This window comes from Phocoena sinus, chromosome 5 (assembly GCF_008692025.1).
Source record: "Phocoena sinus isolate mPhoSin1 chromosome 5, mPhoSin1.pri, whole genome shotgun sequence".
NCBI lineage: Eukaryota > Metazoa > Chordata > Mammalia > Artiodactyla > Phocoenidae > Phocoena > Phocoena sinus.
The window spans coordinates 38,448,310-38,518,602 of record NC_045767.1 but is presented as its reverse complement, the minus strand read 5'-3'; the positions used below and the strand labels follow the sequence as shown (position 1 = coordinate 38,518,602).

At 53.1% G+C, this 70,293-nt stretch overlaps 1 protein-coding gene across 1 annotated transcript; it reads left to right on the top strand.

The window, feature by feature from the left end:
• The first annotated feature begins 20,416 nt into the window (after nt 1–20,416).
• WDR1 (WD repeat domain 1) lies at nt 20,417–68,121 on the top strand. The gene is made up of 15 exons (XM_032632228.1): nt 20,417–20,617; nt 21,079–21,200; nt 31,322–31,412; nt 43,611–43,758; nt 44,964–45,144; nt 52,301–52,378; nt 52,730–52,810; nt 53,143–53,376; nt 56,547–56,634; nt 58,149–58,305; nt 59,043–59,130; nt 62,133–62,243; nt 63,389–63,562; nt 65,365–65,509; nt 67,205–68,121. Exons 1-15 carry the CDS (start codon nt 20,602–20,604, stop codon nt 67,309–67,311), a joined length of 1,821 nt encoding a protein of 606 aa, XP_032488119.1. The 5' UTR covers nt 20,417–20,601; the 3' UTR covers nt 67,312–68,121.
• Nucleotides 68,122–70,293: the final 2,172 nt, after the last annotated feature.

Here is a 70,293-nt window from a genome sequence, read left to right as displayed (position 1 = left end):
GCCTTCTGAAATGGCCCACACTCTGTCTATGGAGTGTGTCTCTCTATATAAACATTTTCACTTAAAAAAACCAATTTACACTATTGGAAGCTCAGAAAGTCAGGCCACATATCACAGGTGACCCTGAAGAACTTGGTTAACCTGCAGATTGCTTTATAGCCCTACCCACCTACACCTCCCCAAAGCTGCATCATGGCCCAGCCCCCAGCAGTGCCGGCATTTGACTACCAAATGGAGACCAGTAGAGGACACATGTGACAAGTTCTGGCCACTCTGACAGCCTCCTCCCCTCTGTGAGAGCAAGGGGCTCAATCCTCTCTTCAGTCTCCTGGCCAACAGCTCCCTCTGGCCAGAGCCCGTCAGCACAAGGACCGGCACCCCCTCCTCTGCAGGCCCACAGACTACGTTTCAGAAGCAGGAATTATTCTAGGAGAGTGAACTCAGACTCAACAGGGATGGTAACTCCTTGGAGATTCTCTGGGCTCTGAGGGGCACAAGCCCAGGGGTTATAAGGATGCCCCATGTTCAGTGCTGGGGAAGAGAGGGCAAGCCGTCGGGCAGTGCACATCCTCTCCATTCTGCACGGCCACTCGGGTGGGCACACTGGCCCCCATCAGGTGAACACACAGCTTATACTTGAGGCTGACCTTCAAAGAAAGGGCTTGGGACATCCAACCACTCCTTACCAGCAGGTGCCCCAGACGGTTGTACCAAGTTATCAAAAATGCCTCCATGGCCCCCACAGCCCTTTCTGGGTACTTCTCTCACCAGGAAAGACAGGTCCAGCCACAGAAGACCATCCAGGATCCCCAGACTCAGTCACTCCAGGGCAGGTAGGTGGTGGAGGGCAGGAGACCACACACCAGGATAGCTTCACAGGTACACCTCATCTATGTGTTCCACTTCATTGCATTTCCCTTTTTTGTTTTTAAACAAATTGCAGGTTTGTGGCAACCCTGCATCGAGCAAGTACCAGCACCATTTTTCCAACAACATGTGTTCACTGCATGTCTGTCACAATGTGATTCTCACAATATTTCGAACTTCATTATTGTATTTGGTACGGTGATCTCTGATCAGTGATCTTTGATGCTGTTATTATAATTGTTTGGGGGCACCATGAACTGCACCCATATAACTGTGTTCTGACGGCTCTACCAACTGGCCACTCCACCATATCTCCCCCCTCCTTGTGCCTCTGAAGTTCCTGAGATACAACAGCATTGAAATTAGGCCAATGAATAAACTCTTAGAAGCCATTGTAGGGTTAAATGAAAGGAAGGGTCACATGTCTCACCTTAAATCGAAAGCTAGAATGATTAAGCTGAGTGAGGAAGGCATGTCAAAAGCTGAGAGAGGCCGAAAGCTACTAGGTCTCTCGTGTCAAACAGTTAGCCAAGTTGTGAATGCAACGGAAAAGTTTTTGAAGGAAATTGAAAGTGCTTCTCCAGTGAACGTGAACGCACAAAGAAAGTTCAACAGCCTTATTGCTGACATGCAGAAAGTTTTACTGCTCTGGATAGAAGAGCAAACCAGCCACAACATTCCCTTAAGCCAGAGCCTAATCCAGAGCAAGGCCCTAACTCTCTTCACTATGAAGTCAGGGAGGTGAGGAAGCTGCATAAGTTTGAACCAACAGGCAGAGGTTGGTTCAGGAGGTTTAAAGAAAGAAGCCATCTTCCCTAACTTAGAAGTGCAAGAGGAAGTAACAACTGATGATGGAGAAGCTGCAGCAAGTTATCCAAAAGATCTAGCTAAGATCACTAACGAAGGTGGCTACACTAAACAGATTTTTTTAATGCAGAAAACACAGCCTCATATTAGGGAATCGCATAGCTGAAGAGAAGTCAACGGCTGGCTTCAAAGCTTTAAGACAGGCTGACTCTTGTTCGGCACTCATGCAGCTGGGGAATAGGTTGAAGCCAATGTTCATTTATGATTTCAAAAATCCTAGGCACTGGGGCTTCCCTGGTGGTGCAGTGGTTGAAAGTCCGTCTGCTGATGCAGGGGACACGGGTTCGTGCCCCGGTCCGGGAAGATCCCACATGCCACAGAGCGGCTGGGCCCACGAGCCATGGCCACTGAGCCTACACGTCCAGAGCCTGTGCTCTACAATGGGAGAGGCCACAACAGTGAGAGGCCCAAGTACAGCAAAAAAAAAAAATCCTTGGCCCTTAATTATGCTAAATGGACTCTGCCTGTGCTCTGTAAATGGCACAAAGCCCTAATGACAGCATATTTTGTTAACATGGTTTCCTGAATATTTTAACTGTTGAGACCTACTGCTCAGAAAAAGATTCCTTTCAAAATATTATTGCCCATTGACAATACACCTGGTCACCCAAGAGCTCTGATGGAGATGTAAGAGATTTATGTCATTTTCATGCCTGCTAACAACATCCATTCTGCAGCCATGGATCAAGAAGTCATTTTGACTTTCAAGTCTCATTATTTTAAAAACATTTCATAAGTCTGTAGCTGCCATGAGGAGTGATTCCTCTGAATCTGGGCAAAGTACATGAACTTTCTGGAAAGGATTCGCCATTCTAGATGCCATGAAGAACATTTGTCATTCGTGGGAAGAGGTCAAATAAACATTCAAAGGAATTTGGAAGAAGTCGATTCCAACACTCATGGATGACTGAGGGGTTCAAGACTTCAGCAGAGGAAGTAACTATGGAGGTGATAGAACTAGCAGGAGAACTAGAGTGAGGTGGAGCCCGAAGATATGACCAAATTGCTACGGTCTATAACACTTTAACAGATGAAGAGTTGCTTCTTAGAGAAGAGAAAGGATCTACCTGGTGAAGATGCCATGAAGACTATTGAAATGACAAATGATTTAGAATGTAACAGCAACTTAGTCAATGAAAGCAGCAGCAGCAGAGTTTCAGAGGATTGACTCAAGTTTTGAAAGTTCTATGGGTACAATGCCAAACAGCATTTCATGCTACAGAGAAATCGTGAAAGAGAGTCACCATGGCAGGCTTCATCGTCGTCTTATTAAGATATCGCCACAGCTACCCCCCAACTTTCAGCAATCACCACCCTGATAAGTCAATGGCCATCAACATCGAGGTGAGACTCCCCACCAGCAAGAAGGTTATTACACACTGAAGGTTCAGGTGGTGGTTAGCAATTTTTAGCAATAAGGAATTTAATGTGCATGCTATTGCACACTTAATAGACTACAGGGTAGTCTAAACAACTTTTATCCGCATTGGGAAACCAAAAAACGTGTGACACTGATCTTCGCTTTTTTGTGGTGGTCTGGAACTGAACCTGCAGTACCTCCAGGTATGCCTATAATGCATAGAACTGGCCCCCTTCCAGGATCCCTGTAAGGATGTAAACTTTTAATGGCCAGTCAGTCCAAAGAACTTCTAAAAGCATGATAAAAACTCTCCAGTCTTGATTCTGAAAGATGGGATTAAAACTAATATTTCTATTTTTACTCATCACTAGATAGACCCTCTACCCCCAGGTATCGAGGACAAGGCCTGGAAAGATCCCCCAAAATCAAAGGATAAGCATCATGGTGAACCACTCAAGGCTCAAGACTGGCTGCCTCAGGGAAGGCAGGCATGTTCCTAGGCGTTGCAGAGTACAGCAGGAAATCTCGTGAGGCAGAAACAAGATGCTACTGAAGAGCTGCAACGTGGTTTCTATTTTCTGCCATTGGATAAGGAGTCACTGGCTTCAAAATCTGAAACTACTTAACAGGGAAGATCTTCATATAAGAATTCATTGAGAAAAGGACTGAGCTTTCGGTTCTGTTGACCCTTAACAACCAATGATCCACAAGTGCCCTTGAAGAAAGAATCTTGACCCCCTGAATGGATGGCTGGGCTTCCTCTTCCAGAGGTTAATGTAGCAGATATGACCTTCCTAGATGTTCAGTTTCAAGTATGAAATTACAAGGAGTTGATTTTGTCACCTGTGGGGGGTCTTATTCCAAAAGGACCTTAGGACCTTATGTCTTCTACATAGAAGCACCTCCAGAACCAGTTCATTGTTTGACAGTTCTTCAAAGTGCTAAGCACAGAATTACCATTTGACCTAGTCATTCCTGTTAAACACTCAAAAGAACTGAAAACATGGATTTCAGCAGTTACCGGTACACCAGTATTGACTGCAACATTCACAAGAGCCAAGATGTGGAAACTCCATTATCCATCAACAAGTGAAGAGAAATAAAACTTGGTATATCCAGGCAATGGATTGTTATTCAGACCCAAGAAAGGATTGGATTTCTGACACATTGTGCAACGTGGATGAAATTTGAAGTTATTTAGAATAAATAAGCCAGACAAAAGGACAAATGCTTTGTGATCAAATGACATGAAATAGAGAATAAGCAAGTTAATTAATAGATTAGAGGTTGCCAAGGGCTGGAGATGGGGGGGAATGGGAGTCATTGCTTAATAGTTGCAGAGTTTTTGTAGAGTGCTGAACAAGTTTTCAAATTACCCTAACAATATTGTACAACCATCAGTAATGATTGCCACCGATTGCATACTGATTGTAACGATTGTATACTGTACGCTTAAGACAGTTCAAGTGGCAAATTTTATGTTGTAGGTATTTTATCACAAAAGATGTTTTGGGGAAAAAAATAGCTCACCTACTTCAGGATGAGATAGCTAAAAGCTCAGCTGTTATAGACAATGTTTCTATGCCCCCTAAAGTTCATACGTTGAACTCCTAACCCTCAGTGTGATGGTATTTGGAGGTGCGGGGCTCTGAGAGTATTAGGCTTAGATGGGGTCACAAAGGTAGAGCCCCATGATGGGGCCAGTGCCCTTTTACTGCTAGGAAGAGACCAGAGTGAAAAATCAAAGAATCAAAAGGAAACTCCAAGTGTCCTTAACAGATGAATAGAAACGAAGAATGATACATGTATGCCAGGTCTCTTTCAGACATTAGAAAGGAGTAACGTTGACGCATGTAACAAGTGGATAAACCTCAAAGATTCTAAGTGAAGCAGACACAAGGACACGATGTGGCCTTATTCCACTTGTACCAGAGCGCCCTGAGGAGTTTCCCCAGCTGTGTGGCTCTTTCGCATGCCTTGAAGCCACACATCTCACCATGAGGACATAAACCCAGGAGCCCATGAGGAGGCAGCCAGGACCCAGACACCTAGAAAGCACCATCTGGTGACAATTCAGAAGGCATCTCCCTGTAAAACCAAGGGTAGCCATCAGCTAGAGCCACTGAACTGTAACTTGCTTCATCATCTGTAAGATGCCCTCACTGGTCAACTCGCTTCGTTTACCAAAACGTGCATATCCTCCCAGCATCACGTAGTCTAAAGTTAGAAGACCCCTTCACCACTCCTATGGATAGTATCTGACATAGGATTCAAGATGTTAGTGTACAAGTTGTTTTCCAAGAACTTGGAGTCAGCTGTTGTCTAGTTCCAGCCCCAGCAGTTAAGACTGGTTAAGAACATCGACCCTCCAAATGGGCATGTGCGAGTGTCCGAAGAATGGCCTTTTGACATCAAAGGGCCAAAAACTCCCTCAGATCCTACTGCCATTTTCCAAACATGCATCCCATGAAGAAGCCTGTAGCTGAGCTGCACCTGTGCAGGACAGTGACTACCTCACCTTTTCCTTATTTCCAGTCACCACTCCCCACGCTCCCCAGGCCACCCTGCTTCTTTGTCCCATAAATACCCTGAGCCCCTCCCCATTGGGGAGGTGGATTAGAGATTCATCCTGTCTCCTTGCTTGGCTTCCTCATGGACAAACCCTTCCTCTGTTATAAGTCTCTGCATCTCAGCGTTTGGCTTGCGAGGCTTCGGCCTAAAGATCCCAGTTCGGTAACACCCGTGCATCAGGCCTGAGTCCACATTTGAAGACTCTTCCCCTTATTCTCATTTACCCAGACATCCTTCCCTCCACCTCCACTTAAAGGGGCAACATTTGCCGCAAAAGGCACCTGGACATGCGAAAGCTGAGGGAAGAGGACCCTTGAGAAACATGCCCCTTACAGACAGGAGGCAGGCGTTTCTGGCACCCAGGGGTCACAAGACAGCCCCCATGGGGCCAGTGAGTCCTGTCCAACCAGGGACTTAGTGAAACCACACCACACCTCCTCATGCAGCAGCACGGGCTCAGTCCTGCCTCAACACCTCGGGTTAGGCTACACCAAACTTTTGGTGGGAGAGGAAGGAGCTAAGGAAAGCCTGCTTCCCTGTCCTTAGTGAGCTCACAAGAGAGACAGCAGATAAGGCCCAGTGTGATCCTGAAGCAACAGAACCTACGGAACAACTGAGCCGGATCACATAAGAGGCAACAAACATCCAAGCACTCAACACCCCTGGGAGGCTCCAAGGAAACTTCATGCTGAGCACCAGAAACATCGCTGTTACCAGCACATCGTCCCTGCCTTCAGGGAGCTTGCAGTCTGGCAGAGACTATAGCTGAGAAGGTACAACTTTGACATCAGGTGACAAGTAGCAGCAAGTCCTGCAAGTTCACCATCATGGCATCCAAACACAGTGGGGCACCGACTCCAGGGAGGGAGGGTCCCACTTCCACTGGGACCCCTGCAGAAGCACTCCCCTGGATCCTGGCTGCAGTCCACACTGTCTGCCAGCCTCTCTCCCCATCATGGCTCCAGGACACCACCCTCTGTGCTTCTCCAGATTTGCTTAGTACACAAACCTGGCAAAAGAAAGTAGAAATCATTCTGAAAGACTAAAACTAACGTATATCATTAAGTACCATGCAAATGGCAACTAAGAGGCAGAGGCATTCAGTGACGTTATCAGACTTCCAGATTATGGCCTTGACTCCTGTCACCAAGTTCCCTCTCCCAAGGCAGGCGTTCTCTGCCTCCTGGTGTTTGTAGCCTTTTACGGTGGGTAGGAAAAACCAGACATCCCACACGCATCTGCCCCAGCAGCTCTCCCAGCACAGCGAACTGCTTCTCACACATCTCATGGGAAGAGGCCGACCCAGCCTGGACCACGAGGAATGTCCATTTTGAGGCCCCCAACATCCGCCCAGGGCAAAATTCCTAGGTTTAAAAAGAGATTCTTCCGTTTAGGAAGTCCTTTGTCTTGCTCTGACCTCAAGCTCCAAGGTGCCTCTCACTCGTAAAGACACGTGTGGGAAGAACTCCACGTCCACTGGAGCAACTGCCCCCCCAAACCACCTGCCATAATCATCCCCCGCACCACCACCCTAAGCAGAGAGCCAAAGTCCCCTGTAAGTCTGGACTGCCATGCGCCAGGGCATCAGACTTTACCAAAAAACTCTTGAATTTCTTGTCCCCGGTCTTTTTTTCTAGGCGATCCAGGAAGCCCATTCGGACTGTAGCCTGTCCTGGGGCCCAGAGCGCAGCCATCAGAACTTTGCAGGTGGCAGGTGTGGCCGCCCTGCTTGGCGTATTCAGAGGCTGAGCTGTGTGTCATTGCGGGTGCTGAGCGCACAGCAGAGGACACAGCTCGTCCTCTTTCCAGGAGTCCGAACCTTGGACATTTTGTCCTGGGATAAGTTTCCCAAACATATGCACCTGAGAAAATGAAGGGCTGGAGAGGCCATTCCTAGGTCTTCTCCCCCATTTCAGCCAGTTACCATGAAGTCAGCAGCATCCTACAATGTTCACCTACAACCCCTTCCTTCTGTTTGAGGGGAAACACGCCAATTCCATCACAGCCAAGGAAACTCAGTATCCGTTTACCGAATCTTCAACTACACCCACCCGCCACGCAAACCCAAGCACGGGCTCACAGCTCCCTCCCTGTGGTGTCCTTTCCCAGCTGTTAGCACCACCTCCAGGGCCCCTGTGCCCACCTACCTCAAAAGTCAGGACATTCTCTGCTTCTGCAAGGTGGTCAAGGTTTTAAAATCAGATTATGTTGCTTGGCAGTTCCAGACGTGTTTTCTGGGTGGGGCCCGTGAAGCCGTAGCTTGGTTTTAGCTCAGGGTTGTCATTCCCATAGGGAGGACATGGCCCAGGGCCTACCTGGACCCTCAGATTCCAGGCTCCAGGATCGGGAGGGAGCCATCTGCAAAGGGACTTACTGGGAGGGGCAGCTGGCACCCTTCTGCCCATCTCAGCCAGTTGACCCAACTCTCCCAGGATTGGGTCTCTGATCCCCCCATCACACCACTGTCCACATTCAGGCACTGCCAGTGGGAGGGACTGGGGGGCCCACCTCATCTGGGGGAGGTCCCACGATGCGGGACCACAAGAGGTAAAGCCAACCTCTGCAGCTTTACCCTCACAACGGAGGATTTTTTAAAGGAGGTGTTTGTTCTTATAGTTCTTTTGGATTTAACTTCATCTGAGCCCATCACAACCTGGTAGCATCCAGCTCCCCACAGCCAGACTCATTTCTCACTATCTCACCTTCCCGTAATTTATTGTGCATGCAATTCAGTAGCCAACATCAAGTCATATTTGGAAAGAGGACACCAACAGACCAGCTAACAAGACATCTCATGATTCAACAGGAAAGTTGGCCAGCCTTGTGTCTGTCTCTATAGCCCTCCCAGGCCATCTCTGAAGGGAGGTTTCTTCATCAGCAACACGAGAGCATTAGCATGACAGATGGCCAGCAGAGAACTGACCAAGGCACAGAAGAGCAACTTCAGCAAAGACCAGGGTGAGGCAGTCCCATCGAGGTGCTCACAGCACGAGGTGCTGTCCCCACAAAAGTCAGATTCCTGGCCATGAAGACTTCAGAACAATTCACATAGGACCCCTCTTTATTTTCCACCTTAAACTCAATGTCTTCAGTATAACGCACTGAAGAATAGATGCTGTGACCTGAATGTTAGGATTCGCGGCCCACCGAAATGGGCCATGCCTGGGGTTGTGGAGGATCGACATTTCGGACCATTAAAATTTAATAGGATTTTCATCACTGTCTCGCAAAAAAATCTCCATGCCGAATCAGACCAACTTATCTACAGCCAACAAGAGCGAAACGTTAAACCCCAGTGAGGTTTGTGCAGCAGGATTCACACTAACTGAAAGGCTGAAGGTACCTCCACATCGATTCTCTTTGCCCTCCTGTGAGGCTTTGGACACATATGAAAGGAGAGGACTCATTATGTTTAGTGAGTGGATGAGGTTTTTCTCCAGTGTGAGCCAATTTTTCCCCAAAGGATGTAGCAAGATGGGAACCGACAGGATTCTTCTCCAAGGCGGATAATCACATGTATCCTAAAGGATAAACATCCAAGGTGCCCCCACATTTACTGCGTTTGGAGAGTCACTCCCACGGGACCCCTAGCCCCACATTCCCTATAGTCCTGGTGTTTTCTGGGGTGTGTTTTGGGACGAGTGCTCACTTAAGGCTGTTCACATGGATGACTTTCAGGGAATTTCTCCAATGACAGTTACTCCATCTCTTATGGGATAAGGAACCACTGAATCCGAGTTACTGCATGAATTCGTAGGGTCTTCGTCCAAATAGGATTGAAACTGGAGCGGGAATCATATACCCAGACCAAGACTCCATCCCCCAGCTCAGGCATCTGTATGCTAACAAAAGATCCAGCAGGGCTCTGTTTTCTTTGAATTCCACAGCCAGGCCCCCATAGCCTAGTGGTTCTTATCACCAAGCCTAGCAACCCCTGCATGACAGGCAGGGTCTGAAGAAGCTTAGCACATGTAGGGTATAAACATCGGCTACTCTGAGATTGATAGTTTGCTTCAATGGGGTCCTGAGACAACGGAGTCAGCTCCCCAGCTACTCAGGACAGGGGACAGTCAAATCCTGGGCCGGGGAGGCCAAGACTTAAGGGTGGAGACTACGCTCCTGATCTGCTCATCTGTTCTGGCTCGCAGAGAGCAGGCTCTGAAAGTCAGCCAGCGATGCATCCCTGAGCGGGTTTTTCTGGATGAATTCTAAGCTCAGGGGTCTATTTCACTAGGATCACCCTCTGGAGGGCTCTGTAGAGCTCACTATGCCACACTCCTTCCATCCCACACCATCTTAATAAGTCTGAGTTTTCCTACTGAGCACGGCCCCAGCAAGAGGGGGCCAACCAAAGGCATCACGGAGACTCATTCAGTACACGACAGCCAGCTGGGCTCCTTTCTGGGTCACAAGCTCTGGTGCTGTGTCCTCCTGTCACTACCTGCTTTCAAGCCTCTTTAGACCCCGACAGGGAAAATCTGCTCCAATCCTGAGCTCTGCTTAGACTGAGGTTGCAGACAAGTGTGCCTCAAGTGAGTCAGATTAAACTCCTTTCTGTTTTAAAACCCAGATGGAGCCTAGCACCTCAGGACACTAGTCAAGGCCACGTTTGATACTCCAGCTGTTCTGAGTCCACACACCCATGCAGGTTAAAGGCCAGTCATAGCCATAAGAGCTGCTAAACTTCAGCCAGCATGGACACAGGTGTCGTACTCCGGCACACACAGCCCCCGTCTATGCCAAGGAGCATCCAGAGTAGCGAACACCAGCAGGCCCCCACAGCCACACCAGGAAGTTCATTCTTTTTTTTTTTTTGCGGTACGCAGGCCTCTCACTGTGGTGGCCTCTTTCCGTTGCGGAGCACAGGCTCCGGACGCGCAGGCTCAGCGGGCATGGCTAACAGGCACAGCCGCTCCGTGGCATGTGGGATCCTCCCGGACCGGGGCACGAACCCGTGTCCCCTGCATCGGCAGGCGGACCCCCAACCACTGCGCCACCAGGGAAGCCCCGGATGCTCATTCTTACAGGCTGGCCTCCAGCTTCACCTGGATCATGAAAACAATGCCCTTGGTGAGAAGTGAATACCATACCAGCCCAGAGTCTGAGACAAGTTCTCCCCACAGAGCTTCACCATTACAAAAGGGGCTCATCTATGTGTCATTAGTTCCTGCAGGGCAACTGCCTTCTAGAAACCTCAAGGGCAAGGAATTGAAGGTTGGATTTGGGCACCAAAGCTCCACCCCAACATACAGGAGGCCTGGATTGGGTGAGTTTACAGGAGGAGAAGTATACTGCAGGACTCAGTGCAGTCACGGATCCAGCACCAAGAAAGCCAGAAGCCAGGGCCTGGAAGACCGTGACAGCACTCAGGCAGGAGTCTGGTGAGGTTTCCCTTCCAAAAAGCCTCAAAACATTTGCCTCAATTTGCATACTGTAACCCTAAAGTGATGCTGTGCTCCAAAGTCATTTCCCCTAAGAGATCCTCACAGGTCATAAGAGGTAAGGATGCCCTGCTCATCTGAATTCAGACTCTTCCATTGGTTACAGACTACCTTCCTGTTATCTCCCCACGAGTAATCCAATCTCATTTGCAGGATAAAACCTCGCCAGTGCAGTTTGTCTCCAACACCAGACCGACCTCAGCAGTCCTTACACAGCCTAGCAGAATCAGCCATTTAGCTGATTTATCTTGGGCACACAGCACAGCGTCTGGAACATAGTAAAAACTCAATAGATGTGTAGTCAGTGTTGATTTTGCCACACGCCTGGAGAGTAATTCTACAGTTTACAATGCACCGTTATCTACTATCTGCTCGAAGTCTCAAAATACCATTCTACCATTTATAGAAGTTGGATAGGACAGTTGGCAAGGCAAGACAGGCAAGAAGCTAGAAATATCCTGTGTCACAGTACATCCGTGAGGCCGAGACTCGTTTGTACGTTCCATCCAATGAAGGATCATCTGAAACAGTCTAGATTCCTGTCCACAGGGCCAGATTCAAGCTTGGGTACCTTGATTCTTTTGAGCTAACCTGGAATTGAACATAAACAAAAGCAAACCTACCTAAACTGACTTGTGTGCACAGCTGCTGGTTATCAAGAATTGCTGTTTCATTTAAATGTCTTACTTGTTGTCATGTTAGTGATCTAATTTGCCATGGGAATGAAAATATTTTTATGGCCAAGATACCCACCCCCTTAGTCTGGAGCTCACTTATCGACACTGAAAGTCTTATGTGTTATCCCAGCACTATTTTTTTTTTTTTTTTTTTGCAGTACGCGGGTCTCTCACTGTTGTGGAGCACAGGCTCCGGACGCGCAGGCTCAGTGGCCATGGCTCACGGGCCCAGCCGCTCCGCAGCATGTGGGATCTTCCCGGACCGGGGCACGAACCCGTGTTCCCCTGCATCGGCAGGCGGACTCTCAACTACTGCGCCACCGGGGAAGCCCCCAGCACTATTAACTCAGGCCAATTCCCTTTACACTGAGCATAACTTAGCTCATCATCATTAACGAGTCAGCCGTAGAAGGAACTGGTTGATTTGCTACCTAATCAGATGTAGCTTTATGGGAAATAATTTTGGGACTCTACATCCTCTAAGTTAAAGACAGTTCTTTCTGTCCAGGTTGAGATGTTAGACAGCTGTGCCTTCTAAATTTAGATGTTTGTATCAAGTGGGGACAATGCAAGACAGAAGGTACTCATTTTTTCTCAGGACCATGTCCCAGGGCCCACCTCAGGGCACTCAAGGAGAACTGGTTCTTCTAGCTGCCGGTAAGTTATCATGACACAGCCAAAGACCACTGCCCAGCATAGTGCGCCCAACGATGCTCTTACCCTGAAAAGTCTTCATCTATTAGTGTTAATGACCATGGACCCACATGTACATCTCCCCCACATCCATAGCTGGGACTCTTCCATGGACCTGAGGAACTAAATCTTTCAACAGTCATGGGAGATTTAGCTGCATGATGTCATCTACTCCATGAAAATTATGGTCCAACCGCAACTCTAAGAATGTCACTATATGTTTAACACGCAGTGTGTTTTAGAAGTTAGTTTTAAGCACTACCAAAAGATACCAGACTACCCGCAAGCTGTTCTACTCCTCACATGGCAGGGCCCCTGGAAGCCCAAGCTTACAACTGCAAAGCATGTTGTCAGATCATCTGCTTGGTGGCCTAGCTTTTAAGTGACTAGATCACCTACCACCCAATTGCCCAAGCCAGAAATTGGCCATCACTGGGCTCCTTTCCTCACCCTGAAATTCCATTGCCTACACGTCTTTATCTACTTCCTGTCCCCATCATACACCCCACACACTGTAAGTTTCAATTAAGGTCACTTCTCTCAGAAGATATTCCAACACCTTAGGAAAGTGAGGAACCTCATGTCTCTGTAGCACCTCCAGTTACAGAGATGACACCCAAGATGCTATTCTTCCAAGTTATGTACTTCCAACAACTGTATCTGAGCAAGGTTATGCTTCTTCCCCATGAGGAGCTCAAGTTTTACAAAGGGATAGAAAGTATTCCAGGGCCTAGTGCACACTAGGTTTTCTATTTGTGTCTAACTTTTCAACGCCCATGATTAATGCAATGGATATTTCAACTAACAAACATGATCCCATGAGTTGACACAGGCCAAAATTTTTTGGAAACATCCTTTAAGTATGTTTTCTTAATTCCACCCACGATCAAGGGTGATACTCAATATTTTGACACTAGATAGTGGAGTGGTTGCGGGGTGGGGAACCCAAGGGAGGGCTGAAATAAACTTCCTCTGAACCAATCCTGAACTATCATGACAAAGTAAACTGACATCCATTCAATGGCTGACTCCACACTTACTCTGCCTGGGATTAAGCACTTACAATTTCCAAGTTTTAGACGTTCACTAGTGGTGTTCCTGGAACATTTCTCTTGATTCCACCACTCCTGGAATTAAACGACCTCTTCCCATTGGTTTCTAGTGGGGCAGTAACTGAGAACCACTTCAACACCCATAGCACACCAGGCAGACACCGGGTGCATGGATGACTTGCAGAAGTCATGCTGCCTGACCCACATAGTCTCGATCCTGCAGGAGCAAGCCTCCCAAGGACCCACAGTCATCCTCCCCAGCATGTCTAAAGCCTCCAACTGTGGCCAACATCCTCCAGTCTTGGGAATTTCAAGGGGACACAGATGCGCCAACCTCCTGAGAAACAACAACTACAGCCCAAAGATTCATAGGGCTTAAATGGTATGGACATGCCAGAGGAGACTGCAAGCCTCTTGAAATTAAAACCAGATGCCAACCACTCCCAGACACACACTAGTGGTGCTGCCTAACGCACTAACTTTGGAGATAAATAAGCTGAGGCTCTGACACCAGCCTCACCCTCCGCAATCTCCCTTTGGAACTACCAACTTAAACTTCAAAGTTCATGTTGTCTGCATACAGAGGCCCTTACTATCCAGTCCCAACAATGCCATCAGTAGATACTGGAGCCCACACAACCAGGGACAAGGAACGTGGGCCTTCTCCAAGCCCAGACTCAAGCTGGGGGCATCGAGGCAGAGCTGTCTTGGGCCGCAGACACCACCCTCCCTCTGCCCTTGGAAGCGGAAGTACTTCATGGCCACGCCAGCCAGGCTTAGGAGTTCGGCCTCCTCACATCTTAGAGGCAGACTAGAGAAACAACCAATATATGTGAAGCAGGTTTGGAGATGGCCAGCAGTGATGACCCAAAGAGTCAGAGGCACTGGCCTGGTGTAGGTGTTGGCAGAAGCCAGGATGAATTTCTAGAATGTTTGGGCAGTCCGAGATCCTCAGTTATCTGGGGCAGGGGTTGGAGCCACTTCTGCAGAATTGGGACTTGAAGACACCCTGCACTCAGTTATGGAGACTCAGAATTTTTCCACGCCTACAGTGGCCAGGGAGAATGACCCAAGTGCTGACCAGACTAGAATGCAAGGACACACCTGGGAAGCTTTCTGCACAAAGCGAAGCCCCCTTGACCCAAGGCTCCATGTCATCACCAAGGGCACCAGCATGACTCTCAGACCAGACACTCCACAGTAACACAGGATGCCAAGAGATCCTGCAGCCAAGTGCCTGCTTCCTGGGTGCCACCCGGACAGAACAGTGCCCAGAGCCCAGCATCACAACCGACCACACATCCAGCCAGAGACTGTTGGGTCATCCGGAATCAGGACTGAGAGGCAGAAGCACTTTGATTCTGAATATTTGCCCAAAAAGGGCAAACCTTTTCAAATGAAGTATAATTGACGTCATCCTCGAACTTGCCTGAAAGAGCTACTGGATTCTACCATTTCCTGGAACACGATCGAGTAAGTTGCCTATTCAAGAACACAACTAAGGCTGACAAGTGTTGGTCTGTCCAGTTTAGCCCTTTTTCATGTGCTTAGAACAGCTTGGGCTCTGGAGAAGGCAGACCCAAGTTTGAATCCTGGTTGTGACCCTTGCTTTTGAACTTGGGCCAAGTCATAACCCTACCCAAGAGCATGCAAAAAAACCAGTACCTGACTCACAGAAAGTGAGTGCAAGGGCAGAAGTCTGTTGTTCCAGAAAGGGAACCAGGGAGGCTGGGGCGAGGACAGGACTCTGTCACTTCACCCACCATGCTGAGTCTCAGACAGCAGTGGAAAGGCAAGTGGGACTGTGTTAGTTGTATGACTCATGGGAGTTCTTTGTGCAAAAAGCAAAGGGGAGCAGGGGAATGGAGTGACTGCTGCCCTGCGGGGAGGAGTGAGTGAAGTACTTAGGCCCAAGTCTCTGAAACCAGGTGTGCGGGGCTCCTCTCCTGGATCTTAGAAGGATCAGATAATGGAGGTTGTTGTCTATGAGGTGATGGCTTAAAGAAGTGAGGATAGGCCAGTAACTTGAGTAAGAAGGATATATCCTCTGAGCTATGTTTATTAAATCTAGGCCGAAGCTATGCAGTGCTACTAAGTTCTCAGAAGTACATCCACTGGACATAACCTCAAAGGGGAAAGTTTTGTATGCAAGGTTTCATAGCTTGCAAGGAATTGCAAACTCTTACAGAACTAGTTAGAGGTGTTAAGACACTCACCTGTTTGCAAAGCCCAGAGCCCTGCCAGCCTGTGAAATACTGTTTCTTGTCTTCAATTGAGCAGCCCAAGGAGGGACCCAGTAACAAGCTCACACACAGGGTTGGAGGTAAGAATTCACTTCTTGCTCTTGCCTTGGAAGAACTTACAGAGGTTAACACTCATAGGTTTATATAGGCGGGTCAGGGTTTTGCATTATTTATCCTCTGACAAAGGTGTGGAGGACAAAAGCAGAGCTTTTGCTGTCACGGCCCTCAAGAGTTCTCCCTTCTAGGAGGGCAGCCCCATGCCCCACCCCAGGCTTCCAGGACACAAGGTGGGTACCATGTAGCTAAGTTTGCCCGTGCGCCTTCACTACCCCAGTTCATAGCTAATTGGACTATGGTTGTGAAACTGAGGACTAGATCCATTAAACTGTACTGTAACTTGCTTGAATAAGTTGTAACTTGCCTTTACTCATCAAGCTTGCTGTAATTGTTCTTGCAAATTGCATCCCCTCCAAGTTTCATGGAGCCTAGACTTATCAAGAGATTCCTTTAATTGCCCCATATAGGTAACAGCTGACACACGGGTCAGTAATAGTGAAGAGTTGCCTAAGTGTTTTTCAGGAACTTGGAGCTAGTTCTGGCCCAGCTCAAACCAGTCGAGACCACTGACCATTCAACTGGGCCTGCGCGAGTGTCTGATGGATGACCTTTTGCCGTCACAGGGCCAAAAACACCCTCAGATCATGTTAATATTGCCATTTTCTGAACACGAGTCCCGTGAACCATGCAACTCAGATACACGTGCAGAGCAGCGATTACCTCTTTTCCTGCCTCCACTCACCTTCCCCTGCGTCTCCAAACACCCTATACTCTTCACCCATAAGTATGCCAAGCCCCTCACCTTCAGGGAGCCAGATTTGAGGTTCGTTCTCCAGTCTTCTCTCACTTGGGGGCCTCCTGAATAAGCCGTTTCTCAGCTACAAACCTCAGCGTCTCAGCATTTGTCTTGCTGTACTCATCAGGTGAATGAAACTGGTTCAGCAACAGAGGGACCCTTGAGCCAACCTGGGCTCAATTATCGGGGAATCTGGAAGTGAGGGTCTGCCTGTGAAGCAGATTGAAGGTGATGGCAGTAAGACTGGCTTAAGGTAGAGAGACAGAGGTGATCGCTTCCAGGGACACTTTATAGAGATGCTTCCTGAGTGTGGCTTACCTGAGCTTGTTTACACGTTACAGAGAAGGACCCAGGAAAAAGTAAGATTCCTAGAGGAGCAGGGCTAGTAATAGGGAGGTTACCCTAGTGCACAGCACATCCCGACATCCCCTTCCAAGAGGTGGGCCAGTCCAACCCTGAGCTCCTGGAGGGAGCGGTGCCCACCCTGCTCCCTGTTCCTCATTGCAGCACTTGCCATGGAGCCCTTTTGCAGGGGCCCAGCGCACTCGAACAGGAAGGAGATCCCTTTCCTCAGAGCCTGACGTGAGAACACGAGTGCTGAAAGTGAGCAAGCAGAAGTTCAGAACGCCTGTCCAGCTGCTCCTTTGTTTCTCCCCAAAGCTCTGTATACACTCCCTGTATAGACTCCCAATTTATGGAGGAGGCAACACGGGCTGAGGCAGATTCCCGTAGGGCCGCACATCCCGAGCCCTCGTTTTCACTACAAAGCAGTTGGCAGAACCAAAGGGGGCAAAGGTAAAGCCTCATCATACACACATCTAGAGCCAGACTAAGGGTTTCCTCCGAGTTACCCAATTCAGGTAACTGCAACCAGTTTCCCCAAAGGCAGCCTAGGAGTTTTCCTGGAGAAAGACTTAAGGAGTTGCCCCAAAGTGCATGTTTTTAAGAGACACTATTTTACGTGCTTTGGAATTCAGTGCAAAGTCATGTGATGCTCTCGTGGCTCATTCTCTCCAGGATGAGAATCAGCAGCTTCCTTTAGCTTGTCTGGTAGGCCCTTCACTAAGTATTGGAAAAACATGGTCCCCGTTCTCATGATGTTTACAGCGGAGGCAGGGGTAAGCAAGCTGGAATAATCCAGCAGGCACAGCAACAAATGTTAAATGCTGCTTACATAGTTTAAGAATTCAGTTGAATGGACTCTGGCCTTAAACTGGGGTGTCAGGGAAGGCCCGGAAACAGGTGCAGTAGCCCCAAGGCAGGCGCTGTGCCAGTGGCAGAGCTGAAAGACTCGGTGAAAGAGCAGCTTGAGAGCCAGGCTAGATCAGATTTGGTTTAGGATTGAATGTGCGGGTGAGAATGGGTGGATGAGGTTTCTGACCAGTGCAGCTAGAGAGATGGGGTCACTGGTCACTGCAGGAAGGGACCCCCCCAAAGGAGTCCGGTCTCATTCGCTTTGGTTTGGTCCTAGGCGGCTTCTCTGGGACATTCCCGACGTGCCAGAAGGCAGTCTCAGAAGTGAGGGTCTCAAAAGTGGCTGGACTGACACAGCAGTGAGTCACCAGAGTACAGTCGTTTCAGGGTCCCCACTGGAGGCCAAGGTCACATTGTTAGGTGGTTGTATTAAAGGCGTGGGTGAGTAGGAGAAACCAAGGAGAGCTGGAAACACAGCGAGCCACAGCTCAAGTATCAGAGCCCTTACAGCTGAAACAACCAGACCAGGATCACCCCAGAGAAGAGCACCCTGCATCCCTCTTCCTTCCAACTGCCGCAACTCCCTGCCAAGTCACAAGTCACACTGTCTGCGATTTATGTTTTATAAAGGCCAGCATCCCCACCGCACCCAAACTTTTCTCAAGCCCCCAGACCAACCTAATTTACTTGTAAGCTAAAAGAGCCATAGAGCCTAGTATCCTGCCAGGCCTTTGGAACTTAATTCTAAGTAAGTTTGCTTTATAGTCTCATTTTCACCAAGTCCAATGAGGCTTTACCTACATGCATAAGGGCTTGAGGCTGAGGCCTGAGTTTTACTTTCAAGTCAGTCCTTGCATTACATAGATGCCCTAGGGATGAACTTAAGTTATCACACCTGCTCTTAACCCAGTCCCAATAAGGGTAATAATTAAATCCTGGTTTCTCAGAATAATTACAGCTCCCACCTGTAGAACACTTGTTTCTCATTTCTGCTTTAGAAATCTCACCCTTATGTACAAAGACACAACATTTCTAGGATCCTTCAATTCACAAAACTACCTTCCCATCTACCCTGTGTCAGGGACACACTCCCGACAAGAATAGGGAACAGAGAATCAGGAATGCACTTGCAAGGGCTGGAAGGTTGCAGTTCAAAATAAGGTGGTCAGGGTAAGGGACTTTCACTGAAAAAAAAAATGACGCGAGCAGAGCATTTAAGTACTTTTCAGAGTAATTCCAGGTAGCGAACAGAGGTGGGGGAGACCCCGCAGGTGCAAGAGCAAGCCTGGGGCATTCCTGGGGTACCAAGGAAGCTAGGGTGCTGCAGAAAGCAAGCAAGAGGGAGCAGAGCTGAAGGCAAAGGAGAGTACGATGGAGTCTCATGGAACGCATCACACAGGGCCCAGCAGGCCATGTTAATCCCTTAGGCTTGAATTTTGAGATTCCAAGCACCTACAAGTTTTAAACTGAGGAACATATTTTATCCTCAATTTTGAAACCAACAGGCTGCAGTCGGGAGAGCAGACTAAGGTGAAGGTCGGGGAGCAAAAGCCAAGAGACCAGATAGGAAACACCTGAGTTAACCCAGGTAAGACTTCAGGGCTCTGCAGGCCTATTAAGTGGAGGACGCAAAAAATGAACCTGGATGCAGTTTGAAAATAGAGCGAACAGGATTTCCCAGTGGATTAGATAAAGTCAAGGATCACCCCGAGGTTTTCTAGTTTGGGCTTCAGGCCCTTTAGCATATTCTCACATTTACCCTCCTCCCCCCCAATTCCGATGGAAAGACAGCCACCAGCCCCTGCTGAAAGGTGAGGTTCAAAGTATTAATAACACCTCAGAACCCTTGCTTCTCCCCTCGCAACGAGCCGCTGCCTCGATCTTACAAGTGGAAGCTCCCTTTCCCTTCTGCTTTCATTAGAAAATGAGCTCTAGTTTTTTCTTCGAACGTACATCTCCTTTGCTCTATGGCTTCCTAGCTTTCTAAAAGGAAGTATTGAGAGAGCCCGTCCCTGCAAGATACATCTCTAAAGTTCCTCCTGCCAGCTGCTTTTTTCGAGGAAGGGCGACTCCCAGTTAGTCTCGCTTTAAAAAGAAAGCAAGAAAAAGCACTCTCCTATGTTTACAAATCCCAAGCTGGCGCCTCACAGCTTCTGCAAACAGCAGGCGCCCACCCGGCCGGAAGGCTGGCGGCTCGGGAACGCCCGCTACGCAAACACAGGCAGGAAAAAGGCTTCCCCGGAGCGCTCCGCTGCTTTCAGCGCCCGCAAAACTTCCGCAAGAAGCAACCTCGAGTATCCCAACCTTCCGCCCACCCTTCCCCAGCGACCCCCACCCTCACAAACCTCGCCCACCCGCTCCCAAGAGCATTCTGACGCCCAGCGCGGCTGGCCCCGCCCTTTCACAGGGCCTCGAGTGACGTCACTTCCGGGGGGCGGGGTGCCCGGGGCGGGGCCCGCGCGGGGGGAGGGGCGCGGCCAGGTCCGCGCAGGCTCGCCGGGGCCGCAGCCTCCGAGCTGAGCGCTTGACTATATATGGTCAAAGCTGGGGGCGAGCCGCGCGCGGGGCCGCGCTTCCGGGTTCGGCGCGTCCTCAGCGGCAGCGCGCAGGGCAGGGCGCGAGCCGGCCTCGGAGACCCGGCCTCGGACCGCCCCCTCCGCGCACCGCACGCCCGGCGCCGCCTTTCGCCCCCTGTCCCGGCTCGGCCTCGGCCCCGTCTGATTCTCGGCGCGCGCGTCCCCGGAGGCTCTCGGCGAGCGCTGCGCGGTAACAAGTGGGCAAGGATGCCATACGAGATCAGTAAGTGCCGCGGCCCGGTGCCCCCAGGATGGGCTCTGGCCCTGCCTGGCCCCCTCGGCCATCGGCGGGGCGCGAGGAGCGGGCGGCCTGGAGGGGTCCCCGGGGCGCGGGGGAGGGGTGCGGGCGCAAGCCGGTGAGCGACCCGCCGCCCTCGGGGGCACCGCGCGGTGATCCCCGGCCAGGGGGACGCCCCAAAGTTAGCGATGCGGTCGGAGCCCCGCAGAGCCCCCGCATCCCTGAAGGGCCTGGTGGAGAGCGCGGACCAGGAAGTCGCGCCGTGCGCTTCTTCAAAGTGGCGACCGCCCCTCCGGGTGGAGGCAACAGGTGACCGGCTGAGACCGGCCCAGGGCCCCTCTCCTTTTCCCCCTCCCCTCCCCTCTCTTGCGCTCTGTCCTCAGCCCGGCGGGGGGCCGAGGCAGGGGCTGCCCCTCATGTGCCCTGCTGCGTTTGTGTCTCTGCAGAGAAGGTGTTCGCCAGCCTCCCCCAGGTGGAGAGGGGTGTCTCCAAAATCATCGGCGGCGACCCCAGGGGCAACAATTTTCTTTACACCAATGGAAAGTGCGTCATCCTAAGGAACATCGACGTGAGTACCTATCCGCTTCCCTCACCAGGCGCTAGTTCCTTCCCTGAGCGCAGCTCCTGGGTGAATTCTTACCCTTCCACCACCTCACCGGCTGCTCAGCGGCCTGGGGAGAGGACGCCACGCCCCCTCAGCCTTGGGAAGACACCTAGGAAGCCCAGGAAGACACCTTCAAATTTATACAGGCCCAATTCTCTTTCTTCGTGGGGAAGCTGAGGCTCATATTAGTTCAGTTCAAGAGAAGAAGGGCTCTGGGTTCGAGGGGTGGGACCTTGACCTTGGGGTGGTTGGTGACTTGGCCTCGCTGAGTCCCAGTTTTCTCATCTGTAAAATGGAGGTGATGAGATGAGGCTTCCCTCCACTTCCCCCGTCTGCCTGGGCCCCCTGAGTGAGACGCTACATCCCTCCAGCCCAGCATGCCTGGCAGACACCCAGCACTGGTTAAATGGCACTCGTGTGTAATCATTTCATATCCAGGGTCCCCTCAGTGTGGCAGAGCCCGGACTCACAGCCAGGCCTCTGCATTTCAGTCTGATCTTCCACCTACAAATCTGAGCCCCAGTGCAAAATCGGGAACCAGTGTTTTCCCATGAATCGTCTGCATGGGCATCCTGTACCCAGGCTGAGAATTTTTCTAGAGCCCACTCCTTGGGAAATCCTGGAAATTTTCCATTACTGCTCTGTAATCATTGAAATGACCCAGTCTGCCGGTCAGTCTCCCGGCTGCTAGGACGGCACGCAGAAATGTTTCTTCTGCCTGCCTCAGCTGAGTGGTGGGGTGGGGTATGGAAGCCAGAGGTACCAACATGACCATTTGGGGGTGTATGGGGGGGTTTCTCTTGAGCTTGGGGTGGGGCCTTGTGCACAGTTTGTAGGTGGGTGATTTTGATTGGCGATGCCCCCAAGGGATGTCAACTTAAATTCACATGTGTTGTGCATGATTACCCTTGGGGGGTTGGAACTGTCGCTTTTGAGATGCCAGTGTTCTCAGGAACCTCAGGGCTGGCTGAGGGAATGAAAGGGCTCTGTGGGCCTTGGTTTCCTTGTCTGTGAGAAGAGAGGCCCCTGTGTGGAATGAGGTACTTCTGGCTCTGCCCCCACCTCTCTGGTCAAGCCAAGCAGTCTGCTGGGAGACAGAGCTCCATTTGGCAGTTCTCCCTTGCCCAGGATGGCTGAGCATCTCGCTGAAGGGGGGTGGGTGGGTGTGAATGTGCCTTGAAGGTGCTAACAGCTCCTCTTCTAGATACGGATTCCTAGAAAGTGTATCCCGCCTTGCTCAGAACTGGGGGAAACATCACCAAGGACTTAGATCATAAAGATCTGGAGGTCTCCAGAGAGATCCTGAGATATTGAGAAAATAAAAGTTGAGATGGCCCTTAGTAGATAGATACTCACTTGTAGTTTGTCAAATAAAATGGGCGAAAGCATTCGCAGGGATACAGTACTGTGGAATGAATGCTTAGGTTTGTCCCTAACAAGTCACACACACATCATGGCAGGCTACACTCACTTCCAGATGGGAGGCCTCACATGAAGACCTACTGTGTGTCTGGAACCCATGAAAGGTTCTTAACCTTCAGCATCTCCTTTATACCCTGCCCCGCCTGCAGTAGACCCATTGCTCAGAACTGGGGTCAGGCTCCGCGAGGTGAAGGTAGCCAGTAAAGGGAGCTGCTTCCAGCGGAGAAGCTGTTTACAGCCACAGACAAGCACCCTCTTTGCAGGAGGCATTCCCTGACTTGTGGAACCCATTCTGCTTGTCCTTCTGAGCTTTCTATTCTTATCAGTACTCCAGAGTTTACCATTCTCTTTTGAGGGCGCATCTGCTTTCCTTTCCCATCTATTTGTAAGTTTCTACAGGGCCAGCACTGGGATGCCGATGTGTTCCTTCCTCTCTGTTCTGGACATACATCAGGCATTTAGGCTTTTGTTCAATGGGGGTGGGCCACTGGTACTTGAGTAAAGGTGGGTACATTTTTAATTAGGGCAGAGTACCCCTGAGAAAAAGACATGAATCTAATGAACATTCCGGAAATAGGAAGGAAGGTGATCTGGTTGGAATACAGGCTCAGAGTAGAGAAGAGACATGAAAGGGAGGAGGGGACCAGATCGTGGAATGTCCAAACAGATGTCTTATTGGCAGCTCATACTTAATGTGCCCAAACCATATTTGGGTTTCCCATGTGTCTGTCCCCAGAACAGCGATGCCACTCCCCAGCTGGTCAGGCCCCAACCTTGGACTTCTCTTTAGTTACCCCTTCAATGCCGTATTTAGTTCTTCAGTGAATCCTATTGACTCTACATTCAAAGACTTAAGAATCTGACAGAACTACTCATCCAAGCTACCATGCTCTCTCACCTGGATTGCAAAAACAAAAGGCCAAACTGGTCTTCCACCCTGGCCCTCCTCTAGTCTGCTCTCAGCACCACGGCTGGGCCAGTTATATTAAAATATGAGATCAAGTTGCTCCTTTGCTCTCCCCGACCCACCAAGGCTGATAGGGCCTTGCTGTCCAGCCTTGCACCTTTGATCTCACCTCACTGCTCACGTTCTCCCGCGGGCTTCAGGCATCCCGGCTTCTGTGCTCTCCCTGGAGCACGCTCCATATGGGTCTCAGGACATGGGCATTGCTGTGCCCTTTGGATATTCTTTCTTCAGATAGCTGCATGGCTCGCTCCCTGTCTTGCTTTATGTTTCTGTTTAGATGTTGCCATGTGGCAGGGGCCCCTCCTAAATAGCGCTCCCATCCTGGCCTTCTCTGCCCTTTGGTGCTAATGGTGCATTGGGAGCCAGCCAGCGAGCAGCCACCCTAACCTGCTATGTCCTGGCCTAGCACAGTACCTGGCATGTAGAGGGTGCTCAGTAAGTCATTTATTGATTGAAAGGCCTTGAAAGCCAGGCTGTGTCATGGAGATAATAGGCAGCCACTAAAGGTTTTACTGCATGGAAGTGAGAAAGGCTTAGCCTGGTTCAGGCTGCTGGACCTAAATTGTGTGGCATCCACCTTTATTAACACCAGGCAGGTATCAGACCCTTGCTGACCTTCCACTTGGAGCCACGGCTGTCATTCACTTTATTTCCTTAAAAGTTGTTTTGTGAACCCAGCATAACGGCACTTCTTAAGCTGGTAGAAAAGAGTGTTTCTTATCTATTTTCTTTCAACACATCTGATTGCCACACCTTGGAGAGGAAATTCTCCACAGTTAAAAGCATGCAGTGATGTGGCCGTTCAGAAAGGAGTATTCCAGAAGGAGGGAACCTGATACATTCTTAACTCTAGGCCTGCATCACCTAGATGTAGTCTGGGAAGGTTCCTCCCAGTGGCTATGAAGGAGCCTGTTCATATTCTGAACCGCCCCGGATCACTTACCTGTAAAACAGCTTTGGCAAGTGAGCCTCCTGGCAGAGGCCCCTCCACTGCCAGAAGCAGCCAGCAGATTTGCTACAAGGGCAAGTTTGGGGCTTGCTTTTTTAAATACCCAGTCCCTAAATTCCAGAACTAATATATATATTTTATACACACACACACACACACACACACACACACACACGTGTATATATACACGTGTGTGTGTGTATATATATATTTGGAAAAAATGATTTATATAAAGTTAAACTCCAGGGAGTGCAGTGTTTGTAGCAGTTTGACGTTGCTCTCCTTCCAGTCACAGGATCAGTGGACTCATCTCCTTGAACAGAGTATAGACCAGGTTGGGAGGTGTTGAACTTGAGTGCTGAGTTTCACGCAGAATGATCTGCTGCCAGTCATGTGCAGAAGGGCCCCTTGTGCGTCCCCTTCAGGTGGGGGAGAAGGACTGACCTCGTCCCTTCTGTCGCATTGCACGTGCCTCCGAGTCTCTGCCGCGTGCCCGGGATGACCGCCGCCCCACGGGGAGCACAGACACAGAAGACCCACCTGCGCGGAGCTCGCTGCCTCGGGTGGGAGTGAAACGGGCCCCCGGGTGACAGGAGGAAGTGGCGTGTTTGATTACCGCCTGGACAGAAAGCCAGCAGGCAGCACACGTGTGGGATCCAGGGCAAGGAGAGCACTGAGGAAACGGGCTCCGAGAAGGCCCCGGAGCCGAGTGGAGCCCAAGTGGTGGGGACGTGCCTCACTGGCTCCCAGGCCAGTGGCCCTCAGGTGCTTTGGATGTGACATCAGTGTCACCCCCTCCCCCACCCATTGCCAGTCGTGGTGCGGCCCCCCACGTGTCAGCTGGCTCCGGGTGGGCACTTCCATTTCTCTCTCCTCCACCCTTCCACCTCCACCTCCTTTACTTGAGCCCGAGTTAATCCTGTTACAAGTATTTATAAGCACCTGCTTTGTAGTGAAGCCCATGCCTAGTTCTGGAGACACCCCAGCAAAAGCCTGTCCTCACGGAGCTTGCCGTCTCCCAGGGAAACCAACACTCAGACGGGACTGATGCTGAAAGGAGGAGATGTGCCGTGAGGACTTCTGAGCAGCTGGGGGCCCGGGAAGGGACCAGTCAGTGGAGAGGGGGTGGCGAGAGGGCCCCGCACAGGTTGTGGAGTTTTGTGGCTGGAGTACTGGGGTTGGGGGGAGCGACAGGCAGGCAGGAGAGGGTGCGGGGCTCTGGTGCTGTGGGCTGGGCGGCTCTGAGACAGCCCGGCCTTGACCGGAGGCCACCAGAACCTTGAAAAGTTTCAGCAGATAAGCAGTGCGGTAGAGAACTGGTTCTGTATCTAAGATGTGAGGCGGGAGGGAGACCGGTTAGGAAGCTGCTCAAAGATTAAGGCATCATCAGCTGGTTCATCCGATCCTCGGTCTTGGTGTTGCCCACACACATTCCATCTTGCCGAGCCCTGCCCGCAGCCACAGTGCCCAAGATTAAGTCAGTGGTTCTCAGTGAAGCGGTTTCGCCCCCGCTTCCACCCTGCTAAGGGATGCTTGGCAATGTCTGAAGACATTTTTGTGCTACTGGTATCTAGTGGGTAGAGGCCAGGGTGTTGCCAAACATCCCACAATGCACAGGGCTGTCCTGCAGCCCAAAGTGTCAGCAGGGGTGATTGAAGAACCCCAGTAGGTAACATTCTAATGCACCAGGTTAGCCCTTTAAAAGAAGTGTGCCCTGAGTGCTTTGGGAGCAAGAGGGAAGGACCAGCTCTGCCACAGAGCCGCAGGGAAGGCTTCTGGAGAAAGGGCACTTTTGAGTTGGGTTTTGGAGGGTGAGTAAGAGTTCTCCAGGAAGGGCATTGAGACAGCAGAGATGGGGGGAGTCTAGACAGGGAGTACAAGTGCATGGAGGTTGAAGAAGTGGTGAATCAGACCTGGGCCCTGCCCTCTGTGGGAAGCTTTGTGGTTATAAGAATGACATGTAGTCCAAGGAAGAAAGTACTAAGGGCAGTGGGGAGGGAGGTTAGGGAAGGTAGTGTGAGCTTTCTGGGCTGGGAGAGATATTTCCAGCTTGGAGCATCAGAGAAGGCTTCTTGGAGGAGGTAACCTTTGCTTGAGGTTAAAAGATAATTAGGAGAAGGTTATCTGGGACCGGGAAGTAGGGGAGATATTCCAGACTGAGGCAGATAAAGGGAAGAGTCACAGCTAGCGATCTGATAGAGGAGGGAGAGGGTGGAATGGGAAATGGACTTTGGACCGTAGGTCCAGCTGTATGGCTGCGTTCCTTTGGGTGAGAGGGAGCCTTGAAGGTTGAGCAGGGCAGGCTGATCGCACTGTGTATGATAGTCACTGGTTCACTGCTGGACCCTGGGCCAGCCCAGAGGAGGTGCAGGTGCGGGGAGTTCTTTGGAGGAGTGAATGTACAATGCTTGGTGTGTTCTCACCACCCTCTGAGGCACTGTGATCAGGCTGAGCCTCTGGATTCGGACCTGCAGGTCTGGAAGCGCAGAGGTTTGTGGAGCTGCCTGGCAGCCGGGTCGCTCTGTAGTCATTCGAGTTGAGCCCTCGTCACCAGTGAGCAGAGCGCCCTGCAAGTTGTGTTTGCTGCACAGGTCCCACCACCAGCGCCTGCTTTTAGGAACTGGCTGTGTTTAGAAAGCCAGTGCTCTGGAAACTTAATCCTCCTGAAGGTCGTGCTCACTTTGCCTGGTTTGGAGGAGGCCCAGGTCCTTCTCTGGAAGCCTCCGCAGTGCTGTGTGCCACAGCTTCAGTGGTTGGGCGGCCTTCCCGATCCGTGACATGTCAATTGGGTCCACAGGGGGCCAGGTGTGCCGTGGCAAGCCGCCATGTACTGTGGCTGGAGCCACCCCTTAACCTTACCTGTAAAGTGCAGTGGTGACCTCTGACCTCAGCACCTGAGCCTCAGGACAAAGGAATGTGAGAGAGCCTTGAGGGGCTCTTTTACTGACTTACCCCCTGTGTTGTGGAAAGGTGTGAGGGAAGATTGCTTAGCTTGCTGCTGGGCGGGGGCTCCGCGCACAGGTCGGAGGTGGGCGTGGCCTCCTCCTCCAAGGCACCTGCACTGCTGGGCCCTGAACCAGCCCTCTGCAATGATGCGACCAGAGTTGGGACTTAGAGCCTGGCGGATCAATGGAAGGCAGAGGGGTCAGTTTACCAACGACATTGTCAGGATATTGTCCCGGTCCCAGGAGGGGCAGGAAGAACTGGATGGAATCTGGCTGGGGCAGAAAGACAAGGTGGGGTTGAGAGCTGTTGCAGAAGATGGGACAGGGCTGGGGCAGGCCTGCGGGGTGGGGGGTCACAGGTGGGGGAGCAGGGCAGGGACAGTCCCCAGGGTAGAGGGTGAGGGGCAAGGCTGAGGTGAGCCTGGGGTCTCGGTGAGATGACAGGAGGTTTTCACGGGCTCTGCCTGCCTCTGCCCATATCTGCTAGGGACCCACGGGCCTCAAATGCCAGGGCTTCCTCCTGGTTTCTGCACTGAAGTCCCTTGTCCCCTGATGGGGGCAGGGCAGGAAGGAAGTCCCAGGGGAGGGGCACGCCAGCCTCGCACCCTCTGGCAGGGCAGAAAACCCAGCCCTGCTCTGAAGGTCTCCCCGCGGCTCCTGGAGTTGGCTTCCTTCCCTTCCTGTCTCATTCCCCGTTCCCGAGTGCTTCCCCAGATAAACTGCACACCCCAAATCCTGTTCTCCCTGGAGATCGTGGAGCGGGGAGGGGAAGAACTGCTGCCCACCCTGAGTGTCTGAGTCCTGACCCTGCTGGTCTGTGATGAGCCTGGCCTGCAGTGGACACGTTGGGCACAGGGAGGCATCATCTTTGGCTCAAGTAGCCGGCCTCCCTGTGTGCGGAGCAGCAGGGAGGGGTTGCTGCTGGTCGGATGTATTATGTTCTTTATGTTCAGCCTGGAGAACTTGCCCCCAGTTGTATTGGGAATACGGACGAGGTGCTGTCTCATCCAGCCCAGAGCCTGCTAGGAGGCCGAGCCTGCTGGGTGGGGATGACCCTGGGGTTTCACTCACCCTGACCATTTAGGGGCAGGACTTTTAGGGGCAGGACTTTTAGGGGCAGAACTTCCTCCCAGAGCAGCTGCTTACTCATCTTCCACCAGCCACTCACTCACCCTCTAAGGGCAATGCCAGGCCGTACATCCAGCATGGGCTTTGCCCTCGAGGGGATGGCTTTCCTATCCGTAGCGCCCACATGTGGGTGTGAGAGTCCTCGGTCATCCTCGAAATGGACGACTGAACAAGAGCCATTGTGGCGGCCTGGCCACAGACCGCTTTTGCCAGCTTCTCTGTGAGGGAAGTTGTCTCCGTTATAATGTTCGGGTACAAAGGACTAACCTGGGGCCATGGGACAGTTGGGTTTAGACGGACCGTTAATGGATCCTGGGGGTCATCATTTTATTGAGGCGTAATTTAGGTACAATAAAATCCATTCCGTTTTAAGTGCACAACTTGAGTTTTTGACAAACTGATACTGTCCCATCACCACCGCCATGATCATGGTACAGAACGTTCCAGTTACTCCCAAAAGCGCCCCTCTTGCCCCTCACACTCTGTCGGCCTCTCCACCCTCCCCCCAGACCCTGGCGGCCCCGACCTGCTTTCTGTCACTGTGGGCTTACCTTCCTAGACTTTGATCAGAAAGGAACCACGCAAGTGTGTTCTCTTTTGCATCCGGCTTTGTCACTTAGCGTAGGCTTTCGAGGCTCCTTCCTATGGTTGAGGGTATTTAGCAGTTTGTCGCTCTCTGTTGGCCGAGTCGTGTTCCGCTGGATGAACAGTGCGGTTTGCTTCTCTAGGCACCTGTGGGTGGATGTTTGGGTTGTTTCCACTTGGGGGCTGTCACGAACCTTCAACCATGTGTGTCTTCTTGTGGACATGCGCTTTTCTCTGGACAAATACCTAGGAGTGCAGTCGCTGCGTTTTTGTATAAGTGGAATCTTCATAGATAACACGCTGGACTATTTTCTGGCTGTATCATTTTGCATTCCCACCAGCAATATATAAGCATTCCAGACTGTACCCCACCCTCCTTGCCAAATTGGTGACATCAGTCTTAATTTATTGACTCTAGTGAGCATGTCATGGCTTCTCATTGTAGTTCTGATTTGCATTCCCAGAAGGCTAACGACATTGAGCGCTTTTTCATGTGCCTGTTTGCCATTCAGAATATCTTTGGATGCCTGATATATTTCTAATTTCATTAAACAATGTTTATTCCTGCAATGGATTAATTTATGAACCAACATACATACTGTATCATATGATGCTGAGTGTTAAGTCCTAGGGGGAAAAGGACTATGTAAACTTTTTCCCAAAAAAAAAACACTTATTGAGCATCTGTTGTTATTTGCAACTGCTGTGATGGCTAAAGAGATAAATGCACATGAAGCAGGTCAAAGAAAAGTTGGAGGAGAGGGGCAAGAAGGCCAGGGACTGGTATGTCATAACTGCCTTAGGGACGTGTGAACTGCTTTGCAAGCACAGGAGAGAGAAGCACAGGAGGCTTCGCGCAGATTTCTCCTCAGTTAGGCCTGATAAGTGGGTGTTAGCAGGCAGGGAGAGGCGTTGCTGGCGAGGGCATGGCATTTACGGAGACAGGGGGCTTACAGGAAAGGCAGGAGTGTGGTTGCCGGGGCTAGATACTAGGGGGCGCTTCTCCGGGCTTACTCTGGTGGGATGGGGGGCGGGATCCAGTGGCCGGGAGGCTGAGAAGAGTCCAGGCCTCTGACCTTGTCGAGGGGCATAAGGAGGGGGTGAGGGGGGAGACAACGGGGTGGTCGTAGAGGTGGGGTCAGTTGGGGGTCAGGTTAGGTGTGCCTGCAGCAGCCTCCCTGGGACCCGATGTGTCCACAGCCTGTGGGAAGCTGCCTCTTTTCCACGGGCACTTGGCTCATGGAAAGCTGTCAACGGGTATCAGGGATTAGATGGCTCCGTCTTTCTTCCCTCCTGGGAGAAGGCTCGGCTGTGGAGACAGATGGAGAGCATCTCACAGCACATGCTCCAGGTTTGCTGAGAACCGTTGGTTGTGTGTGCAGGGGTGAAGGGAGTGCCGTGATCTACTTAGAGTAAATTCTACGTTGAAACCTTACTGCTGAGTAGCAGAGATGCTCCTGGTCCCAGATGCTGGCCCTGTTCTTGCTGCAGAGTCCAGCCAGCCTTGGACTTGTGCCACAAAAGGCAGTTTCCCAAACAAGGGATTTGGACGAGGAGAGGCTCCTAGCTGCCTGCCCCCCTCTGTTGCCGCACCTCCAGGCCAGAGGCTCTGGTTCGGGTCAGACACTGCCTGGCAGCCTGTGATAGAGTTGGTTCTGAACAGGGGAGACCCGCTTTGGGGGAACTGGACTCAGAGAAGGCAGCAGCAGCCGGCAGCTCCCCAAAGTGGGAGAAAATGAGAGTCATAGGTTTTTTTCTAATTTTTTTTAAGTTTCTAATGAAACTTGTATTTCCTGTATATATTTCACAAGTACATATTTGCTTGTACTCTGGCAAGGAAGGAAAAGCAGACAAAGGCAAGAAAATCACCTCGAATTTTATAAAAGAGTTAAAAACCACCTAGAATTCTATGACCCAGGCAGGTAAGTATACTTCTGGGATTTTTTTATGGAGGTTTTGACTTCAGTATTTGTGTGTGTGTGTATGTGTGTGTGTGTGTTATTTTCCCACCCGAATCCATTAATCCAGAGAGCGGAAAGCAGTTTGCCTGCTTCTTGGTTCCGTGTTCATTCTGGTCTCCTCCCTGCAGAACCCGGCCATTGCTGACATCTACACGGAGCACGCCCACCAGGTGGTGGTGGCCAAGTACGCGCCCAGCGGATTCTACATCGCCTCTGGAGGTACCTGTCTGTCCTCGCGCATGGCTCCTTGGTCCATGTGGTGTGCCGCTCCCCTCCCCCCAGTCCTGGGGCCAAGCTGGGCGCCTGGCTTGGGAGGGTGGGGGGTGGAGGAGGAAGAGGGAAGACCCTCCAGGATGGGGATGGCAGGTGGGGCGAACGTGATGAGTTTCAGTTGGGGCTGACAAGGAAAGGGTAAGCCAGCAAAAAACCCCTTTCCAGAACTCTAGCTGGCCGTGTTCCAGCTGGTTCCAACTCTGAGGTCAGTGGAGATGCTCACGTGAGGTTGGCTGGAGGCCTCTGCGGGCAGCTGTACCGTGCGTGATGTATCGGAGCCCATTTTGTGTGTGTGTGTGTTTCTGACTTGTAGCTTTGTCTCATGTCACCTTTTGCTGTTCCGTTCCCCGTACCGAGCACACCGCCAGCCTCAGGCAAGCACTTGTTCCATTGGTGGTCAGGGCCTTGGCTCCATCCAGCCGGGCCTAGTGGGAGGCTGGGCAAGAGGAGGGACATGAGCTCATCACATTGTGGATGCTCTATTCACCCGATTCCTCGAGACTGGTCTTTTACTATTTACAGATGAGAAAGGGAGGCACACAAGTTAGCGTGGCTTACCACGAGTCTCCCATTCGTTCATTCATTCATTCATACACTCAGCAGATGTTGGCTGTCTTGCCTGTGTCCAGCCTGGTCTCAGGCCCCATGAAGAGCCAGGTGGATGAGCTGATGTGGGCCTCGTCAGCCTCCCTGGAGAGTGACAGAAATGAGCAAATTGCTGAAAGAACTAACGGCCGGTGGGGGAGGGCCGGGATCACACACCCCGCTGGCCGGTTGTCTACAGTGCCCTCACTCCCTGCGTGGCAGGCAATGCAGACCTGTCCCGGAAGGGGTCGCCCCTTCCTAGGTATGCAGCCTTCCCTAAATAACTTACCTTCCTGGGCCTTAATTTTCTCTTCTGTAAACTGGGACTGTTAGTTCCTACCAGATCGGTTTGGGGAGGACCCAGTGCAGCAATGCATGTACAATGCCTGGGGCAGCCCTGGCACTGGTGGGCACCACAGGGGACTGTGGTGTCTGTCACTGAATGCCCGGAGGCACCAGGGGTGACAGGCGTGGCTGGCTGACGGCTAAATGCTGGCCGCCCGGGGTTGTGTGTGAAGGGTTCGGCCAGGAGCTGGCACAAAGTGGTCACTTAATGATTTTTATGTTTAGACCTACTCTGACTCCATCTGTAAAACTTGCCCTAATTTACGTCCTACGATTTACTCTAGCCCTGTGATTTCCCCGCCCCCCCACCCTGCCTGCCAGCAGAACTTCCCTTCATTTAAAGCGCTATGATTTGGGGCCTGGTGCCTTCTAAAACCGTGTCTTCTCAGGAGAGAAGTGTGCTTGGCACAGCTTCCCTGGGCTGCTCTTTGAGCTGTGGCCCGGCTGCTGAATCACTCATGAGCCCAGGCCTGCCCTCCGGTCCCCAGGCAGGTAGTTTAACCAGACAGGATTCACGGTCTTCAAATGCTGGTGCAGAGACTGTTGCAAAGGACAGTCCACAGAAGTAAAGGCTCCATCTGACGTCTTCCTCTCATACAAGCGCCCTGACTTGGTGGGGGAAGTGAGGGAGGTTGGGCTGCAGGCAGGCGTGGGCGGTGTATTTTATGTTTCTAGTGAGCTGGCCCTTTGAATGGAACAAAGACTACAAAACATTTACTGCAGAGATTAGGGCTCTGGGCTAAACATAAAAATAGTGTGGTGTGTAGGGTTTGGAGATGAGGTGCTGTGCCCTCTGGCTAAGTGGGTTACCCGGCACCCGGTGTGCCTGGGGTGGGGCTGGGGTCCCTGAGGGCAGGGGTCCCCGTACCTCGGAACCCTGCAGTCACTCCCAGACCGGTTTCCAACCTCAGATCTGCGAGTCTTTAGATCCCTGTAAGTCTGGCTGGTCCACGTTCTGCAAAATGATCGACCTTCTGGAAGGCCCGTGGGAGGAGCCCATGCCAGGGGCTGGACCCCCAGCTCTGAATGAGACGGCAGTCTGTGCCCTGGGGGAACCCTGGGTCCTGTGTGATGTTCTCAAGGGCGGAGCCATTCCGGGGCCCGATTTCCCTTTCTAGGGGATCTTCCCAGGCTGCGGGGTAGAGGCTCTCGTGGATAGGGTTCTCCGTGCCCTGAGAAGGATGTGAGGGTTGCTCAGGTGAGGCACGTGGGAGGAGAGACCAGGCCGCAGAGCCAGAGCAGGTGTGAGCAGAGGCCGCCCCACCCGCTGCTGCCCCCAGCAATGCCTGGTGTGTGTTCCACACCAAGGCGGGGTGGGGGGCAGGCTCACCACGAACGGCCATTACCGGATGCAGCTTATTGTCCCGGGAGGAGACCTGTTCCCAGTGTGCAAGGAGGCCTTGTTGGAGGGAAGGAGCCCCTTCCCCGCTGTCACCGTCTGTCCGCCTGGCACTGCGGTGCTTTTCGATCCGTAGTCCTTGTAAGTGCGTGGATGTGTGTGTGTGTGTGTGTGTGTGTGTGTGTGTGTGTGTGTGTGTGTGTGTCTGCCAGCAGATGCCTGGTCTGTGCTGCGCCCCCAGCACCTGGCACAGGGCCTGGTACCCAGGTGCACCTTGTCAGGGCCGCCCTCGTCGGATGGGGCCCTGAGTGCCTGGTCTCCAACCCCACTGTCTGTTTCCAGCCCTAGCTGCTTCTGAAAAGAATCAATGCATGAGTTGGCCCATCAGAAGAGGGCTGATGGTCCGGGCAGGAGACAGTGGGAGAATGACTAGGATGCCTGGCCTGGAGGCGGGCTGGGCTGAGGGAGGTAACAGGCGGGTTGCCCGTTGAGTTCAAGGGGTGGAGAGCGGCTCCTGCTGTCTAGGGGGTGGGAGGGGAACGGGCTTCGGCCTTGTGCCTGCAGACACTGTGTTCTCCATGACTCCATGTAGCGCCCTGGGCTGACCTGAGCACGGGGACCACACAGCCCGGCGTGTGCGTGAATGTGAGCACACACGTGTGTGTTTCCTTCCTGTACACACTGCTCCTTTTCTGGCTCCGGCCTCTGCCCCTTCCTTTTCTTTCCCCGTTGGCCCATTTATTCAGCCAAGGGACCTTAACTGGCTCAGGGCAGCCTTGGAGCTCGCCTCGGGCAGTGTGCCAGGCAGTCTGGCTGGACCTCATCCAGAGACCAGGGCCCCCGGACCCCCTCATTAGTGCTGTTCACAGGGAGGCTAGCATCTCATCTGTGCCTCGGCGGACGTGAGCCCCGCGTGTTTTGCCCACGGGGAGGGGTCTCCAGTGGCTTCTGCAGAGCCTTAGTTAATTCACTGACAGTTAGAAACTAACTCTAACTCGTTACAAGTGTCTCCGGTGTCCCTGGGGGCTAGTCTAAGGCTTTATACATGTTGACATCATTTTATCGTCACAGCAGCCCTCTGGTGCATGTTATCCCCCTCTTGTGGATGCAGTTGTAGTGGGTGTTTTAGGCCTACAGAGCCGTGTGGGGCAGGGGCCATGTCTGCAGCCGACGCCCACCCTCGACTGGACCCCGAACAGAAGTTGAAAGCTGTTCCCACTGGAACAGTCCTGTAGACCTTGCGTTCAGTGCTAAAGTGGCCAGGGGTCCTGGATACAACTCGAGCTTACATGCGGGGGCAATTGGCCCAGACCTATGCGGGGCTGATGTTTTAGCCTCAAGAGTTAGTTTAAAATGCTCCACTTTTCTTCCTTATTTGGAAGTCAGTGCTCAGTTGGGAAGGGGATGTGTCGGGGTTGGTGCTGGGAACTTGGTGATGGGATGGTGGTGGGGAGAGAAGGGGGTGTTACTTTAGCACCGATCTGCTGCAAATGCTGCAGTGAGAACAGGCCTGGCGTCAAGTTCTGCCTGTAGCGAGACTCCTTCCAGCAGCCACCTGCGTGTCCTCACAAGAGGGTCTCACTCATGGCTCAGCCATGAGTGGTGGGATGGTGCCTTGCTCTAACCCAGTAGGGGCTTCCGATTGCCCGAGGCGGGGGAGGAGCTGGGAGGAGAATGGGGCCTGCAGACCCAGGTGGGGCCCCCGTGCGGGACCCAGCATGCCCCAGGCTGCCCAGCTGCACACACAGCAGTACCCTCGTTTGTACTGATGACTGCAGCCCCTGCACGGGAGATGCAGTATCACTAGTACTGTCATGTTTTTACAAATGAAGATCTTTAGCTCCTGAGTGTCCCGGGGCCCGTATGCCAGTTAGGTAACCCTCCAAGGAAAGGAATACAGTCATATCCCAAGCTGCTTCCTGGGCGGCGGGGAGGAGCGGGGGTTGCCACCGTGCGTCCCTGGGCTTCTTTTTTTTTTCTTAACATCTTATTGGGGTATAATTGCTTTACAATGGTTGGTTAGTTTCTGCTTTACAACAAAGTGAATCAGCTATAACATATACATATGTTCCCATATGTCTTCCCTCTTGCGTCTCCCTCCCTCCCACTCTCCCCATCCCACCCTTCCAGGCTGTCACAAAGCACCGAGCTAATATCCCTGTGCCTTGCGGCTGCTTCCCCCAGCTATCTAGCCCTTACTACGTTTGTTTAGTGTGTATATGTCCATGACTCTCTCTCGCCCTGTCCAAAACTCACCCTTCCCCCTCCCCTATCCTTAAGTCCGTTATCCAGTAGGTCTGCGTCTTTATTCCTATCTTACCCCTAGGTTCTTCATGACATTTTTTTCCCTTAAATTCCATATATATGTGTTAGCATACGGTATTTGTCTTTTTCTTTCTGACTTACTTCACTCTGTATGACAGATTCTAGGTCTATCCATCTCATTACAAATAGCTCAATTTCATTTCTTTTTAAGGCTGAGTAATATTCCATTGTGGAATATGTGCCACATCTTCTTTATCCATTCATCCGATGATGGGCGCTTAGGTTGTTTCCATGTCCTGGCTATTGTAAATAGAGCTGCAATGAACATTTTGGTACATGACTCTCTTTGAATTTTGGTTTTCTCAGGGTATATGCCAAGTAGTGGGATTGCTGGTCATATGGTAATTCTATTTGTAGTTTTTTAAGGAACCTCCATACTGTTCTCCACAGGTGGCTGAACCAATTCACATTCCCACCAGCAGTGCAAGAGTGTCCCCTTTTCTCCACACCCTCTCCAGCATTTATTGTTTCTAGATTTTTGATGATGGCCATTCTGACTGGTGTGAGATGATATCTCATTGTAGTTTTGATTTGCATTTCTCTAATGATTAATGATGTTGAGCATTCTTTCATGTGTTTGTTGGCATTCTGTATATCTTCTTTGGAGAAATGTCTATTTAGGTCTTCTGCCCATTTTGGATGGGGTTGTTTGTTTTTTGTTATTGGAGCTGCATGAGCTGCTTGTAAATTTTGGAGATTAATCCTTTGTCAGTGCTTCATTTGCAAATGTTTTTCTCCCATTCTGAGGGTTGTCTTTTGGTCTTGGTTAGGTTTCCTTTGCTGTGCAAAAGCTTTGAAGTTTCATTAGGTCCCATTTGTTTATTTTTGTTTTTATTTCCATTACTCTAGGAGGTGGGTCAGAAAGGATCTTGCTGTGATTTATGTCATAGAGTGTTCTTCCTATGTTTTCTTCTAAGAGTTTGATAGTTTCTGGCCTTACATTTAGGTCTTTAATCCATTTTGAGCTTATTTTTGTGTATGGTGTTAGGGAGTGATCTAATCTCATACTTTTACATGTACCTGTCCAGTTTTCCCAGCACCATTTATTGAAGAGGCTGTCCTTTCTCCACTGTACATTCCTGCCTCCTTTATCAAAGATAAGGTGTCCATATGTGCGTGGGTTTATCTCTGGGCTTTCTATCCTGTTCCACTGATCTATCTTTCTGTTTTTGTGCCAGTACCATACTGTCTTGATTACTGTTGCTTTGTAATATAGTCTGAAGTCAGGGAGCCTGATTCCTCCAGCTCCTTTTTTCGTTCTAAAGATTGCTTTGGCTATTCGGGGTCTTTTGTGTTTCCATACAAATTGCGAAATTTTTTGTTCTAGTTCTGTGAAAAATGCCAGTGGTAGTTTGATAGGGATTGCATTGAATCTGTAGATTGCTTTGGGTAGTAGAGTCATTTTCACAATGTTGATTCTTCCCATCCAAGAACATGGTATATCTCTCCATCTATTTGTATCATCTTTAATTTCTTTCATCAGTGTCTTATAATTTTCTGCATACAGGTCTTTCGTATCCTTAGGTAGGTTTATTCCTAGATATTTTATTCTTTTTGTTGCAATGGTAAATGGGAGTGTTTTCTTGATTTCACTTTCAGATTTTTCATCATTAGTATATAGGAATGCCAGAGATTTCTGTGCATTAATTTTGTATCCTGCTACTTTACCAAATTCATTGATTAGCTCTAGTAGTTTTCTGGTAGCATCTTTAGGATTCTCTATGTATAGTATCATGTCATCTGCAAACAGTGACAGCTTTACTTCTTCTTTTCCGATTTGGATTCCTTTTATTTCCTTTTCTTCTCTGATTGCTGTGGCTAAAACTTCCAAAACTATGTTGAATAAGAGTGGTGAGAGTGGGCAACCTTGTCTTGTTCCTGATTTTAGTGGAAATGCTTTCAGTTTTTCACCATTGAGGATGATGTTTGCTGTGGGCTTGTCATATATGGCTTTTATTATGTTTAGGAAAGTTCCCTCTATGCCTACTTTCTGGAGGGTTTTTATCATAAATGGGTGTTGAATTTTGTCGAAAGCTTTCTCTGCATCTATTGAGATGATCATATGGTTTTTCTCCTTCAATTTGTTAATATAGTTTATCACATTGATAGATTTGCGTATATTGAAGAATCCTTGCATTCCTGGAATAAACCCCACTTGATCATGGTGTATGATCCTTTTAATGTGCTGTTGGATTCTGTTTGCTAGTATTTTGTTGAGGATTTTTGCATCTATGTTCATCAGTGATATTGGCCTGTAGTTTTCTTTCTTTGTGACATCCTTGTCTGGTTTTGGTATCAAGGTGATGGTGGCTTCGTAGAAGGAATTTGGGAGTGTTCCTCCCTCTGCTATATTTTGGAAGAGTTTGAGAAGGATAGGTGTTAGCTCTTCTCTAAACGTTTGATAGAATTCACCTGTGAAGCCATCTGGTCCTGGGCTTTTGTTTGTTGGAAGAGTTTTAATCACAGTTTCAATTTCAGTGCTTGTGATTGGTCTGTTCATATTTTCTATTTCTTCCTGATTCAGTCTTGGCAGGTTGTGCATTTCTAAGAATTTGTCCATTTCTTCCAGATTGTCCATTTTATTGGCATAGAGTTGCTTGTAGTAATCTCTCATGATTTTTTTTATTTCTGCAGTGTCAGTTGTTACTTCTCCTTTTTCATTTCTAATTCTATTGATTTGAGTCTTCTCCCTTTTTCTCTTGATGAGTCTGGCTAGTGGTTTATCTATTTTGTTTATCTTCTCAAAGAACCAGCTTTTAGTTTTATTGATCTTTGCTATTGTTTCCTTCATTTCTTTTTCATTTATTTCTGATCTGATTTTTATGATTTCTTTCCTTCTGCTAGCTTTGGGGTTTTTTTGTTCTTTCTCTAATTGCTTGAGGTGCAAGGTTAGGTTGTTTATTCGAGATGTTTCCTGCTTCTTAAGGTGGGCTTGTATTGCTATAAACTTCCCCCTTAGAACTGCTTTTGCTGCATCCCATAGGTTTTGGGTCGTTGTGTCTCCATTGTCATTTGTTTCTAGGTATTTTTTTATTTCCTCTTTGATTTCTTCAGTGATCACTTCATTATTAAGTAGTGTATTGTTTAGCCTCCATGTGTTTGTATTTTTTACAGATCTTTTCCTGTAATTGATATCTAGTCTCATGGCGTTGTGGTCGGAAAAGATACTTGATACAATTTCAGTTTTCTTAAATTTACCAAGGCTTGATTTGTGACCCAAGATATGATCTATCCTGGAGAATGTTCCATGAGCACTTGAGAAAAATGTGTATTCTGTTGTTTTTGGATGGAGTGTCCTATAAATATCAATTAAGTCCATCTTGTTTAATGTATCATTTAAAGCTTGTGTTTCCTTATTTATTTTCATTTTGGATGATCTGTCCATGGGTGAAAGTGGGGTGTTAAAGTCCCCTACTATGAATGTGTTACTGTTGATCTCCCCTTTTATGGTTGTTAGTATTTGCCTTATGTATTGAGGTGCTCCTATGTTGGGTGCATAAATATTTACAATTGTTATATCTTCTTCTTGGATCGATCCCTTGATCATTATGTAGTGTCCTTCTTTGTCCCTTTTAATAGTCCTTATTTTAAAGTCTATTTTGTCTGATATGAGAATTGCTACTCCATTTTTCTTTTGGTTTCCATTTGCATGGAATATCTTTTTCCATCCCCTTACTTTCAGTCTGTATGTGTCTCTAGTTCTGAAGTGGGTCTCTTGTAGACAGCATATATAAGGGTCTTGTTTTTGTATCCATTCAGCCAATCTGTGTCTTTTGGTGGGAGCATTTAGTCCATTTACATTTAAGGTAATTATTGATATGTATGTTCCTATTTCCATTTTATATATTGTTTTGGGTTCGCTACTATAGGTCATTTCCTTCTCTTGTGTTTCGTGTCTAGAGAAGTTCCTTTAGCATTTGTTGTAAAGCTGGTTTGGTGGTGCTGAACTCTCTCAGCTTTTGCTTGTCTGTAAAGGTTTTAATTTCTCCATCAAATGTGAATGAGATCCTTGCTGGGTAGAGTAGTCTTGGTTTCAGGCTATTCTCCTTCATCACTTTCAGTATGTCCTGCCACTCCCTTCTGGCTTGTAGGGTTTCGGCTGAGAGATCCGCTGTTAACCTTATGGGGATTCCCTTGTGTGTTATTTGTTGTTTTTCCCTTGCTGCTTTTAATATGCTTTCTTTGTATTTAATTTTTGACAGTTTGATTAATATGTGTCTTGGCGTGTTTCTCCTTGTATCTATCCTGTATGGGACCCTCTGTGCTTCCTGGACTTGATTAACTATTTCCTTTCCCATATTAGGGAAGTTTTCAACTATAATCTCTTCAAATATTTTCTCAGTCCCTTTCTTTCTTTCTTCTTCTTCTGGAACCCCTATAATTCGAATGTTGGTGCGTTTCATGTTGTCCCAGAGGTCTCTGAGACTGTCCTCAGTTCTTTTCATTCTTTTTTCTTTATTCTGCTCTGCAGTAGTTATTTCCACTACTTTATCTTCCAGGTCACTTATCCGTTCTTCTGCCTCAGTTATTCTGCTATTGATCCTATCTAGAGTGATTTTAATTTCATTTATTGCGTTGTTCATCGTTGCTTGTTTCATCTTTAGTTCTTGTAGGTCCTTGTTAACTGTTTCTTGCATTTTGTCCATTCTACTTCCAAGATTTCGGATCATCCTTACTATCATTATTCTGAATTCTTTTTCAGGTAGATTGCCTATTTCCTCTTCATTTGTTAGGTCTGGTGGGCTTTTATCTTGCTCCTTCATCTGCTGTGTGTTTTTCTGTCTTCTCATTTTGCTTATCTTACTGTGTTTGGGGTCTCCTTTTTGCAGGCTGCAGGTTCGTAGTTCCCGTTGTTTTTGATGTCTGTCTCCAGTGGCTAAGGTTGTTTCAGTGGGTTGTGTAGGCTTCCTGGTGGAGGGGACTAGTGCCTGTGTTGTGCTGGATGAGGCTGGATCTTGTCTCTCTAGTGGGCAGGTTCACGTCTGGTGGTGTGTTTTGGGGTGTCTGTGGCCTTATTATGATTTTAGGCAGCCTCTCTGCTAATGGGTGGGGTTGTGTTCCTGTTTTGCTAGTTGTTTGGCATAGGATGTCCAGCACTGTGGCTTGCTGGTCGTTGAGTGAAGCTGGGTGCTGGTGTTAAGATGGAGGTCTCTGGGAGATTTCCACCGTTTAATATTATGTGGAGCTGGGAGGTCTCTTGTTGACCAGTGACCTGAAGTTGGCTCTCCTACCTCAGAGGCAGAGCCCTGACTCCTGGCTGGAGCACCAAGAGCCTTTCATCCACACGGCTCAGAATAAAAGGGAGAAAAAGTAGAGAGAATTAGTAGAAGTATGAGGAAAGAAAGAAGGAAAGGAGGAAAGGAAGGAAGGAAGAAAGAAGCAAAGAAGGAAAGAAAGGAGGGAGGGAGGGAGGGAGGAAGGAAGGAAGGAGGGAAAGAAGGAAAAAAAGACAGAAAGAAAGATGATACAGTAAAAATAAAATAAAGTATAATATAGTTATTGAATTAAAAAATATTTAGAAAAAAAAAAAAGGGACGGATAGAACCTTAGGACAAATGTTGGAAGCAAAGCTATACAGAGAAAATCTTACACAGAAGCATACACATACACCTTCACAAAAAGAGGTAAAGGGGGAAAAATCATAAATCCTGCTCCCTGAGACCACCTCCTCAATTTGGGGTGATTCGTTGTCTAAAGGAGGGAGGGAAGGAAGGAAAGAAAGAAAGAAAGAAGGTAAAGTATAATAAAGTTATTACAATTAAACTTAATTATTAAGAAAAAGAATTTTTAAAAAAAAGTCATGGACGGATAGAGCCCTAGGACAAATGGTGGAAGCTAGAGTATACAGACTAGATGTCACACAGGAGCATACACGTACACCTTCACAAAAAGAGGAAAAGGGAAAAAAATCATAGATTTCGCTCCTAAATTCCACCTCTTCAATTTGGGATCATTCCTTGTCTATTCAGGTATTCCACAGATGCAGGGTATATCAAGTTGATTGTGGAGCTTTAATCCGCTGCTTCTGTGGCTGCTGGGAGAGATTTCCCTTTCTCTTCTTTGTTTTCACAGCTCACAGGAGCTCAGCTTTGGATTTGGCCCTGCCTCTGCTTGTAGGTCGCTGGAGGGCGTCTGTTTTTTTCGCTCAGCCAGGACGGGGTTAAAGGAGCCGCTGATTCGGGGCCTCCGGCTCACTCAGGACGGGGGTTGGGGGATGGGGGAAGGAGGGGCACTGCGTGCGGGGCCGGCCTGCGGCGGCAGAGGCAGCGTGACGTTGCGGCAGAGGCCGGCGTGACGTTGCACCAGCCTGAGGCCCGCCGTGCGCTGTCCCGGGGAAGTTGTCCCTGGATCCCGGGAACCTGGCAGTGGCGGGCTGCACAGGCTCCGCGGAAGAAGGGTGTGGAGAGTGACCTGTGCTCGCACACAGGCCCCTTGGTGGCGGCAGCAGCAGCCTTAGCGTCTCCCGCCCGTCTCTGGGGTCCGCGGTTTTAGCCGCGGCTCGCGCCCGTCTCTGGGGTTTGCGCTTTCAGCCGCGGCTCGCGCCCGTCTCGGGGGCTCGCGCCCTCAGCCGCGGCTCGCGCCCGTCTCTGGGGTTTGCGCTTTCAGCCGCGGCTCGCGCCCGTCTCTGGAGATCCTTTAAGCAGCGCTCTTAAACCCCTCTCCTCGCGCGCCAGGAAACAAAGAGGGAAGAAAAAGTCTCTTGCCTCTTCGGCAGGTGCAGGTTTTTCCCCGAACTCCCTCCCGGCTAGGCGTGGTGCACTAACCCCTTCAGGCTATGTTCAAGCCGCCAACCCCAGTCCTCTCCCTGAGCTCCGTCCAAAACCAAAACCCGAGCCTCAGCTCGCAGCCCCGCCCGCCCCGGCGGGTGAGCAGACAAGCCTCTCGGGTTGGTGAGTGCCGGTCGGCACCGATCGTCTGTGCAGGAATCTCCCCGCTTTGCCCTCCGCACCCGTCGCTGTGCACTACTCCGCGGTCCCGAAACTCCCCCCTCTGCCTCCCGCAGTCTCCGCCCGCGGAGGGGCTTCCTAGTGTGTGGAAACTTTTCCTCCTTCACAGCTCCCTCCCACTGGTGCAGGTGCCGTCCTTATTCTTTTGTCTCTGTTTTTTCTTTTGCCCTACCCAGTTACGTGGGGAGTTTCTTGCCTTTTGGGAGGTCTGAGGTCTTCTGCCAGCCTTCAGTAGGAGTTCTGTAGGAGTTGTTCCACGTGTGGATGTATTTCTGGTGTATCCGTGGGGAGGAAGGCGATCTCCGCGTCTTACTCTTCCGCCATCTTCAAGGTCCCCCCCTCCGGGCTTCTTGACACCCATGCGGGGCTTGAGATCCCTGTGATGCCTGGAGAAATGTAGAGACCCCCTTTTGGTCCTCATGGAGGCAGCAGGCTCTGATTGACGGTGGCTGGGTGTTGTTTATCTGATGAACACACACGCCTTCTCCCAGCTACGCCCGGCCAGCTCCAAAACCCTGGGTGGTGCTGGGTGGCCATGCCTTGTGCCCACGTGACCCCGGCACAGTGGTGAACGTGGCTCTCGCCGCCCTGTTGTGTCCGCAGATGTATCTGGGAAGCTGAGGGTCTGGGATACCACGCAGAAGGAGCACCTCTTGAAGTATGAGTATCAGCCTTTCGCTGGGAAGATCAAGGACATTGCTTGGACGGAAGACAGTAAGAGGATCGCAGTGGTCGGGGAAGGAAGGGAGAAGTGAGTCTGGTCTCGACCCCTCCTGCCTGTATCCCTTGCTTTGCTTTCTTTCCCGCACGCCCCCGGTGGGAGGGGTGCGTTGACGTCGGTGCAGCTTGGACTGGTGTGTGTTGAGTCCTGTGGGTACTGGGCTTCCTTCAGGGTGGACTTCGGCAACACACGAGGGAAAACCACACGTAACCACGGGGAACCCCCAGGGTTTGTCTCTGGGCCCAGGCACCTTCTCTGATCTGATGTCCTTGGCCCTTCACCTCCCAGAACCCCAGCTGTCCTGCCCACGATCCAGGCAGCAGGAAGCAGGAAAGGGAGCAGGTGAAAGTGATGCAGCTCCTAAGAGTGTTATCGGGGTCCCTCCCAGCAGCAACGCCACGACCACACCTGCCAAGAGTGAGGCCGGATGTGTTCCCTAGTTGGGCACACCCCATGGCCACCTTACTGAGGAGGGAGGAGGGGGCGACAGGACGCTGGGTGGGCGGCCCCGGGGAGCTGCTGCACTCACGGAGCCAGTGACCAGCAGGGTCAGTACCGCAACCCAGGTGTCTTATTCCGAGTGCAGTCAGGGTTCCCTCCCCGGCACCTCTGCCGCCCTCAATCACTTGTACTTGTCAGACACATATCTTTGTTTCCCTTTCCTAGAGGCTCCTCGTAATGTGTGTTCTGATAGGCGTTCATTGTTCCATAGCTTTTCTTCAGGTCATTCCTGTTGGTCACAAATGGTAACCCAAACAATACATTTTCGTTGACTGTGTACTGCTGGCTGACAGCAAGGCAGCATCTCCGTTCTAGCAGGGGATGGTAACCAAAGTGTTTCCTGGTCCCCAGCCCAACCCCAACCCCCCCCATCCACTCCCCCGCCCCCCACCCCTTATTAAAACTGCTGTGAAACTGATGAAGCCTCGAGCTGTTCCCTGGCAGGTGCTTTTAAGGCATCTTCACGTGGGAGGCTCCTTGGGTCTGGGCCATAAGACACAGACGTGCAGTCCCTTCCCAGAGGCACTTGGGACTGCTTCTGCTTGTTCTCCTATCCTTCAGACAAATCCTGGGTGCCGTCAGTGTTGGCTCTTTTGGGGAGCGTGTATGAAGCACAGTTGTGAGCAGGGCTGCCCTGCCAGCACCACTGCCCTCTGACTGCTGGGGACACAACTGCCCGTGGTGATCTTCCCAGGACTGACTTTTCTCTCCTGTGACTCCCCTCCTGGGTAAAGGTTCGGAGCCGTCTTCCTGTGGGACAGCGGCTCTTCTGTGGGCGAGATCACGGGACACAACAAAGTCATCAACAGCGTGGACATCAAGCAGAGCCGGCCATACCGCCTGGTGACCGGCAGCGACGACAACTGCGCTGCATTCTTTGAGGGGCCGCCATTCAAGTTCAAGTTCACAATTGGCGTGAGTGGGCTTCTCCGGAGGGTGGTTTTCCGGTGAACTTTATGGTTTGTATGTGAAGCCAGGGGAGTCTAGACCTGTTAGAAGCTGATGGCAGAAGGTCACGGGCGCCCAGCATTAATGCCAGGATGGGGCGGGGGTCGCCCTGGGATGATGGGTGTATTTCTGGGTGGGGGTAAGCACAACTCTGATGCTGTGAGACCAGGCGAGCATCCTGGCCCGGAGGTGCCTTGTTAGAAAGGGGAGCCCAGGCCCAGCGGCAGCCTGCCCTCTCGTTGCACCAGCTTGAGATCCACTGAGCCACCAGAGTGGCAGAGGAGGTGGGCTTCCAGGGATGTCTGGTTTTGTTCCCTCCTGCACCTCCCCGGGAGAGATGATATGGGCAGGGTCACACCTGTAAAGTGACACAGGGTGAGCAGAGTTAGGTGCTTTGCCTGTGGGTATGTGCTCTAAATGCCCCAGTGGAGTGACACAGGTTTTGGGTATAAATGGCTCGGGACCTTAGTCCCAGCTCTGTACGTGCTCCCTGACTGAGGCAAGTGCCTGAACCCTGGAAGCCTCACCTTTCCCATCTGCAAGATGGGCGTGGGGACATGGACATGAGAGCATTTTAACCGTGGATTTGATCTGTGCATAGGGCCCGCAGGCCCAGAGCGGCCCACGATGCTTGTTTCCTGACCTGGGGTCTGAGGCTGGAGCACAGAGGAAGGGCGCCTGGCAGGGGATGGCCCTCAGGCTGGTGTCGTGACAGCCATGGTTCTGAACCTGCCCTCCCAGTTTGTCTTGTGAAAACACTTGAAAGGCAGCCAACACCAGGGGTGGAGGTGGAAGTGACCGCGCTGAGCCGCAGCGCGGAGGATGCGCGGTGCTTTACGGCCAGCTCTTTCCTCTGGAGGCGGCTGGGCTGGGGTTGGCCGAGGTCTGGGGACGTGTCTCGAATGTTACTGGCTGGCTGAGGAGTCCTGTTAACTTTGATGACAATGCAGTGAAGCCCAAAGAGCAGGCAGGGCGTGGCCGGGAAGGTGATGATGGTCCTCAGTGGGTCCCCAGGGGTGGTCCCTGGGGACAAGACTCGGGCCGTGGGCAGCATGTCCAGACACAGGTAGGTCTCGGCTCAGTTGCAGAGGGGCTCTCCAGGTTACCTGTTTGTAGTAAAATGAGGTTGGATTCATCCCGAGGCCACCGAGTGGGGCCTGGCTGGCTTCTGCGCCCTGCAGGGCAGGCAGCCTGGATTCCCTCCCGACACCCCGCATCTCCCAGAGGCTGACTCCGGGGCTGCTGCTCATGGGGAGGTGGTGGCACTATGTTGGAGGCCGTGGTTCAAGGTCGATGTGTTTTTAGTGGGATAAAGTACCCTGGGACACCGGTGCGTCAGGCTGAGTCAAGTACTTGGGCTTCCTGCTCGGCACCCAGGGGAGGAGGGAGGGGAGGTTTCCTTGGCAGCGAGAGGCCGTCCCAGCTCGTACCCGTGAAGTAGCCCTGCTCCCCACGCCCGCCACACGTGTTCTGTTTGGCTTCATGTGGCCATAATCAGGGCTGTGGATGGGCGGGGCTCCTTTCCCTGTCCCTACCCCCCCAGAAGGATTCATTTCTTCCTTGCAGATGTGGGTTAAACCCTGCACGGAGAGGTTCGGTGGCGGGTGACTGGAGCCAGGATTCGAGTCCAGAGTTGTCCCGAATCTGTGCCCCTCACCACCCTGCCAGGCTTTCCCGTGTGCTCACTTGGGGACTTGTCCAAAGGTTCTTCCTCTTTCTGTTTTCCTTTCTTTCATAGATTTTTTTTTTTTTTTGGCGGTACGCGGGCCTCTCACTGTTGTGGCCTCTCCCGTTGCGGAGCACAGGCTCCGGACGCGCAGGCTTAGCGGCCATGGCTCACGGACCCAGCCGCTCCGCGGCATGTGGGATCTTCCTGGACCGGGGCACGAACCCACGTCCCCTGCGTCGGCAGGCGGACTCTCAACCACTGCGCCACCGAGGAAGCCCTTCCTTTCTAACTTGAGAGTGCTGCCCTCACCCTGTGGCCCTGGCAGGCACCTGTCTCCAGGGTGGGCACACAGCTTGTCCCCAGGTCTTCCTGCGTAAGGACCTAGCGAGAGATCAGAAGGGGCTGTGGACCAAGAATGGGGGACATGGGGTGGCAGCCCAGTGCTGCAGGTGGTGGCTCTGCGGCCCTCCAGCTGGCCGTGCCTCTGGGCCCCCGGCAAACGGGGTGAAGATGACCCTCCTCCAGTGGCCCCGCAGAGCTGTGGGGACGACAGGAGAGATGCTGGTGGACGTCTCAGTGTCCGTCAGGAATTGTTGGGTTTCTTTCTGCTGGAAAGGACTAACAGGCTCATTTGGCCTCAAGCAGGAAGGACAGGAGGACACTCGGGTCCCCCACACCCACCTGAAAAACCTTGTAAGACGCTGACAACTTGAGATCAGCCTGTGACTTTTCCATGTAACCGCCCTAGGCCCTCACGGCCGCAGAGTAAAGCTGTAGCATGCAGGGCTGCCCTTCCGTCCCGTTCCAGCTCCTGCCACCTTCCTCTTGACCTTGTTCAGGACCGTGGGGTAAGGGGTGATTATGTTAGGAGCACAGAGGGGTCGAGTTCAAATTGCTGCCTCAAAAAGGAATAAGTGGTGTTCCGAATTTCAGTACAGGCCAGAACAACTCCAAGGAGGTTCAGCCCCGCATGGAAGGAAAGCAGTGTTGCAGTCCTCCCTGCTGGCCTGAGTGCAGGGGTCCAGTTGCTTTTCATTCTTGTTCATGAGTTCGTTAGCTTAAACCAGCTTCTCATGGTGGCAGAGTGAGAGTGAAGACTAAGCTGATTCATGGCCCAACTTTAGCCGGACTGCCCTGGTTCCCGCCTGGTCCTCTGTCCTTGTTTACCTGAACCTGAAACGGGCTGAGAGGCTGTAGGAACACCAGGTGGAAGATGCTTTCCCCTGGAATTAGCCCCAGTCCACCTGGGGCAGTGACTCCAGGGTCACAGGGGACCGGCTGTGGGACAGAGGCCATGGACAGCACGGTGTCCACCTCTGGTGTCCTGTGCGCAGGGGTTTAGGTTCCCCTTTGAGGCCCTAAGGGTGGCCTGAAAAGAAGTGGGCAGGTGGACCTTGCCTCTCCCGTGGAGCCTTCTTCCTGCTGAGTGCATTCCTGTGATAGACACGTCTGGATGTGTAGTAACAGGCCCCACCCACTAAGCGTCTCTAGCTCACCCGTGTGTCTGTGCACCTGGCCCGCTGTGGCCTTAGGCGAGTTTCTATGCCTCTCCAGCCTCTGCGTCTTCCTCTGTCAGGTGAGCAGGTTGGCTGCCCAGGTAGCCGCAGACACTCCTGGAGGGGGTGCCTCTGAGGGCTGTGTCCACAGTACGTGGGATGGCGTGTGTCTGATGAAATGACTGCTCAGAGCAACAAGTGTCAGGACTCTCATTTGCCCTGGGCCTGCTTGTCAGTCTGCGACCGTGTGATCTGGACTGGAAACTACCTGCCGCATCTGCCCAAGCCTCTGAGAACAGGTCACCCAACCGCACCTGGCGGCGAAGGGGACGCCTGGCCTTCCCTCCTCCGCGCGGGTGGGCTGCACAGCCTGTCACCTGTGTGTCTCACACGTTACCTAACGGGGAGTTACACTTCCTTCTAGGAATCTCTGTCTCTGCTGTTATTACAAGTATCACCTTCCTAGACAAGTAAAATTTGAGCTCTAAAATGCGAGGTTTTCTGGTTGTTTTTTTCCTGTTCCTTGTGTCCTTACAACAGGGCAGAAAACGGAAGTTTGAGTTGAAGTGTGTATCAGGTGCCCGCCTTGCACTGGCCCCAACACACCCGCCTGCGCGCACGCGCACACACACACACACACACACACACACACACACACACGGCCCCTGTGCCGGGGTGTGCGTGCGTCTGTGGTGGTTGTGCCGGGAGGTCAGCAGGGTCGGTCTCCTTCCCGGTGAACTCCTGAGCCGATGGCAGGGAGTGACCCGGCAAAGCTCCGTGGATGGTCAGTGGCCCAAAGAGGATTAGAAGGAGCCTTTCATCCCCTCATCAGGTCCTTTTTCTCCAGGGGAAAGTGGTAACTGGGCAGGCAGATCTGTGCTGGGTGACGGGAAAGGCAGGGCGAGGGATGCGGTGCTTTCAGGCGCTTTAAGGGAGGACCTCACAGAGAGAACAGGGAGCCCGGTTTAGGAGGGTGTGGAGGCCTGAAGGAGGGCGCGGCAGCGTTCCAGGTCAGGGTGGACACCCACTTTCGGAGTGCGGACCGTGGAGGTACATGCTGCTCTCGGAAAGGCAGCGGGGTGGTGGGCACGGGCGTCTGAACTGCTCGTCCCTCCACAAGCCTGTGACGAAGGAGCACGGCAGGTGGGCACAGGGCATTTCGGCGTGAGGGTAGGAGTCCTGCTGCAGGGCACAGCTGAGGCTGGTGGAGCCAGGAGGGCGCCCAGGGACACCTGAGCTGACGGGCTGGTCACGCCGTGGCGCCCGGTGGTGCTGCGTCCCTGTCAGTGACGTGGACTTGGGTGCATTACCTAATGATTGCTAATTGCTCCCATCTCAGGTTTCTCAGTGCTGAGGGGGAGGGGTAATGACAGGGTGAGGGAGGTAGTGATGGGGGCACAGGTGATAACAGGGTTGGGGGGTGATTACGGTGGGGAGGTTCCAGCCAGAGCTCCGCTTGGTTGTGACTGAGGCCGGGCGGGACAGCCCCACCCCCGGACGTGGCCACATGGAGTGGTGCTGCCCCTCCAGGACAGTTAACAGGGACGGGGGCCAGGAGCCCGGCCCACTCGTCTGAACCGCCCCCCCATGATATTTCCCCAAGCCCGTTCCTTCCTGGTCCTCCGGCGTCTCCTCCCTGTGGACTGGGCTATTTTTAGCCCTCATTTTTTTGGTTAATGGGCTGTTCACTGTTCCTCCCTTTAAATGGGCTATTTCAGGAGCAGGCATCAGTCTCCTGCTCATTTGGCCTCTTGGCTCAAGTTGCAAGAAAACCTGACAGGGAGAACTTTCTAAAGCCACAGCGCCTGGTCCCCAGGGTGGGCGTCTTCCCTGTCCAGTCTGAACCCCGGGAGCCCGTGTTGTTCTGGGCCTGGGGAAGGGCACCCTGCCCCTGGCAGGGAGACAGACGCCAGACACGTCCACATGCGTGACGTCCCCTGTAGCACCAGGGGCGCAGAGGGGGGCAGGTGGTCAGGGGAGCGGGGGCAGTGGTGTAAGCAGGGTGGCTGTGGCCTGGTGTCTGTGCTGCCCCGCTGTGGCACCCTGACCCCTTAGCTGGGGGGGGGGGTCTTGTTCTCTCAGGGAACCACTGCGCCTGGAGTTTGACGAGTTGGAACTGCAGTGTAGCCGAGGGTCCCTCTGGTTCATGGCGTGTTCCTCATGCCGCCCACCGCAGCCCCCCTTCAGCCCCGTGGTCTGCTCCACCCAGGGGAGCTCTCGGCACCCCGGTTCTCGGGGTGTCTGGCCGGGGCTCCGTCCGTCCCAGGGAGCCGGCCCCAGCCTCCTCCCCCGGAGCAGCAGGGCCGGGTCAGCCAGTAGAGGTCAGGACAAGAGGACCAGACGTTTGGGCAGTTGTGTGGGAGGTTTTGTCTCTTAAGAGCTTTGCCTTTGACCTCCTCCAGGAGGAGCTGTGTCTGCCTGTCCATCCTCCCCTTCCCACAGAGTGGTCCTGGGGGGATTGGGAGAGACCTGGGGTCTTTGTCTCAGCAGCCCTCCCACCACGGGCTCTGAACCACCCGAGGGACAGAGGGCCCCGGGCCCTGGCTGTGCAGCTGGCTCCCCGCCTGGCCTGCCTGCCTCCTGGCCAGGGCTCGGGGCCAGCTTGCTCGCGTAGAGAGCTCTGGACGAGAAACCGTAGACCTGGGCTCTCAGAACACAGCCTCTCTAGGCCGGGGCTGTCTCCTGTAGAAGGAAGAGTGCCCGAGGCTCCCCAGGGCCGCCCGAGGCTCCCCAGGGCTCCTCGAGGTGGTAGGATGATGGGTGAGTGACAGTCATGGGGGAAGAACAGTCAGAGGGCCTGAGAGATCCCAGTTTGGAAAGATCATTGCTTTTGTTGCATTGTGCGCCTCCTGGGAAATGGCCGTCCTCCAGCTCAGAACACAAACCTTAGAGCAGGAAAGCTCGGCCATGGAAGCAGGATAGATGTACCCGAGAAACCAAGAAGGCGAAACAGGCCTTGGCTGTGGGGGGATAACCCAGGCTCTGCCTCCATCTTCACGTGGTCTCCCTGTGCCTGCACCAAGTCCAAATCTCCCTCTTCCCATAGGGACACCAGTGGTGTTGGATCAGGGCTCACGCTAAGGCCCTCATCTCACCTTGAGTACACCTATAAAGACCCTGTTTCCAATAAGGTCACATTGACGGGTACTGGGATGTCAACCTACCTTTTCAGGACACAAGTCAACCCATAACGTTACTCAGTCAAACACATGCAGTTCTACCACCCCAGCAGCTCCTGTTTTAAAATGGTTGGTGGTTTACCTTGGTGGGTGCAGGTGATACACTTCGAGTTGAATTGCTTTTCCTGCAGGTTGGGCGTCCGTGGCTGCAGGGGCAGTTTACCCCACGTACCTTCAGGAGAGTTGATAGCTAACGCTTCTTGCGTGCTTGCAGGTTGGGTGGGAGAGCAGCCAGGCTTTGCATGGGTGGCTGGTGGGGTTTTCAGAGGATCATTCTCTGATGCAGACCCTTCTTGACTGAGGAAAGAATGAGTTCATTTACTTACTCAGGTAACAGAATCACCCCTGGAGATCACATCTCCTCAGTCACTCAGACTCTTGTTCCCACAAAAGTCATCACCACTGTTTAATTTCTTGAAAACCTCAGTTTGTTCAGCAAATGCCCGCTGAGCACCTGCCGTGTGCCGGGCCCGGGCCAGGCCCTGGGGACTCGGGGATGAGGCCTCACAGTCCCAGCCTCATAAGCCTAAGGGTTCCGGCCTTGAGCCCCCTTCCAGGGCTGGAGGGCGGGTGGGGGGCGTTACTGTCTACGGAGCTCAGGGAGCACGTCACGGTGGAGGGAGGCCTTCCAGGCAGAGATGCACCCGGGCTGGGACTCACGCTGAGCTCTAAAATCTTCCGTGGACCGGCATCCACACGTGTGGTGGTTGTGGACCGCGTGGTGCATAGAGAGCTTTCCTGAACTGCCTGTCACCGGATAACTGTCCCACTTCCTGCAGGACCACAGCCGCTTCGTCAACTGTGTGCGGTTCTCTCCTGATGGGAACAGATTTGCCACAGCTGGGGCCGATGGTCAGGTAAGGGCTGCGGGTCCTGGAGGGAGGGGTTCGTCTCTTGGTCCTCTGCGATGGTTCAGAACAGGCAGACTTAGTAAAGCTGGTGTCGATGTACAGCTCCCTCCTTCCCCCTCCTGGGATGCAGCTCAGTTAAGGGGCTCTGTCCTCAAAGCATGGTAGACCCCTCTCTCCATCTCTCTCCTTTTAAAGGAGCTCGAAACTCATCTGTCTTTAGATTCTTTGTTGTAAGAGCCACAGCCTTGATGTCTCCCTCTTGATGGTGGAGCAGGAATGAGGAGCTCATTTAGCGTGCCAGCTGCTGGGCCTCCACACACGCACGCCTGATCTGCATCTATTTGTGTTTCCTGAAAGATCTACATCTATGACGGGAAGACGGGAGAGAAATTGTGTGCCCTGGGAGGAAGCAAGGCTCACGACGGCGGCATTTATGCTGTAAGTATGGGTCCGTGTTCACAACGTGGTCTGTGGTCGTGGTCGGGCCGTGTCTGCGTTTATTGTCATCTGTACACACGTGTTAAAGTTGGAAGCTTGAGATGGGGGTTAGAAGTAGGGGCAGTGGCAGAGACCTTCAGGGTCACGTGGGACATGGTGACGTGGCCTGGAGAGGCCAGTGGCCAGGACGCTCATCCTGTCCTTGCCCTGGTGTGTCCCACCACCTTCTGGGCCATCCTCCCTGCTCAGAAACGGGGGCTGTGGACAAGCTGCTGTCTGAGTCTCTTCCCCCTCTGGAATGCTTGACCCATGACCACCGTTTGTTTGAGTAGATCAGCTGGAGTCCCGATAGCACCCACTTGCTTTCTGCTTCCGGAGACAAAACCTCTAAAATTTGGGACATCAATGTGAACTCTGTTGTCAACACGTTTACCATGGGCTGCAACGTTCTGGACCAGCAGCTGGGCTGCTTGTGGCAGAAGGACCACCTCCTCAGCATCTCCCTGTCCGGCTACATCAATTACCTGGACAAAAACAACCCCAGCAAACCTCTGCGGGTCATCAAGGTATGGCTGGGCTGTGGAGCTGCTGTGTGTGCAGGGGCTGGCTGGAGGGCAGGTGGGCGCCTGGCCAGACGTAGGGCAACTGAGGTGAGGTGAGGCCCAGTGGAATGGCAGGACGCTGGTTGCTTTGGGGATGTGAGTTTAGCAGAGGTGGGAGGCCGGATGCCACGTTCCCCTTTGAGCTACCGTGAAGCTGGATGCTCAGGGCCTGGGGTTCAGGGCAGCAGCCTGTGCCCCTGCTGTCAGGGTTGTTTGTCTCGGGGGGATCAGCCTCCCCCAGTTAGGAGGCCACTGGCTGTGTCCGCTTGTGAGGCAGGACCAGGAAGATGCTGAAGCCCAAGACAGGGCACGTCATGGGGCATCACCGCAGACGTGGGTGGCCAGCAGGCCTTGGAGCTGGGCCTTGACAGTGTGCGGGGTTTGAACGTAGGAATGGGTGTGGGCAGGCACTTGTCCTCTGTGGTTAGAGCAGGGCAGGCATGAGCGGGTGTTGGGAACTGGGAGGAAATGGACAAGTCGGAGCCCAAGGTGCCGAGGCGTGAGGTTTGGGCAGCAGGGAGTGATTGGAGGGCCTGCCTCCCGTCCTCGTCTCCCAGAACGGCTCACTCAAGGTTGGCTGATCACCAGGGTCTGCCCTGAGTGTCCCCTGCAGTGGGGACTGTTCCTTGCCCCTCCGTCAGCCCTGGAATTTTTGGCCTCAGGAAATCGCAGCCAGACTAGAAGCTCCTGTGTCCTGGGGCCCTGCTTGGTCACTGCCCATTGCAGACCTGCTTCTGCTGGAGGGTGGGCTGCGGTGGGAACTCGGGGTCAGCCTCGCCTGCTCTGTCACCCTGGATGAGCTGCGCCCTCAAGGGAGGGGTTTCCATAGCCCAGCTCCATGCTGCACCCCGTCCTGGCAGCTGAACCTCCTGGGGCAAAACCCCAGTGCTTCCTCACAGCCTGCTCGCTCAGCTGCCTCAGGGCTCTGCAGACAGGCTCTGGGAGACGGCTGGGCCCTGTGGGCTTGGGGTTGGCCAGCCTGGGACTGTTCCCCTCAGGTCCAGTGAGGGCCAGCTGCCCGGCCCTGCAGTGCTGTGTACATCCCATCCCACAGTCTCTGAGGTCACGGCCCTTGTGGACTCAGTGTGCAGATGACCGTGCCCAAAGGAAGGGGCCGAGCCTGGCTGTCTGCCCCCTTAACCCTGTGTGACTAGCTCGTGAGGCCCAGGTGGGCTCGGTGCCTGCTGCATCCCATTCAGGGGGGGCGTTGCTGACGGGAAGGGCTGATCCAGAGCGACAGCTGCTTCGGCCCTCAGTGCTGGCCCCGCACCCTCTGCTTCCACAAAGGTTTATCTCACTTGGCCCTGAGGATGGGGCCATTGGGGCCACTTGCTCCACAGGCTCCAGCCCAGTGTGATGAGTGTAAAGTGAAGGTGTATACATCCAGGCACAGAGCCCAGGGGAGCTGGGAGGGGTCCCCGGCGCAGTCACTTCTCTGGGCCTCCATGCAATGGGGAGAAATTGCTGGAGAGAGTCAGGCGTTACTGCCCACCTGCTTCCTCTGCCCAGAAGAGCAGCTTCCCGTGAGCCGCCCTGATGCTGGGCTCAGGTGGCTGTCCCAGGCATCGCCCCGTGTCTCCTGGCGCCCTGGGAGTGGTGGAGGCCTGGGCCTGACTGCTCCCGCTGATGTCACTGTCGCCGACAGCATAGCCGCTACTAGCCAGGCTCCTGTCCCCCACCCCCAGGTCAGCTCAGGAACCTCATGGGCGTTTACAGTTGTCAGAGAAAACATCCCAGCCCTCCTGCCGCACGTGTGTGAGTCCCGAGCAGTGTTTGGTGCTAATGTCGGGCTGTGAGTGAGCCCAGGAACAAGCTGGAGTTTGAAGAACATAGTTTTAGAATAGCGGTTCTCAGCCCCGGCGCACGTTGAGATCACCCGGGAGCTTCCACAAAGGGCTTGATGCCTCTGTACGGGCCCAGTGGGATGCGGTCAGAGACCAAGACCGTAGGGATGGCTCTTAGGTGCCGGTACTTTTAAGACGCACCCAGGTGACCCTGCGGCTCAAGCTTGAGGACGCATCAGTCACCTGAGCCAGGCTGCCTGTTAGCACACGGTAGGTGGGCGACACTCCGGTGCTCAGAGGGTTCATCTGTGGGACACGGGAGAGCTCCATTTCTCACAGGTTCCCGGCGAGGCTGCTGCCCTAGGCGGGGGCGTGCACAAGTCGCCAGGCATCTTGTTGACCACAGGTTCTCAGTCTCTAGGCTGCATGGGGTGACACTCCCAGCGAGGCCAGCACTGGTCTGAGGACCACGCTTTTAAGTAGCAGGGCCAGTGGGTTGCTGCCCTGTGGAAAGGACTTGGGGTCTGTTCACTGGTTCTCCCGTCTCTGAGAACGGTGTGTACCTTTCTCTGAAGATACACACCACACTGTGGCAACAGTCAGCAAAGCTCAGAGGGACCCGCCTGCCTCTGGTGAGGGGAAAGAACTATGATTAGACCAAACCTCCGGGTTGTTTCCATCCAAGGAGCAGTTATGGGGGAGGTTAAGTGCCTTTCTTGAAGCAAACAACTGGTTGTAAATGAGTGATCTGGGCCCACAATGTTGCCGGTCGGGGAAATTGTGGGGCCCCAGCTCTGGGACAGCCTCCGGGGGAAGGGGAGAGCTGGGAAAGAAGAAACCTCACGAGCCAGGGGCTGGAGCCAGAGCCGCGAGCTGTGCTTCTGGGTAGAAGACGAACCGTTAGCAGCACCCGGGACCTCCTGGGCCTCCGAGTGGCCTGGGGGTCCCCCTGCCTGCTTCTGCAAGGGTTGGTCCCTCCCAAGACTACTCCCCACTACTGCTGCTTCCCCTCGGGTAGGGGCTCATCCTCTGTGGCCGTTTCCTCCTTGTATGGGGAGGGAGGGTAGATGGGTCCGTCTGCACAGACTGGGCGCGCTGTTGGGGCTTCCACTAGACCCCCATCCTCCACCCAGGTCGGGTTGAGTGCCTCGGTGGGGAGGCCCAAATGTCGAGGGTTTGAAGGGTTTGTCAGGTGGTCGCTCAGCTTGGGGCTGTTTTGGGCCCACCGGGGCTGCGGCGTTGAGGGCTCTGCCTCCCCTCCAGGGGGCTTAGCCGGTGGAGAGCATTTGACAAGCACAGGCAGGATGGCATGTCCTGAGCTCACCCCGCCCCCGCCTGTCTCCTCCGCAGGGCCACAGCAAATCCATCCAGTGCCTGACGGTGCATAAAAACGGCGACAAGTCTTACATCTACTCTGGGAGCCACGACGGGCACATTAATATCCTTTGACTCACAGCGCTGGCTCTGGGGCCCCTGGCAGGAGAGTCGGGAGTTTCCTGTTCCCACGGTGCCAGAGGCGAGGCCAGCCGGCTGGCAGCTACAGGGCTCCTCTGACCGGTCTTGGCTGCCGGGAGGTGCCGTGTCCGTACTCGGGGCCTCTACCTCCAGGCCGCAGCCTTGACCTGGTGGGTCATGTAGTGCGGACTTGAATGGTTGCTGGACCTCCCTGAACTTGAGCTGCTTCTCCCCGTCTGTGACCTGGTGTCGGCCTCTTCCCTCTCACGAGCAGCAGCAGAATCGACGTGTGTTAGAATCCCAAAGGACTTAGAGCCTTTTGGGAGAGTCCCCTTACTTTAAAAATGGGGAAAGTGTAGCTCAGATGCCTCAAGTGCCTTCCCCAGCGTTGCACCGCTTGGCAACGGCTGAGCTGGGCGGGAACCGAACCCCCGCTCTCCGCTGAGGGGCTTTGCAGTCCCTCCGAGACGTTCCCGGCAACCCTTCCAACCTTCTCCTCCCAGGATGGCGAGCGTGGGAGGGGTCGTCTGAGGGGCCCGCCTCAGTGCGTGTGTCGTGGCTGCGAGAGAGGCCTGCCCTCGTGCAGCCTGACTCCTGGTCCGCGGCTGCCCTGCCTCCTGGAGGGGCTGTTCCAGACCCCCTGCTTCTCCCACCTCCGCAGACCCGCCTGGTCTGTAGGGTTTCCTCCCTGGAAAGGTCTCCCTCAGCCCCGAGGGAGGAGGGCAGAGAAGTCACCCTCCACCCCATCATACGTAAGGAGATGGTACAGCGGAGGGTCTTGCCCAGCATCCCCCCTCCTGGAGCCGCTCCTTCCTCCCCACTCATACATTAACCTCCTGTGGTATCGATGGCTGGCGGTCCCTTCACAAGACCATGTCAGGAGTGGAATATACATGCAGCTTCCTAAGGGAACAGTCTTCAGTGCAAATGACACTATCATTTGTTGATGTAAAAAGAGAACCTTGTAACTTAAAACACCTCACACCTGAGCCCCTCAAACTGAGAGTCCACACGCTGGCCCTGCCCAGGTGGGTCAGCCCCAGGCTCATTTACCTGGTGGCACCTAGGTGGCCATCGGCTGAGCCACGGGGCGCAGCCAGCCTCCTGCTGAGGGCCGTGGGCTGGACAGCAGGCTAGAAAGAGCCGGGGGAGGGGGGCTGTGTTCTGGCCCAGTTACACAGGGTCCCAGGGAAAGGTATCATCTTCCTTCTGAGCCCGCTCTCAGAGGGAGGCGCTGTGCTGTTGCATTGTTACAGGGCAGCGCAGTCCCGTGAACTGCCCAGTTCCTGTTCTGAAGACGGGCGGACTGTGTCTAACTGGGTGTGTGGGGTTGTAAATGGCCTACTGGCCCTCTCCCCAGAACGTCTGCTGCCTGAAATTCGGAGTTGGACGTGCACAAGGAGTCCCCCAGGCCCGGGACGAGGGCCTGGCTGCAGCCTCCCTGGGCGGCTCGCGCCGCGCCCTGGACGTCAGGCTCTTCCTTAACCCCTGTTCCACATTACTGGGATTCAGAGACGGGGGAGAACGACTCCTTCGCCGGGAAGGGCCACACGAACCAGGTGTCCAGGATGACCGTGGACGAGTGCGGGCAGCTGGTGAGCTGCAGCATGGATGACACGGTGCGGTACACCAACCTCACGCTGCGGGACTACAGGTGAGAGCTGTCTGGGGCCAGTCCATGCCCCTCCCTGAGCACGTCCCTGGTGAAGCCCTCTGCGGGGCCGGGCTGCTGCCCTGAGCCTCGGCTCATGAGAGGACCCGGGGCAGAGCCACGGCCTGGTCACCCGGTCGCAGGGGCCCATTCACTGAGCCTTGGGGACGCCACACTTGCCAGTTACGTGGAATTTTTCTCCATTTACCATTTTCAAGAAGTTCTTTGCATGTGCAACTTTTTCTAGTTTGTGTTTTCATAGTTTTAACCAAAAGTAAAGGTAACACAATTTTCACCAATTAGAAGTACCAGGTTTTTTTTTTTATTTTAATTTCCCTGCAGAGGAGACTGGTTATGGCTGTGGGCAGGTGGGGTCAGAGCTCAGTTTTGTCTGTACCCGGGGAATTCCGGGGTCTCTAACTGGTGGACGTGGGCAGAAGCCAGGACAGGGCAGCTGTGGGGGCGGCACTTGGCACAGATGCGTAGGAACAGGGAGTGATCCCTTCACTTCCTCTCGCCACCCCCTTCCCCTTGTCCCAGCCCCCATCATGACTCCGCGTCTCTCTCCCAGAGACAGAGTCTTCCCTTACCCCCTCCTGTGTTTTAGCAAAGGCTCATGCAGTAGAGATCAAGGTGGAATTTCCTTGAGTCACCCGAGTGCTGTGGTCCTGCAGTGAGTGTGTATTTACACCCACCCTGTGCTCCTGGAGACCGAAATAACGACTTCCTCCTCTCCACAGCGGACAGGGAGTCGTGAAACTGGACATCCAGCCGAAGTGCGTGGCTGTCGGCCCCGGGGGCTACACTGTGGTCGTGTGCATCGGTCAGGTATGGCTCCCACCCGGGTTCAGTTCAGGCTGACGCTGCGCAGTGACTGGTCCCCGCGTCCCCCTCAGGCGCATTCAACCCCGTTTCTACTGAGCCCCGTTTGCGTGTGCTGAGGGCTTCCCACGTGTTCACTGAATCCTCTGGAGTCCTATCAGTCAGGCATGGCGTCATCCCCACCTTACAGGTGAGGAAACCAAGGCACAGAGAGTAAGTTGCCCAAAGTCTGCATCTAGCAAAGGGCCGAGCTGGGATTTGAACCCGGGCAGCCTGGTGAGAGCCTACGCTCAAGGGTCACACACCCTGCACATCCCTCGCCCGTGAGGCCCACGAGAGGCACGGCCCAGGCAGCTGTGTCCATTCACATTCGAATCCCAGCCCTGTAGCATTGGGGTGGTGTGGCTTCGGGCGTTTTCCTCACCCTCTCTGAGCTTTAGTTTTCTCATCCCTCGCAGCTCACGGGGAGGATTATGAGGAAGTATGTGTCGGGCTCCTTGTACCATCTCCATGAGCGAGGAGGCTGATAGTGACCATGACTCCCTGAGGCTACGTGATGGGCGGGTGGCGTAGAGGGCCGCTCCTCAGCACAGTGGGGTCTGGCGTTCAGCCCCGCAGCCTGGGTTCTCATTCAAGGCGGTAAGGTCTCTACACACCGTCTCCTGGAATTTCTGGAACGAAGCACCCTTGACTGAGACCCAAGCCTGACCCACTTTATCCAGGATCCTGCTCTGCAGCAGACGCCATCTGTCAGCAGGCTGGGCATCCCAGCGTGCAGATCAGAGGAGGCAGGTGTGACGGAGCCCCCGCCCGCTGGCACAAGTGACAGACCCGCCGCCGAAAGCTGTCATTCAGATCTGCCACCCCTCCTCCATTCTGGGAGCTTCAGTGCTTTGGGGAGAGTGGATTCCTGTGTGTCCTAGATAACACGAACCTCCTGTCAAGCAGTTATTGCAGACAGCCTGGGCAGTCAGCAGGGGCGCAAGAGGAATCAAGGGCCGTGAGCGCCTTAGCAAGTGGGGGAAAGACTGGACGAGGACCTTCTAGAAGGACGGGCGGGAAGGCTGCCGCTCCATGGAGGGGGCTCCCCCAGCCTCGTGTCTGAGCACCTGGCCTGTAGGTGAGAGGTGAGACCTTGGGCTCTGCGGCCTTGCTCGGCCTCCCCCACTGGCCTCAGATTCCTGTCTGGAGCTGCGGTCGGGACAGGCTGTGGCCTCTGAGGCTCACGCTGGGCTCATGTGGGGAAGTTCAGGGAAGAGCCGCCTGGGGCTCTGCTCGGGAGGGGCTGGCGAGTGCAGGGTCCAACCCCCAGGTTCCAAGGAGTCCAGGGCCCTTGGGATCAGGTGTGACGATTGTCCTGTGATGTACTGTCTCTGCCCTGGTTCTCTAGGGCGTCCTGACCCGAACTCACCATGGCTGGTCATAGGGTCCGCACAGTGTCCTGGAGGGGCCCGCGATTTTAGGTCAGGGAACAGCCACGTTCAAGTGTTGCCTATGAGGCAGATTTGGGCCAGTGCCCTCAGGCTTTCCCTGTCAGGTGTAGGTGGGTAAGTGTGCTTCCGGAGTCGGGCAGGTGATGCAGGTGAATGTTTCTCAAGGTGCATTTTCTGTAGCAAATTTTAGGGAGGGTGCTGCCGCCCATCCGCCTGGTGCTTCTTTGCCTCCCCTACCTGACAGCACAGCCCGCAACGCACCCTGAGGGCGGGGAGGGGCCTGCTTGCCCTTGGGACAGCTGGTGGTTTGAGCAGGGATGTGATGGGGTGAAGCCAGAGCTGTCAGAGAAAGGCTACCCTGTTGGGGACGGTCCAGTGAATTAGAACCAGGAGGGTGTAGCGAGGGGCGAGAGGGGGTGAGGACGGTGGAAGGTCACCGTGCCAGGCGGCCTTGGGCTGTGCGCCAGAGGGCAAAGGCACACTGTGGCTGCCAGGGTGGGGCTTTGGGACCCCATGGCCCAGAGAGCTGTGGGGCTTGCATCTCATTTGCTCCTATACACCGGGAGGTGACCCTGCCATGCCAGGGACGGACACACCGCGCTTAATTAGGCGCGTGGCTCCCACACGGTGGGCTGTAGCTGCTGTTTTTGTTTGCCTTTGCTAGGCCCGGTGTTTATTCTGAGCCCTGCATTCCGTCTCCGTGACGTCTAGGCACTGCTGGGTTCTTACCCCTAGGAGGCCAAGGCTCAGTTCAGTTCATGAACCGGTGTGTGTGACCCATCCCATCCCCTCCACCCCGCCAACCCCCAGCAGCAGGGGGCTGAGCCGGGCCATCAGGGCGCCTCAGTGGCGCCTGCACACCCGGGCGCTCAGCCCCGTCCGTGGACCGTGTGCTGCCCTGTCAAGTAGGAGGGAGCCAAGTCAGGTGCTGGCTGGGACGGGGCAAGGGGGTGGTGCACTGGGTGCCTCCAGGCCACTTCACCGTGAGCCGTCTGTCCTGTCCTCCCTTCCCTTCCGGGGCTGAGGGCTAGCGGAGAGCCTCGCAGCGCTGTTGCCTACCTGCTGTAGTCAGCACCTGGGTTCCCTCCCAGCAGGTGGGGTGCCAGCCCTGTGTCCCTGGGCTGCGGGGACTCATGCACTGACATCATCAGTTTTTTCACACACCACGGGTCAAGGTCGCAAAGGGTGTTTTTTGGACCCGAGAAGCCAGAACTTGGAAGTCTAGCCTGTCCTGTTCATTTCCCGTGTCAGCTTATAGCTTCACCACTTCCGAGGGCTGCGTCCTCTTGAACCCGTGAGAACTCGGCTCAGCAAAGATCACTTATTACACTCGACGTAGAGTTGGCGGAACCAAAGTTCAGGCGTCAGATGGCTTTTGACGAAGCCCGTGCGGGTGGCGATAACAGCACCATTCATATTGACAGATGAGGGAGAAACACCACAGGGCCGGGGCCAGTCCCACTTAGTGTGGCTGGAGCCCAGCCTGGCCCCCAAAAGGTTGAAGATGGAGCCCAGCCCGGGCCTGGGCCGTCGGGCCTGGGCCGTCTCTCTGACGGCTGCCTGTGTGTTTCCCAGATCGTCCTGCTGAAGGATCAGAGGAAGTGCTTCAGCATCGACAGCCCTGGCTATGAGCCCGAGGTGGTGGCTGTGCACCCGGATGGCGAGACGGTGGCCGTCGGGGGTGCGGTAAGGCCCTGTCCCCACACCCTCCGCCCTGGGGTACGTGGCCGGGCTGGGGGCGCTGTGAGCTGTGTGAGTGCCGGGCTGCCTCAGGGCAGGAGGGATGGCGGCGGGAGCCAGCTGGGGTGCCTCCTGCCGCCCAAGTGAGAGCCTCCCTGGGCTGCCCTGCGAGGCCACCCTCCCCCCAGGCTGCCAGCCCCAGGTGACACGGCAGCCTCCCGGGGCACCAAGGGTCCCAGGCAGTGAGGCGGGCTCTGCTGGGGTGCGGGTACAGGGCAGGGATGCCTTGGCCTGGGGAGCTCGTGTATGGAGCACGTGTAAAAGGAGTTGCGTCCCGAGCTGGGCTCCCTGGGCTCAGGGAGGCGACAGGAGATTCTTCACACCCATGAAGTGGAGTGCCAGCCTGAGGGTTTCAGTTCCCCTTGAGTCTGACTTCGTGTTGCCCGCATCCTGGTGGCTCCTCTGTCCCCTGCTCTTTCCCCTCATTTCCTGGCCCCCGAGGAGGGGTGCCTGGACCCTACGAGGATGGGGCGTTTGCTAGGAGCCGGGCTCGACAGAGCAGGGAGAGGAGCCTGGTGCCTGAGGGCACCTGCCGGGTGTGGGATACAGGGCACGGGGCAGATGGCTCCGGCCGAGGACAGTCAGGGCAGATGAGGGGCCCTTGTTGGAGAGGTAACTCTTGTACAGGTGCTTCTCAGAGCTTGGCCTGTGGACGCCTGCGCTGGAACTTGCTGGAGTTTTTGTGGAAAAAGCAGACTCATGAGCCCCCAAACACGCAGAATCACAATTGGGGGGTTCTGCGTTTTAATGTAATTTTAATGTAATAATTAAACTTATCTTAATGTAACTCTGCCCACTGTGCCTGTGCAACCATGAGAGCTGCCGCAGGGCTGTAGGAGTTGCCCTCTGGTACCAGGGGGACAAAGGAGCAGCTCTCCTGGCATAGGAGCCAGCACGTGGGCAGGTGGCCGAGCCAGGGCAGTGGTTAAGAGGAAAGGCGCTGCTTCTTACTGATACCCTGGTGCCTCCCTCCAAAAAGAAGGGCATCGGGGGAGTGTGTGTTTGTTTGTTTGTGTGTGTGTGTGTGTGTGTGCGCGCGCACACGCACTCACGTGTCAGGAGTGACCCACTGCCCCTCTGTCCTCCCACAGGATGGGAACGTCCGCCTATACTCCATCCTGGGCAGCACGCTGAAGGAGGAGGGCAAGCTCCTGGAGGCCAAGGGCCCTGTGACGGACCTGGCGTATTCCCATGACGGCGCCTTCCTCGCCGTGTGCGACGCCAGCAAAGTGGTCACGGTCTTCAGCACTGCTGACGGCTACTCGGTGAGTGGGCAGGCCCCCTCCCTGTCTCCACACTGGGCAGCGCAGACGACTGGAGGGGGCCCTGACATCTCTCCCCGGTCGTCACCGACCGGGCGGGTGCCCAGGACACGCAGCTTCGTTGCTCCTAGAGCGTGAATGACGTGGGAAAAGGAGACTTACCCTGCAGTCCAGCAGTTTGTGGGCCCGAGACAGAACAGCTGTCAAAAGTTAGGGGCCTGGGCGGCAGCAAGGCTGCTGTGGAATCGGGCTGGTTGGCTCACCTGGCGGCCTGGTTCAGTGACTTCTGGAGCCTTATTTTTCTCTTCTGTCAAAAAGCTTAGGCTGGATTTTTTTTTTTTTTCCCTTGAATCTCACTGCTGCTTCAAGTCCTATAAAGTGTGAGCGCTGGTCGTCCGGATGTGGCCTTGTACTTGGGGGCGGGGGTGTTCCCTAGCGGTGGATGGGTGAGAGAGAGGACCCGGTTGCCAAGGCCCTGGAAGCTCATCCCGCTCTGAGCAGGACAGCCAAGGACACTGTCGTGTGAGGTGTGAGAGTGCCCATGTGTCACCAGCCAACCCTGTTGGGCAGTGTTGGTCGTATTTCACAAACAAGACTGCACTCTGGAGGGATTCGGTCACCCGCTGGGTGTGACTGGACCACAGGGTGTGGGGCAGGTGGAGCGTCCTCCAGTCCTTCCCATGGAGTCAGCCTGGCCCCCTCCCCGCAACCTCCAACACTTAGGACAGTTTTGAAATCTACAGCGGAGTCAAAAGAATTTACCACCTAGATTCTGCCATTACCATTTTACTATGTCACGTTATCCATCTAGTAATCTAATATTTTAGTGCATTTAAAGTAAATTATAGGCATCTGTATAATATATCAGCCTACATATTATTAACTAGAGTTTAGTAGTTTTATCTTTGGCTGTAAAATTTACATATAATGAAGGATGAGTGGGAACATAAGTATACACCAGCGCTGCGCATATGCCTGCACCTGCACTACGCCCACACCTCCATTAACATAAAGAACACTCACGTCCCAGGAGGCTCCTTCCACCTCAGTGTCACATTTATCAGATTCTGCGTTTATCACACTTCAAGCAATTTCATTTGCATATAGCAAGCCTTGTTTACAGCGTGCTAAGTAATCTGCAGAGTAGAATCAACAAAAGATGGAAGAGGCAACCTTGAAGAAGATCATGGTTAATATAGGGAGTAAGAACAAGATGGACTGCTCTGAAGTAAAAGCGTTCCTAAAGCTTTAGCAGAAAGCGTTATTTTTGGTCATGTTGACCGCTGGGTAAGGCAGTGGCTCGAGGCTGGGACATGCGGTAGACACATGCTCCTGTAGACACGTCTGCTTGCCTGCAGGCCACACCCACCCCACCCAGCCTCCAGGGCGAGGGCCTGTGTCTGGGCAGCCCCCTCCTCCGTCCGCATATGCACAGAGCTCCGTCCACGCCAGGCGAGACCTTCTCACGCCTCCCATTCTTGCACTTCTGTCTGTCCCCTCCCTAGGCTGAGAGCTCTGTGCAGGCGACTGGGCACATGTGATAGATGCTACAAGGGCAGCCCTGGAGTCCCGGGTCCTGCAGGGCACGGTGGCTACTGTTTGATCTTGGGCTGCCCCTTTCTGTGCCTTCAAGCAGTGGGCACCCTGGGGTTGTTACGAGGAGTCAGTGAGTTGGTGAGAGTTTCAGAAGCCAGGCACAGAGAAAGTGTTTCATGAGCACTGGCCCTCGTGAAGGTTAGGTGACGTGCTGCCCACTCACTCTGGCCTGAACCCTGACCCGCCACCTGTTTTTAATCTGCACCCAGGAGAACAACGTTTTCTATGGACACCATGCAAAGATCGTCTGCCTGGCCTGGTCTCCAGACAACGAGCACTTCGCCTCAGGCGGCATGGACATGATGGTGTACGTGTGGACCCTGAGTGACCCCGAGACCAGGGTCAAGATCCAAGGTGATTCACGCGCCCTCCTCGGCTCCCCAGGCAGCTCCGGAGAGGTGTCCCCAGGGCTCGAGAGTCCCTTCTGTGCTTCAGGGAGGTGGCCTCATGGAAGCCTGGCGCTCCAGCAAACATCAGCTCTGCTGGTCTGGGCAGAGGACGCCCGTGTGCCCAGCGTGAAAGCAGGTGGTCTCGGTACCTGGGACACACACTGAGTAAAAGGGTTTTCCTGGCATCTCCTTTGTCTTAGTCTGTTCGGGCCTCTGTCACAAAATACCCCAGACTAGGCAGCCCCTAAAGCACAGAAGTCTACTGCTCACGGTTGCGGAGGCTGAAGTCGAGGATTGGGTGTTAGCTTGGCCGGGAAAGGGTCCTCTTCCAGGTCACGGACTTCTCGTCAAGTGTCCTCACGTGGTGGAAAGGGCCTCTTGTATAAGAGCGCTCATCCCACTTGTGACCTAGGTAGGCGCCTCCCAAAGGCCCCACCTCCTACACTGTCACCTTGGACATTAGATTTCTAATTTAGGAATTCTGGGGGGACACAAACATTCAGACTGTAATACCTGCTTTCTCCCACCCACCCCACCTCCCTTCAATATAAACTCATAACTGGGTTCTCACTCTAGGACAATAATGTCCAATAGAAGTATAACAAGAACCACACGTGGACTTGACGTTTTCCTAGCAGCCACATTTAAAACAGAAACAGGTGAAATTATTAATAGTAAGTTTTATTTAACCCAACATATTTCCACATGTGGCAGTAGCTCACTTCAGGGGCACTGTAGTCACATCTGGCTCATGGCCCTGGTGGGGACCCTACCCATCCAGGGTGGATCTTAGATCTCCTGTTCCCGTGTCACCACCTCACACGGGCTCTGGTCCCTTTCCATCCATTCTTTACCTGGCAGGCAGCCTTTTGTCTTGAATGTAAGTGGGATCCTTTCCTATTCAAAAATTGTTCTGTTTCAGCTCCACAGACCTTTTTACCATGCCCAGCAGGGGGAGGGAGGGGACCAGCAAGCTGACCCCAAGTGGTTGGGAAGGCGGTTGGTCCAGGATGGAGGCGGGGACAGAGCAGACTCAGATGGGCCATCCTGGTCTCCACAGAAAGCAGCAGTTTTGTAGTAAGACTCAGACTCGAGCAAGTTCAAGAGGCAGCAAGAGCTCGCAGGGTAGAGGGTGGAAAGTCCGGTCCTTGTCTGGGCCGTGGGGTCACAGGTCACTGGACGTGCATTGGCCTGAGGTCGGGCTGTTGTGTGCACAGGTACCCCAGCCTTGTGTTTCTCAACGTTTTATTCCTCATCTCCCCATTTTAACACCACAGATATACTGTGCACTGTTTGTGTATTGTCTGTACATTGTTGCTTTATGCATAGAAAGACTTGTTCACCCCCTGTGGGGAGGGGCAGTTTTGCCTCCAAGGGGCGTTTGTGGTTGTCAGGACTGTGCTGGCGCTGGGAGCTGCAGCCAGGATCGCTGCTGGTCAGGGAGTGTCAGTGGTGGGGGGCTGAGAACACCTGCTTCCCCTCCCATTACCCAGATGCTCCCCACTGAGAAGAGGAAAGGAGTCTGGTTGACCAGGATCCTGCTGGGTTTCTCGGTGGCCCTGTGGGTGATCTCGGCCCGGGTTTCCCGTCTTCTGGTCTGAGGTACCTGTGGGAGCAGAGCTCCTGGGTTTGGCTCAGAACGCATGTTCTTTCTCCCCAGATGCGCACCGGCTCCACCACGTGAGCAGCCTGGCCTGGCTGGACGAGCACACGCTGGTCACGACCTCCCACGACGCCTCTGTCAAAGAGTGGACAATCGCCTACTGAGGAGCCCTCCTCGGGACCAACGGAATCAGGGACTTGGGTTGAACGCAGCTCCACAGTCACTTCTGTGTCCCGCCCTTGCCCCGCCCCCACCCTGCCCCTGGGGGAGGGGCCTCACCTCGTGCCCGCCCTCGGCCCCGCCCCCTGGGAGGACCCTGCCTCCTCCCCGCCTGCCCGCCTGCCCCGCTCGCAGGGTGATGCTGTCTGTACAAGTCCTTCTGAAAGCTTTAGACGGTGACAGTTTGCACATGGAAAATAAAGTGAGCACTTCAACCACGTGTGGCGCGTGACTCAAACCCACCGCCTGCCCGCGCAGAACATTCCAGAGGCAGAGCCTCCAAAGCACACAGACCCGCCTGTGGCTCCGGGGTGGGGGGGTTGCATCCCCTCCCACTCCCCACCTGCGGGTCCTTCCTGGCCGGCAGGGCGGATGCTGTAGAGCAAGTGGCGCTCGTTCAGGGCCAATGGGCGCACATGGAACCCGTGTTTCACTGTCAGTTTCTGTGCTTCATTTTGAGAATGGAATCGTGGGGATTTTTTTTTTTTTTTTTAATGTATCTTAACTGATGTCTCTCAGTGTTTACGGCGCTGCCTCTAGGCTTTTAGATCCCTAGTTAGCAGGACGGGGAGGCATCCTGGTCACCGGTTCGCTCTCGTGCTTTGATGTTTTCCTGTCTTTCTATCCCCCTCTGTTCCCAAGAGCAAAGATTAATTTAAAAGCAAAGATGGAGTCACTGTAAACTAACCTGTTCTCATTTACACCTTCCTTTTCTTTTCCAGTGCAGAAATTAAAATAAGTATAAAGCACGGTGATTTGGAGTTTCTTTGCGAATGTCGGAATCACTGGTAAAATGCTGGCACTTGTGAAAACACTTTCAGCGCTTTAAGAGTTTAGATGGAGAAATAATTAAATACCTTTTCTCTTCATTGTGGGTCGCTGACTTTGTGTGACAGGGACACGTGGGGGCGGGGGACTGGGAAGCTGCTTGGAACCCCATGGCTTGGGTATCTCACCAGCCTGCAGCCTCAGGGGATGGTTCGGGAAGGCATGGGACCTAGGGGTCCCCTCCCATCCTGACTCCCCAATCACTGTGTGACCTGGGCCATCACACTTCTCTGCGCCATCACACTTCTCTGCACCTAGATTTGTGAACTGAAAGCGCTGGACCAGGTGAGATTGATCCAGCGCTGGACCAGGTGAGATTGATCCATCCTGCCTGATTCTCAAGTCCTGTGGCAGTTAGTGACTTTTCTGGTACTGCCTTCGAAAATAAGGAATAGCATGCATTCCGATGTTGAAAAAAACTGAATTCCCAAGCATTCAAATTAATAATGGTAAGACTGGGCTTCCCTGGTGGCACAGTGGTTGAGAGTCCACCTGCCGATGCAGGGAAAACGGGTTCATGCCCCAGTCCGGGAAGATCCCACATGCCACGGAGCGGCTGGGCCCATGAGCCATTGCCGCTGAGCCTGTGTGTCCGGAGCCTGTGCTCCGCAACGGGAGAGGCCACAACAGTGAGAGGCCCGCGTACCGCCAAAAAAAAAAAAAAGTAAGACTATCTTATGCTTGGCTAGAAAGATAACATCATAAAGACGTCTATAAATTTGCAGTCCCGATAAAAATTTTTCCCCTTCTGTTCTCTTATTGCCTCTATAGTTCATATATAAAAAGAAGCTAAAAATGGAAAAGAAGTTGGGGCCACCACAGGACACAAAGTACAGGACTGTGCTTTGTGTCCTGTGTGTGTTTGGACTGGGGCCAGGTACCTTTCACATCAGTGGGGAAATAGCTATTCAGTAAACTCTGGAGAAAACTGGTTAACAATCTGAAAAAGTAGGATTACTTGTTTTGTCCTTACACCAGATGCAAGATCTAAAAGTAGATCCAAGTTTTGAAATTTAAATCATGGAGTTTAAGAGTGCTGGAAGAAAACATGCAAACTTGTATAGTCAGACAAACCTGAGTGTTTCTAAAAATGACAAAAATGGTCAAGGAGAAAATATTGGTACATTTGACTTTTTTTTTTAATTTATTTATTTTTGGCTGCATTGGGTCTTCATTGCTGCGTGCAGGCTTTCTCTAGTTGGAGCAAGCAGGGCTGCTCTTCATTGCTGTGCACAGGCTTCTCATTGCAGTGGCTTCTCTTGTTGCGGAGCACGGGCTCTAGAGAGCAGGCTCAGTAGTTGTGGCCCATGGGCTTAGTTGCTCCACGGCGTGTGGGATCTTCCCGGACCAGGTATCGAACCCGTGTCCCCTGCGTTGGCAGGTGGATTCTTAACCACTGCACCACCCGGGAAGTCCCTGACTGTAAAACTACATTGAAGGAGGAAAAAAAAACCACCATAAAATGTTAAAATATGGCAAATGACACCAATACCTTCAACACGTGCCAGACAAGAAGATACATAAGTATGTTTGATGCTTGGTGTAATTTTTTAAATGGGAATTATATGTTTACCATGGGAAAATTTTCCAAATATACGACCAGAAACTCAGAATAATGCATATAGACTGACCACAGTTATGAAAAAGACACTAGGATCAGAATTTAAAAGTGTTGGGGGCTTCCCTGGTGGCACAGTGGTTGGGAGTCCGCCTGCCGATGCAGGGGACACGGGTTCGTGCCCCGGTCCAGGAAGATCCCACGTGCCGCGGAGCGGCTGGGCCCGTGAGCCATGGCCACTGAGCCTGCACATCTGGAGCCTGTGCTCCGCACGGGAGAGGCCACAACAGTGAGAGGCCCGCGTACCGCAAAAAAAAAACATGAGAGGGGTGAGGAGCGTGCTCACCAGCCAGCCCTAGGGCTGCCTCCGTCCCTCAGTCCCTTCACTCATAGACTAGAGTTTTTTACAGAAGAGCTTGAGTACACCCAACACGCCATCCATTTCAAGGAGGGAGGCATTTATACTCAAAAACCTTAACAAGAAAACTGTGTGGAAATAAAGAAGCCACTTCTCTCTATCTTTGGAGAGAGAACGCAGCCT

Coding starts and splice junctions, on each gene's coding strand:
- WDR1 (XM_032632228.1), top strand. Junction 21,201..31,321: donor TCATCCTAAGGAACATCGAC/GTGAGTACCTAT, acceptor TCCTCCCTGCAG/AACCCGGCCATTGCTGACAT. Junction 65,510..67,204: donor GACCAGGGTCAAGATCCAAG/GTGATTCACGCG, acceptor CTTTCTCCCCAG/ATGCGCACCGGCTCCACCAC.